At 33.7% G+C, this 60,948-nt stretch overlaps 5 protein-coding genes and 1 pseudogene across 7 annotated transcripts; 3 read left to right on the top strand and 3 right to left on the bottom strand.

Annotated features, from left to right (window-relative positions):
* The first annotated feature begins 2,051 nt into the window (after nucleotides 1–2,051).
* On the top strand, nucleotides 2,052–9,335 carry LOC133299475 (putative disease resistance protein At3g14460; annotated as a pseudogene).
* A 10,961-nt stretch (nucleotides 9,336–20,296) lies between these two features.
* LOC133299482 (uncharacterized) lies at nucleotides 20,297–24,095 on the bottom strand. 2 transcript variants are annotated; one of them, XM_061498946.1, is made up of 7 exons: nucleotides 23,795–24,095; nucleotides 23,388–23,599; nucleotides 22,377–22,694; nucleotides 22,164–22,238; nucleotides 21,902–21,976; nucleotides 20,649–21,189; nucleotides 20,297–20,407 (listed from the first exon to the last, which is right to left on the bottom strand). In XM_061498946.1, the coding sequence occupies exons 1-7, from the start codon at nucleotides 24,009–24,011 to the stop codon at nucleotides 20,319–20,321; spliced, it is 1,527 nt and encodes a 508-aa protein (XP_061354930.1). In that variant the 5' UTR covers nucleotides 24,012–24,095; the 3' UTR covers nucleotides 20,297–20,318. The 2 variants fall into 2 exon arrangements, with proteins under 2 accessions (XP_061354930.1, XP_061354931.1); XM_061498947.1 differs by lacking the exon at nucleotides 20,297–20,407 and having other exon boundaries at nucleotides 20,523–21,189.
* Nucleotides 24,096–29,090: 4,995 nt separating this feature from the next.
* On the top strand, nucleotides 29,091–33,220 carry LOC133299471 (glycine-rich RNA-binding protein RZ1A-like). Of its 2 annotated transcripts, XR_009749932.1 has the most exons (5): nucleotides 29,091–29,193; nucleotides 31,293–31,409; nucleotides 31,722–32,266; nucleotides 32,346–32,827; nucleotides 32,924–33,220. XR_009749932.1 is itself a non-coding variant. In XM_061498936.1 (4 exons), exons 2-3 carry the CDS (start codon nucleotides 31,299–31,301, stop codon nucleotides 32,241–32,243), a joined length of 633 nt encoding a protein of 210 aa, XP_061354920.1. In that variant the 5' UTR covers nucleotides 29,091–29,193; nucleotides 31,293–31,298; the 3' UTR covers nucleotides 32,244–32,266; nucleotides 32,346–33,220. The 2 variants fall into 2 exon arrangements, 1 of the variants encoding a protein (XP_061354920.1); XM_061498936.1 differs by having other exon boundaries at nucleotides 32,346–33,220.
* Nucleotides 33,221–41,835: 8,615 nt separating this feature from the next.
* Nucleotides 41,836–42,522, top strand: LOC133299474 (vacuolar iron transporter homolog 4-like). The gene has a single exon (XM_061498939.1). The coding sequence runs from the start codon at nucleotides 41,836–41,838 to the stop codon at nucleotides 42,520–42,522; it is 687 nt and encodes a 228-aa protein (XP_061354923.1).
* Nucleotides 42,523–45,659: 3,137 nt separating this feature from the next.
* Nucleotides 45,660–51,260, bottom strand: LOC133299485 (vacuolar iron transporter homolog 2-like). The gene is made up of 2 exons (XM_061498949.1): nucleotides 51,232–51,260; nucleotides 45,660–46,233 (listed from the first exon to the last, which is right to left on the bottom strand). The coding sequence occupies exons 1-2, from the start codon at nucleotides 51,258–51,260 to the stop codon at nucleotides 45,660–45,662; spliced, it is 603 nt and encodes a 200-aa protein (XP_061354933.1).
* A 5,821-nt stretch (nucleotides 51,261–57,081) lies between these two features.
* Nucleotides 57,082–57,741, bottom strand: LOC133299473 (vacuolar iron transporter homolog 4-like). Its single transcript, XM_061498938.1, has one exon. The coding sequence runs from the start codon at nucleotides 57,739–57,741 to the stop codon at nucleotides 57,082–57,084; it is 660 nt and encodes a 219-aa protein (XP_061354922.1).
* Between the last annotated feature and the right edge of the window lie 3,207 nt (nucleotides 57,742–60,948).

Raw genomic sequence — 60,948 nt, 5'->3', positions numbered from 1 at the left:
ATGGTTCAACATCTAAGCATATCTTATATATAAACAAGAGATTATGATATCCATTAATTGAGTCAGGTCCATCATGGGCCACAGAGCCAACAAATTCGACGTTCATGATCACATTCTGTGGAGAAATAATTTAATTAATGGAGTAGGCCAGGATCAAGATCATTGTATTCCTAATATATTAAGAATCATATAAATTGTTGGGTAAATGATCAAAATTGTCTGGCTTTAACTGACATGATTGCTTGTATAGGGTGCCAAAAATCTGACTCCATATGAATTTAATTTCTTGGCAGCTTCCGGAAGAAGCATGGATCAAATTAAATATAGAGGGGGCAACAAAAGGATCCCCTAGGCAGGTTGCTTGTGGGGGAATTTGTAGAGAAAATCAAGGGGAGTTGCTTGGTGTATCTTAAAAGAGCTCGAGTTCGTATAGGAAAAATGCTTTTGGAAAATCATTTTGAAAAGTGGTTCATCCACAGCAATCACATGCTGGGAAGTCATCTCGGAAGTGCATCAAGATGGGACGGTTGTGCGTTAATTAAAGTCGTGGGGGTGTGAGATTGGTTGACCATGCTAGTTTACAGGTCATATTTTTCATTACATGGATGCTCATGGTGGTGGTCGATGGCAGTTCGTGCGGGTTTTGATGGTGATAATGCATGGTCACAACAACAGTTTACAAGTGTTTGGGGACTAAGTTGCAAAGGGCTATGGTGGGTCATGAGTTACAAAGAGAGAAATCAAAGTTGAAAGAAGAGGGAACAAATGTGACATGAATCTATTTTTTTTTTTTTTTTTTCTGGAAACATCCATGAATCTAAAATTTGAATCTTGGTATAAACTCTCTTGTGAGTTAAAACCAATAATATTAATTGCTAGACTTTCGTAAATTAAAATCATTTATTAGCATATGTCACATGATTAACTCAGCCATATTAATTACTAGACAATAAATTAAAATAATTATTTATTAGCAGAACACTTCATTTATTAGCAAAGGAAAAAATGTTTATCATTTTAAATGATATAAAGTTATGTCATTTTAAAAGAGAGATAGACACAGATTTTTTTTTTAAATTTTAAATTAAAAGAAAACCATCAACTTTCTCTCTCACATGATTTCCATTTTTTTGTGTCTACCTCTCTCCTAAAATGACATAACTTATGTTATTTAAAATGACAAACACCAAATTCATTATCAAATACTTTGAAGTTTGAACTACTCTCTTTGAAATATTATTGGTGAATTAATACAGTACAACTGGACATGAATGACAACACACTTAGCATTTATTTTTTCGAACCGAAGTCAACTCAAATATTAATGCTTAATTAATGTAGTATAATTGTGCATGAATGATTACACTCTTAGCAGGATGTTTGCAACCAAAGTCTCCCATTATGTGGTTGTCAATTGGCTAGTCTTAGGAAAGATGTTGGTACACGTGACGTGGTATAGTTGGCTCCTCCTCTGCTAAATAACATTTGATTAATATAATAAAAAATTATACCTTTTCAAAATTAATTAATGTATTGCTTATTTTGGATAGATATTTTTCTCCGCTGTAAAAACTTGTCCCTCTAGTTGTGTATAAAAGCATCACAAGTTTTAGACCATAGCACCAATTGACTAAAGTAATCTAAAGATGGCAAGAGTGAGAAGACTTCTATCCCTTGTCTGCATTGTTATCATTTTATTCTCAGGTAAATTCAATTCCATGCTCAATGAAAAATAAAAGTTTCTTTCTAACTTCGCTGTTTAAGAATATATATGCATTTCTTTTTATGTCTATTGATGTGAGTTACATAATGGAATCTATATTCCTTAAATCATTTTTTATTTAGCGAAGGCATGATTCATCTTAAAATTCTTACACCATTATTTGCACATGACATGATCAATTGAACCAGCAACCATCTTAAAATATGGTCTCTATATAATAATGATCCTTTCTCTTTATTTATTTCCAAACTAGTGTATTTCATGAATACAAAATCAAAACAAAATACAGTAGTTATTTTGGTGTATATTAATTCCTTATAAAGTTACAATGTATAATTGTTCCGTGGATCTAATTGAAGTTGAATCAGGATACGAGAAATGGATGGGTGAGGCTGCTACATTGGATAGTGATATGTTGTTCGATATACCTGAAGGAAAGATGAAATGCTGCTTTGACCACCGTGTTGACAAGTGCGTGCAAGGCACAAAGGACGACGAAAAATGTTCTAACACTTGCATGAATAAGGGGTGGTGCAAAGGAGGCTGGTGCAAATTCATGATATGGCCGAAACCACCAAGTCATTATTGTCATTGTCAGTGCTAATTATTGTTACAAGAGTTGCATAAAATAAGGCATTGTTTGAATAATAAAATAATTTTCACTCTCGTTTGACCTATAACATTTTATTTTAAAATTTAGCTTTTTAACTAGTTATTGATATTAACCCTTTCATAATGAAAAATAAATAGAATTATATAGAATTTATATAAATTAAAATTATAAATGAGATGTAAAACAATATATTATTGCTTCATCGCATCCCGCTTCTTTTTTTCTTATGTATATTTCAATAAATATCATGGTGATGGTGAATTTAATAAAAAAAATTACCTGGTTAATATCTCACAAAATCGGAAAATAATGTAATAATGTCTCTTATTATAAAAAAAAATGTAACAGTTTTTATATAATTAGAAGAGGAAATTTGGGGCGGCAATTATGACCCAACCTGTTGATATGGTTCGAACACAACACAAAACTTTCACATTTGAGTTGAATCGTTTATTTTTATGTAGAATACTTTTGTTTGCATGTTGTATCCCATTCACCAAGACTTAAAAAATGAGGAATATTTTCACATGCTTCCGTGCACTTTCAGCAATTTTTTTTTTTTTTTTTGGTAAAACAACAGCAATCTATTTCTTATGTACATAGTTTTGCCCTTTTTTAATAATTTTTTTTTATTAATTTTGCATTTTAACTTAAGATCTCCTTGATTTGAGTTTGTCATGCAACAAGTAGTTAATTCCCAATACTGATTTCTCTTTGAACCACAATTATTGTTTCACGTGTCTCGAGTTATCCATCTTCAAAATAAGGAAAAAGCACCCTAGTAATAATTTTTTGTGAAAGATTTTCCAACTAAAAGCACATTTGATAAGTAGTACAGACTACTGCAGTCAAAGACGTCAAAAAGAGTGACGAGACCAATGACCAATCCCGAGACGTTAGTCAAAAATATTAGTTTCGTCTGAAAAGTTGATGGGATCACTAATTTTTTTTTTTTTTTTGACTTTGATCTATTCTCACTTAATCACAGCGATTCTCCTGAAATTGTTCAAAAAGTAAAACTTTGAAAAGCAAAAGTTGTTATTGCCATTAGCCCTTCTCTCTTTCTGTGTTAAATAAAGCAGAACTTCTATTTACATTTTTTGTTCCCGTCAATTTAATTTTTTTCCATAAAAGGAAATAAAATTTACTGCATTCTTTTCTTTTCCTATTTTTTTTTCAATGTTGACTTTGCATGTATGGTAAATATTTTTTCTTTTAGAAATTATCTTTTTTTAGAAAAAAAATTCTTAAAAGGTTTTTAATTAAAAAAATTGACCCGAAATTATCAAGATATGAAATTTTCATAATAACAACCGGATATACTTTTTTATTAAATTTTAAATAATTTTATTTATTTTTTATTCTTATTATATCTATACGAATTTCAATGATAATTAAATATAGTTATATTTTTGCCAAAAAATAAAATAAAATATAACTATATTAACATACCAAATTTCAGAACGCTTATAAAAGTAAGTTAATTAAAAATTAAGTTATAATTATATTTTTTTATTCTTATTATAAATTTTATATGTCCAGTACGCTTATAAAAGTAAGTTAATTAAAAATTAAGTGATAATTTCGTAAAAATTTTGTATGGTGATATGAAATTTGGTAAGTTAATATAGTTATACTTTTGCTTTTGTAGTGGCACTAACAACTTTTGCTTTTCAAAGTTTTACTTTTTTGAACAATTTTAGGAGAATCACTCTGATTAAGTGAGAATAAATCAAAGCCAAAAAAAAAAATAGTGATCCCGTCAACTTTTCAGACGAAACCAATATTTTTGACTGACATGGCATTAGAGTACCGTCAATATATATGACGAGATTGGATAAATCTGATGTGACTACTGATCTTGTCATAATACCTTACGTGATTGGTCCCGTCACTCCTTTTTGATATCTTTTACTGCGTTAGTCTGGTACTACTTATCAAATATGCTTTTTAGTTGAAAAATCTTTCACAAAAAAATTATTACTACGGTGCTTTAGCCTCAAAATAAGCTTCATGTTACATTAGAAACATGGGTGGGAGAAATCCAAAGTTGACATGTAACCTCAAAAGATTATGCATGCCATTCCTTGTTTCCAGGTTCTTGATCAATGACACACACCCCAGAAACAACTCGATATTCATCCATATATTCGAGATGGTGGTGAGATACACACGTGTTAAACCTACATCAAGATCAATATAACCATCACATATATATATATATGTCAGCCCCGTGTATTCTCTCTCTTCTGTATGGACAGGTGAACAAAGCACCTTATTAACATACATCACAATCATTTGACAATTAGTATTCATACAACACATAGTATAATGAAAATAGCTTCCCAGCACAAACATCATAATGTGTGACAATCCAACATCCATAGTTTAATTTAATGTTCAATACAAGCAACTATTAAACAAATTAGTCCACAAAAATAAACAAAAATTAATCATATCCATCATCTAAGGATAACTTTTTCAATTTAGCTTCGGCCTTCTGCAGTGCTGCATTGGTCACGGTTTGTAATGGTTCCCTTAGTGCAATTTGTTTCCTTGCAAATTCTAGTTCCTCAGCTCTAAACTTCAAGGTGAGTTTTCTCTTCTGTAACTTTATTTCTAGTTCACAAAGACGGATCCCAAGATTGAAGGTCTCTGGCTCTTGAGAATTTAATTCAGCTTGTTTTACACACAACCTATGTTCAAACCGTAACAATTGTCCTCATTTGTCTCAACAAAGCCTCATTGTTGAGAATGTCCTCGCACAGGTTAAATGTGCTGCCTTCATTGGACTTATCCATATCTACTATAAACATATTGTAATTGTTAATTACAAATTGTCACATTCACAATTGTTAACTTGTAACAAACGGGTAAACACAATTTTGTCCACTACACGGTTGGTTTGAGATAACACAATAATATATCAACCAACAATTAAATTGTAATAGGTTTTTTTTTTAAAGTTAATCCTAATTACCTCTTTGAGGCGAGTTGGCTCCTCCCGGTATCCTAACAAGCTTTAACTCTTTGAGCCGGCTAAGAGATTAATCTGGAGTGCTGGTCGGGGCAGGGATAAAGATATTTAAACTCCTCCCAAAGATGACATGTGGGGATTGAGCCGAGACCATTTTCCTTTCCACTTACTCAACTCCCTTGTTACCCGACTGAGCTACCACCAGTTGGTTTTAAATTTAATTGTAATAGATAAAGAATGGGGAAGTCCAGAAATATAAATTAAAATAGTAGTGTCGTCAAACAACCAGCAATGAAACTATAATAGATAAAGAATGGTGAAGTTTACAAATGCGAGAATAAAAAGCCAGCAGAGTTGGTCTAGTGGTGAAGAGTTTAAGTAGGTTGTATTAGGTTATGTATTCAATTCCTACCAATGTATCCAAAAAAGAAAACACATGCGGGAATAAATTGTAGGGAGACATGTACAGTGATAAATGTTAGGATTTAAGGAAAATTAAGAAACTTACCTCCAAAAGATAATTACACTCAAGGTGAAAACAGTCGTAATTTGAAATAGATCACAATGAGAACTACATTCCTTCAATTTATAATGAAAATAAAAAATAACGAAGAACAAAAAAATAAATACGGTTTATGATTAGGGTTGGTGGTAAGGTTTGCAGTTATGGTTTATGTTTAGTTTTATTTGATAGATTTTTTATATTGTGAGTTGCAATCAATTATATTTATTTTCTTGTTTTAATAAAAAAAATGAATTAAGTCATTATCCATATGGGGTCCATTATAAAGCTCATTTAATTAAGTGGTCTATTGATTTTGGCTTGGATATCTGTAACATTGATTAGTGTGTATAACAGTGTAGGCCTAATGCATAGGCCCATGATGGAAATGGCACTAAGGTTAATAAGTTTCACTATGTCTCCTTTGCATTCACAGTGTGTTGAAAAACCATCACTTCACAACATGCCCCATCAAAAGTTGTGAACAGGAATTGATGTGAATTACAGAGGAAAATCCAAGTCTTTCAACCTTTGCAGAAATACCAGAGCAAGCATTGCAATTGAAATATCAAGAATCATCGTCAACAAGTAAGCCTAAACTTTTTTGGTGTTCTAATTTCATATAATCCTATTTTAAGATTTCTTACATTATTGTTTATAGTTAAGGTTTACAGTTAGTGTTAGTCTTTATGTTTAGGGTTTGGGTTTAGATGGTTAGGGTTAGTATTTATGTTTAGGGTAAAGGTTAGGGTTTAATGTTAGTGTTTTACAATAGGGGTTTAGTGTTAGAGTTTATGTTTACAGTTACGATCTATTGTTAGTGTTTATGTTTAGGGTTAGGGTTAGGGTCCAGAGTCTGATTATAACAATCCTAGATTAAAGTTGACGTTGTTGTAGCAGTAAACCACACATCTTCAATAGCTGGATATGGTGATATCCTAAGGAATGGAAAAGATACTTAGATAGTCATTTCACATACAGCATCGGTATTTGCAATCCCTTTAAAGCAAAATATTGATGTATTCTCTAATATGCGAGGAAGGTAATCAAAAAATAAAGAACTAATTTTCTTTTTTTCTCTCACTTAGGAGCCGAGCAAGATGGTAGTTTCATGCACAGTTTTAAATGAGAGAAAGAAGTGAGGAATCCTCTTTTCAACTTTGACTTTTCCACTTCAGTTGTTGTTTTTCTTTCCGTTACTTCAACACTAGTCGTTTTAATTAGCTTCAATCGAATTTTTTATATTCCTTTTTTTCTCATCAAACGAATGGTATCCTCCTCTGGAAATACTAGCTATTATATCTATACATATGTCTAGTACATATATGTTCTAAAATATTATTTTATTTGTGAATATCTATATCACAAACGAAAGTTGTGAATCAATTTAAGGTTGAAGGAAAAATGGAATATTATTCATTCATTAAATCATTCACTCAAAATAGATATTTTGAAGAACTGATTAATCATATGAGAATAAAGATAGAGTCTCGTCCTACTTAGATCATACTTATAAATTTTCACATTTTCGTCCATAAATAATATTTAAGGAAAACTGTTTGTCCTTTCAAAGGACACAAGTTGTGTCATTTTAGCTGCTTATAACTGTGTACTCGGGGGAGTACATAGTTATAATATTAAAGTTATATTTTTTTTTTACTTTTCACGTCAACCGACAGCTTTTGAGGAGAGAGAAAAAATACAACTTTAATGTTATAATTATGTATTCCCTGTAGTACATAATTATAACATTAAAATTATACAACTCACACTCTTTAAAATGACAAACCATTTTTCCAATATTTAAATACTTCAAAAGTTTCCTTTAACTTGTCAATTTGCAAATTTTTAGTTATTGAGATCTAAGTATATATGAATTATTAATTGGTAAAATGAATAAAAATTTCTAACTTAAAAAGCTACTCCCAAGGGTCTTGGCGAATTCTTAATTAGAATTCTAGGATCTCTTTAATTACATTATATTTTAAAAAAAAATTATTTAATTATTAATTATAAATTAATTTAGTTAAAAAACTTTTATAAAAATATTTACACAAATTTTACTCTTTACTATTATATTCAATTTATATCACTCTATTTAATATTTTAAAAATATACTTAACGTTGTATTTTTAAACAATATCAAAGTAATTAATCTTTTAATTAATCCAATAAAAAAGTAATTAATCTTTTAATTAAGCTAATTTGAAAAATAAGAAACATTTAGAAGAATTATTGTTGAACTTCGATGGCAGAAGAGAAAGACGACTAACGAGTGGAGAAAACCGTGACGCAATAATTGAAAGGCGTGTCTTGGAGGCACTTCAACCAGATTGCAACCTGAATCGCCTCACTATCACAGACTATAATGGCAATAGCTTTCCAGATTGGCTTGGGGATTCTTATTTTTCCAATTTAGTGTCTATGAACCTGTCTGGATGCCAATTCTGTTCAAGCTTGCCACCACTTGGGCAGCTCTCCTCCCTCAAGCAGCTTTCTATTTATTGTTTTCATGGAATAGAGATAATTGGTAGAGAGTTTTATGGCAATAATTCATCAAATTTTCCATTCAAGTCCCTTGAATCTTTGCGAATTGAGTATATGCCGAAATTGAAGGAATGGTTTTTTCCGGATGATGGTGAAGGTTTCCCCTTTCTTAAAGAGCATTCCATTAGAAACTGTTCGATGTTGGAAAGTGGGTTGCCTCAACACCTTTCTAATTTGGAAAAACTGGAGATTGATCATTGTCGAATGCTTGAGGCTTCACTTCCCAAGGCTCCTAATATTGTGGAGTTACAGCTAGAAAGATGTGAAAATATTTTGGTAAATGAATTGCCATCCACCTTGAAAAAAGCCTTCATTGGTGGAATTGGAGTCACTGAGTCTTACCTGGAGCAAGTTCTATTGAATAATGCCTCTCTTGAAGAGTTGAAGGTCACAGACTTTTGGATTTGCATTGCTAGCTGTAATTCTCTTTGCAAACTACAGATAACAAGGTGGCACTCCTCCTGTTGGCCTTTCTCACTAAACTTGTTCACCAATCTTCAGTCCCTGAATTTGGATGATTGTCCACAGCTTGAATCGTTTCCTAGAGGGAGGTTTGCCTTCCAACCTGAGCAGCCTCACTATATGTAAATGCCCCAAACTGATTGCTTCGAGAGAGGAGTGGGGTTTGTCCAGACTTCATTCTTTGAAACAATTCACAGTTAGTGATGACTTTGAAAACGTGGAGTCCTTCCCAGAGGAGAATCTGCTGCCACCCAATATTAACCATCTTAGCTTGCAGTATTGTTCAAAGCTAAGAATAATTAACAAAAGGGGTCTTCTCCACCTCAAATCTCTCAAATCCTTAAATATTTGGTTTTGCCCTTGTCTTGAGTACTTGCCAGAGGAGGGTAGACCCAACTCCCTTTCCAGTTTTTGGATTCTTAGGTGTCCATTACTTCAGCAGAGGTACCAAAAGGAGGAAGGAGAGCGTTGGCATAAAATTAGTCACTTCCCTTGTGTGTCTATTGAGTAGCGGCTGAAAGAGATGTTACTAACCATTTCTATATTTTGTTAAATAGAAATGGGATAAGATTCTATATTTCTCATGCTGGAATAGTGTCTTGTGTTTGTGACTTTAATTTCCTTACACAAGATTTTTGTCAAACTGCTTTGACTGTGACACTTTTTTGGAAATATGTGTATAGCTCTTATATTTATTTTGCTAAAATCTGAGTTTTACAGACACTCTGTGGTGGAACGGAGATGAAACTTTGGGATAATAATAAAAAATTCCTAGTTATATTGTTTTTAATATAGTAACAGCTTGTTAAAGGAGTAGTTGATTAATTTAGTTTATAATTAATTACCTCAATATTCATTCGTTAAATATAAATTTTATATTTGGATAAGTTACACATAGAATTTATTTCCACTTACAATTATTAAATAATTGGAATGTTTATATATGCAATTACGTTACAAATATAGATTTGGAACTGTTTCCTTTAGGTCTTTGTACTCATGCGTGAATGATTATAGGATACATATTTTTATTTTATTCTTTTAGGTAATTGTAGGATACATATCTTTAGCATTATACATAACTTGGATCTTATTATCTTTTCACTACCCTACTTTCTAGTGGTTTCAGTGTTTGATATTGTTGTTGTGCTTTACCACCTAATTCATCTGCATTACAAAATTCTATTGGCTTTTGGTTTGATGTATATTGCTAACGTTATCAAGTTAACACAACAGACTAAGACCAAGCTAGCAAATACAATATTCTGGTATTAGATACCTACCTAACAAGTGATCCTACATGATAACAGATATATAAGGTTATGATTGGTTTCTTGGAATTTAATTATACTTGATCCTTTCACAAACATAGAGAATGACATATAAACCAAAAAAAAAAAAACATAAAACCATATATAGGTGCTTATTAATGTTTTCCGTCGGCATTCTTTTGAACGACTGTTGCTTCAAATTATAGAAATTGTTCTCCATGCCCCTATGGATGTAATTTGTCTATACTCTATTAATGTAAGTATTGGTCTAAAATATAATATTTGTCTATACTCATTTGGCTGCACCTAATTGTGTGCTCTTCATACAGCGATCTTGGAGCTCAAGGTTGATGGATATTGGGGACTTTGAGACGCATGCATGTTGTGGATTTTGGACTAGCCAAGTTCTTGCATCACCCTGGAGCTTCATAGTGCATGTTCGGATCCTCTCTTTTTTAAGCTAGAAGCTACTTATAAGCATAAGTTAGGCCAAACAGATTTTGAGAGAAACTCTTATATCTTCTTTTTATAATGAAGAAAAAAGTTGAAAATTAAAAGCTCCTAGGAGAAGCTTTTTTTTTAAGCTCTTATTTATTTTTCTTGAATTGTGTGCTTTTTTTAAAATGAAGAGCGATAAAGATGGAGAGAGAGATAATTTTCTTGAAATATGTGTTTTTAAGTAATTTTTAAGCTAAGTTTTTTATATAATTTCCAAACAGCTTTTAGCTTCTGTTTTTAAGCTCTTTTTTTTTAGCTTTAGCTTATAAGTAGCTTCTAGCTTAAAAATAAGAGGATCCAAATAGGGTCTTAGTCAATGTCTCCTTATTTGGCTCCTATGCCTATGTTTTCCTCCGTGTTTCATTTCTTCCTCCTTTCCTTTACTTAAACTACCACCTAATTTTTTCTATTTTTGTTACTTATTTCTCTTTTGTATTCTATGCTGTTTGTTTAAGATATTGGAATTCGGATGATGTCAGAAAATTGTTGAACTGAAAATCTAAACGATTAAGTTTAATGGAATGAATTTTTTTTATGCTATATATATTTTTCATTTATATATGATTTCGATATTATTAATAACATATCTGTCTTTGATCATAGCTACAGAAGAAATCCTTACTTCTATTGATGCTAAAATGGTTTGTTTGAGATATTAACTGATTACATGTTTAAAAAATACAATATCTTTTAATGTGAATGAATATCATCGTTAATGTTTAAAAACTGCACGAGTTCTAAATGTTCATAAACCTTGTTTTTTAATTGCAAGTTTCATCTTTATATTGCTACCTTGACAAAGTTCTTGTCGATGTATGTTTTTTAATTACATAACAAAGTTCATCAATTTCTTACCATACTAAAAAATAAATTATAAATATGTAAATAAACTTGATAAATTTTGAATTTTTATATATATAACAATTTTTCTTTTCATTACTATGAAGATCTAAGACATAATATGAAAAGAGGAATGAAAAATTATGCGTAAAGCATGTAAATTCAATAAAGTTTGACCTTGGAATTAAATAATTTTCAAAAAAAATTAGTGCCTAAATTAAAGATATTAAACTTGTGATATTTTTTTAAAATTAAAATAAACTAGCAGAAAATTTGCCAAAATATTCTCATCCAACCTCTCTTTAAGGCGAATGACTAGTAGAACTTTTTTCTTATATTTACACCAAAATATAATAGATGTATAGTCATTCGACGAAAAATCATAATCATATAAGTATTCTATTTTAAATATATATTATTTATTTACTATAAAAAAAAACCTAGAACTTTTTTCATAATTTCATAAAATAAGTATCTTCGACTTAAGTTTTTTCTATTCAAATCCAAGAGGAAACAAAAAGATAAAAGAGGTAATCTAATATTATAATATAAAATATACAGGATGGGTAACAAAAGTTATTACTTATCTCTCGATCTATTAGTGAACTATCTCTCTAAGAATTGTGAAAGATGTTTCATTAGAAATATTCTTATTATTGCTTCAACTAATATTTTCGAGAAATTCTTATATTTTTTTCTATAAAATTCTTGATACAATCTCATATTTTTTTTATCTTCTTGTAGATTCTCCAAATAATTTATAGGTTCGTTTTTTCTGCGGTCACTTTAGATAAATGACTAGTTGATTATTGTGACTAAAACAGAGAAATCAAAGTTGAAAGAAGAAGAAACGTGGCCAAGACTCTAAAGTTTGAAATTTTGGAGTATAAAGTTTGAATCTTAGTAAGTCTCAAATGTTGTGCGACCAATAATATTAGTTGCTAGACTTTGTAAATTGAAATATTTTATTAGCACATGTCACACGGTTAACTCAACCGTATTAAATGCTAGACAGTAAATTGAAATAATCATTTATTCGTAGAACACTTCATTTACTATCAAACACTTTGAATTACTCCCTTTAAAACATTATTGGTGAATTAATGTGGTACAGCTGGCCATGAATAGCCACACTTTTAGCATTTATTTTTTGAACCAAAATCAACTCAATATTATTGGTGAATTAATGTAGCATAATTGTGCATGAATGATGGCTCTCTTAGAATGATCTTTCCAACCAAAGTCAACTTCCATTATATGGTTGTCGAACTAGCCCAATAATCAATTCAATGAGAAAAAAGGAGAAGTAGATTGTTGTGCCTAAAAAAGAGAAACCAAAGTTTAAAGAAAAAGGAATGTGGCCATGACTCTAAAGTTTGAAATTTTGGAGTATAAAACTTGAATCTTAGTATAAAGTCTCAAATGTCGTGCGTAAAAATCAATAATATTAATTGCTAGACTTAATAAATTGAAATCTTTTATTAGCACTTGTCACACGATTAACTCAACTATTTTATTTGTTGAACAGTAAATTGAAATAATCATTTAATAACAGAACACTTCATTTATTAACAAACACTTTGAATTTCTCTCCTTAAAATATTATTGGTGAATTAATGTAGTACAATTATGTACATAAATTACCACACTCATAGCATTTGTTATTTTGAGCCAAATTCAACTCAAATATTAATGTAGCATAATAATGCATGAATCATGACACTCTTAGCATGATCTTTCCCACCAAATTCAACTTCCATTATATGGTTGTCAAATTCATTGTCCCAATAATCGGTCTGGTTAAGTCAATTAATCGGCCATTCATGCAAGGTATCGATTTTATGGTTGAATTGATTTTTGAAAATCATAGCAAAAGGGTAATGGTTAAGGGAAAAGGAAATGGTAGATTGTGACTCAAAGAGAGAAATCAAAGTTGAAAGAAGAATGAATGTGGCCATGACTCTAAAGTTTGAAATTTTAGAGTATAAAGTTTGAATCTTAGTATAAAGCCTAAAATGGTGTGTTAAAATAAATAATATTAATTGCTAGACTTTGTAAAATATTACCACCTGTCACATGATAAACCTTTAGTTATCTTGTTTTATAAACTAAAATACTATGAATTATCTAGTTGAACAAGTCAAAAACTAGGGTTTTAATAAGATCATCATGAATTTTATGAATTATTAATTAAATGATATACATTTGCTATTTTGAAGGGATTTGATGATAAATGGAGTCAAATGTGAAGATATGATAGATGGAGATCAAAACTAGAAGATATGAGGATCTATCCAAAGAAAATCAAGATCATCAAGTTGTTAGAGAGGGGGCTTAAGCCCTCAAGTCGAAGCTAAAGCCTCCAAAATCAGCAAATGGCCTCTGCCCTTGGAAGCTTAAGCTCGCTTCAGTTAAAAAATTCCTCTTTGAAGAGGGCGCTTAAGCGCCCAAATTCAGGCTTAAGCGCCCTCATACAAATCTGCACTATTGTCCCATGAGGCTTAAGCCCCCAGATTCAGGCTTAAGCTCCCATCAGCGAGCTTAAGCGCCCCACACCAGGCTTAAGCGCCCCAGAAACCCAAGTTAGGCCCAATTCAAGTTATTCACTTAGGGCATGATTCTTGGCCATTAAAAAGACATTTTGGGGGTCAGAATAAAAAAACTTTGATATTCTTGACATATTCTAAGAGAGTCTTTGGTACTTGAAGGTAGAGGGAAGGCGGAGAAACACTCGGTTCATGTTCGTGAGCGGCGGAGACGGATCGGAATCAAGTCTGCACTGGAGATATTGAAGATTCACCAATCATCTATGGAGTTTGGGGGAGCTTTTTTATTTTCTTTCGTTCTTGATTTTGCTATGTCTGGCTAAGTCTTTTAGTAGTTAGGGTTAGATGGAATTCAAGATCTTTATTATGCATTGAACAATTTGTTATGTTAGTTTTCCTTTTTATCATGAATGAAATTATTTGTTTTTAATGCTTTATATAAGCTTGAATCCTATATATTGATCTTAGGTAAATGCATGACAATAGGAATGTTGGTGTGTGATCCTTATCTGATAATTTCATCGTACGCTTTATGATTCTAGGGATAGACATAGAGTTTGCGTAATCTTTAAGATTCTTGAACTTAATGCTTGCATTCTTAGGGAATAACCGGAGAACTAGGGTTCTTGCAAGATTGTGAAGGTTTAGGGTAACAAGGGATTGAGCTCTAATTACATGCGAAAGAATTGATTAGCTTGATACTAAGAACGATTAACGTAAAGAAGGAATTCAAACGTAATAAAGAGATTGAAGGAAATCGAAACCCTAGCTACGTTTTTATTTACATTAGTTTATTCAAATCTTTACATTCTTGTTTTTAATTTCTTGCGATTAATTAGTTTAACATTTTAATATTTCAATTCAAATCATGTTTCCAAATACAACTTTGATCCTCCAACTAAGGTTGCAATAGTGAATTGGTGATTGATACATAATCCTCGTGGGAACGATCTCTTACTCGAACACTTTATTACTTGTACGATTGGTGCACTTGCCGTGAGTAGCACAACATCACACGATTAACTCATCCACATTAATTACTAGACAATAAATTGAATTGATCGTTTATTAGCAAAACAATTCATTTATTAACACACTTTAGATTACTCTCTTTAAAATATTATTGGTGAATCGATATCGTACAACCAGACATGGATGTCCAGTTGGCCACTCACTTAGCATTTAATTTTTGAAACAAATTCAACTCAAATATTAATGGTGAATTAATGTAGCCTAATTGTTCATAAATGATGATACTCTTAGCATGATCTTTCCAATCAAAGCCAACTCTCATTACATGATTGTCAAACTGGTCATTAACATTTCTGGTTCAGTTAATTAATCAGCTATGCATGCAAGGTACTAGTTTTATGATTAAAATGATTTTTTAAAATTGTGGCAAAATATTGCACTACAATTTTACTCTTGGGATTCGAATTTGGCACCTAAAGGGAGGTGGGTGAAATGCTAACCACTTAGCCAAATCACTTTGGTTGACCTATTACTTCTATTTTATATTTATTATATATATTTACATAAATTCAATTTAAGTGATTCAACGAGTGATTAACGACCTATTAACTTGGTACACCAACTAAGGTGATGACTGGTTCGAGTTTAATAACATTGACGTGACATCTTATAATCAGCTCTTCCTTAACTAAATAACATTTAAATAATATAATGAAAAAGTTATAACTTTTTTTAAATTAATTAATATGTTGCTTACTTTAGACAGATAATTTTCTCCATAATAGAAATTTGTACATAGAATTGTGTATTAAAGCATCACAAGTTTTAGTCCATAACACCAATTAATTAAACTAATATAGAGATGGCAAGAGTAAGAAGACTTTTACCCTTTGCCTTCATTGATATCATTTTATTGACGCAAATCTAATTTCATGCTCAATGAAAAATAAAAGTTTCTTTCTAACTTCATTGTTTAGGAAGTCATACGTAATTCTTTTTATATCGATTAATATGAGTAATATAATGGAGCCTGATCAGAACCATATATATTTATCTGGTTGGGCTGACCATGTGATCTTTTTCTATACAAATGATTTGATGCAGCCTTAACCCATGAGTCCTCACTGGAACAAGATGAGGGATGTACCTGCAATACACTTTGATGCTCAAGTCAGTTTAATGTTTAAGTATGTTTATTCATGTAGAAGAAGATGTGTACCTTTGGTTAACACTTTCATATATATAGTGGAGAAATGACCAGTTTGGGAGATGTCACTCCAAGTTGCCTTTCTTCATAATGAAGGCAACAAGTTGTCCTTGTGGGTGGCTTGAGATAAGTTTGTGCCGAGATGCTGAAGTTTTCTTGCCGTGATGCAAAAGTAACATGGCTATAGCAGTCTTTGTTGACTAAAGTCTTTTCTTAATGGTGAAGACTTTCAATGTGGGCCTTGTATTTATTTCCAAATCAGAAGTCCCCCAGCTCGTTGCTTATGATGAGAGCATGAGTAGCGAGATGAATAAGTCCACAGGGTGATTTGTCTATTTGTCAACTTGGAAGATTCTCACTTTGTTTTTATTTTGTACAATGGTCTGTATTTCTACTGGTACTTGAGAGTTTCACAATAATATATGTGTCCTGCACCTTATCTATACATTTCATAATTCATATATTTGCATATCTTTTGTTTTGATGTCGCCTTGTTAGATAGCCTGAATGTGATGTCGCTTTAACTTTTTGTTTTGATGTCACTTGCTTGAGTTTGATGTCGTGATGTTGGCCTAAGGTACAAGCTTTAAGTAATGGTATAAAGGTTAAAGCCCTGTAAACCAGTGTTCATTTCACTTCAAAACCTAAGGTTCAAGCCTTAAGTGTTGGTGTGAGGGTTCAAGCCCTGTAAACCAATTTCATTTCAAACCTAAGGTTCAAGCCTTAGGTGCATAATCTAAGGTTTAGGCCTTAGACTAGCATTCATATCTTCAAAGCTTTTGTTCATTGCTGCCTAAGAGTTAGAATTTTTGGTCCTAAGTCAATATTCATTTTCGTCGAGATCGGATAGTTCATTCTTGTTCACCATTGTTCAAGCGAGATTCATATCTTCAATTTTCATCATTCATGGATCCTTACAACTTTCATGAAATTCACATCAGAGACATAAGATAGTCAAAATGATTCATTTCAGAAATAAGATAGTCAAAGTAAGTCATGTGTATCAAGGGTTTTTCACGTGGTCATCCTGCAAGTTGCAGGCAATCTTCAAATTTTGATGTGGGTATCCTGCAAAATATGTAATCTTGCAAGTCATATGACCAAAGTTTTGATTCAAGCATTCATAAAAATCATAATAACTGTGAATACCTCATTTTGACAGGGTATATTTTTAGTTTCGTAAACTTTCTTTGTTTAAAAATAATAAAATATGTTCAATATTTTTTTCTTGTTTTATCTAGCCTTTTAATATATTTTTATCTTATTTTGTTGTAAACAAAAATAATAATAATAATAATAAGACTATTTAAATCTTGCTTTGTTTTACATATTTATTTTTATTAGAAAAGAGAAAAGAGAAAAAATAAAAAATATTATAAATAAAAACAAAAAATAATTATAACAAAAAGAAAAAATATGATAAAAAAGGGCGCTGAGCCTTGCTTCCATTGCTATCAATCTCGTGTGTCATTCATTCTTTCCTTTTATGTTTCCATCTTAGCTCTTTGTGCAAGGCACCGCCACTGCAAAACGGTTCTCCATTGGCACACATTTTGGACAAAGCTACCTCACTTTGCTAAAAAGTAATGGGCACAAAAGGAAAAAAATTGATTTTCTCAGATATTGAAAGGCGCAGAAAAGGAAGCTTTGAGAAGACCAACAAGGGTGTATGAAAAGGCTAAATCTTTTTCAATCCATCGAATAACAAGAGGATGGCTAGTCCCCTTTCTTCTTCTATAAAATGCAAAAGACAGCAACAAAAAGGGGAGGTTCCTACAGAAAAAAGGGATACGGGGACTGTGTTTCTAAAAGAATAATAAGGAAAGGGAAGAAAATAAAAAAGAAAGAACTTTGAGAAGAACGAACTATCGATTCTGAAATAGAGCGATAAACAAAATTTTCAAAGAAAGAACAAAGGGTACCTTGTTGAGAAATATAGTCCCACATTGATTATGTGGGCAACTAATGTGGCCTTTATAAGGCCTTGGCACTCTCACCCTTTGAGCTAGCTTTAGGGGTGGTGACCTCAAGGTCCTTAACATGGTATCAGAGCCTCGCCGCCCTCCACTTTCTCTTGTGACGTTTCTTAGCACAGGTAGGTTTGGCCTATTGCATTGTCCACTCTTCAAGTCCAATGGACTCGTGTGAGGGGGCGTGTTGAGATATATAGTCTCCACATTGGTTGTATGTGCAATTAATGTGGAATTTATAGGCCTTGGACACTCTCACCCCTTGAGCTAGCTTTTGGGGTGGTGACCTCAATGTTCTTAACAGGCGGTGACGTACCTCCTTCGGGGGTTTCCTCAAGTCTTCTTCCTCCGAAATTGGTCCACTTCTCTTGGGATTTTTCTCCTTTTCCACCATTTTTTTTTTCTGCAGACTATTATTGCACTTATTTATTTACTCCTCTTGTTGAAATGCTGATTGATAGATCGATAACCCTTCAACAAGGATATCTTGTTCCATTCCTCCTTAATTGACAGTTCTTTAAATTTTGTGAAACTTAGTTTTCAGTCAAAATTTGTATTCTCATCCATATTTCAAATTTTCTACAGAAAAAAAATAAAAATGTATTCATCTTTTAATTTTTTTGTTGTTGTTAAGATATGATGTATTTCAGATCAAATGAAAGATGATCAGGACACGCTTACTCGTTTTTAGAGACAAGCTCACTTTATAAAAAATTTAAATAGCTATTGGTAAATATGTTGAAATGGAACAAAATATAATATAAAAGTTTTGTTCTATATTTGGTACATTTTAAAAATAAAATCAAACTGAACATGGAATTAAAAGGTAGTATATTTTTATTCTGCTAAATATAATGAAACACTTTAAAACAGTCATATTCTCTACATAAAAAATATATTAGATGGTAATTAAAGGTTTGTTAAGCACCAATACAAGTTGATTATTAGTGAAATATTTGATCAAGCAATTTTAATCTGGATATAAGTTAGAAATGGTGGTCACCAGACCAAGATAAATTCATGATTACAATCTCTCTAACTTTTAAATTTTTATTTTAGTCTTTAATTGCTTTATTTGATTGTATTACCAACTCATTAGCTCTCTTTTTTTATCACACACTTGTATCTTCACTTTAGATTGATTATTTTAAGTCAAAAATTAAAAAATAATTTTTTAAAATAATAAATGAGAGATTTTTTGAAAAAAATTTATAAACTCAATTCATCTGTTTCTTAAATTTTGACGTCACTTGCCTAACAAAGTTAAAAACTTTGTCTAACAATATGAGATTTGTCAAAAAAAAGTAAGGCTTTGAATTACTTGCCTTATGGGCTTCTACCGCGGATTCCACCACCACACCAAATCTGGACCAATTTGTTCATGGACTTCATCACTAGTCTTCCTCTTGAGACCGAGTCCAATGTACGTTTTAAATGTTGATTTGGTAAACGGAACACTAACAGTATGGAAAATTTGAAAATCACTTCTCTCTCTTAAAATTCCCTTCACTCTCGTGTCCGTCACCACACTATATATTCGATAACTTGCACATCATTTTCATTTTGTATCTCTTCTCAAAAAAAGAAATTGTTTGGGATTTTTTTATTTCCTAGAAACAAATAAAAGGACAAATAATAATAACAACTCAAGCAAAACCAACTCATATGGAGTTCTTGTCACAGTTTGGCAAAAAATACTCCGTGAAGAATGTGCCATTGATTTTACTAATACCGTACACTGCAAAAATTTACGTACTTGAAAAAAAAAAAGGATTTGATTTTCTCATATTGAATTTCTCATGTTGTAGAGATAAAAAGTATGTGGGACCCATGTGTTTAGAAAAAATTATAAGTAGAACCCATGTTAACACGGAAATCGAACGGTGTGTAGGAGAATTTTAATTCTCATATTGAATAAGAATTATAAAACCCAAAAAAAAATTGTCATAACTTGGATTCCTACTCTTTCTTTTTCCTTCCCCATTAAAATAATAATAATAATTAACAAAAAAAGGAAATTGCCATAAGACTGAGGTTAAAGGGGAAGAAAAGGTTTAAGTTCTAGCAACAAGCAGTTAAAGCATATCCATTATTTATTTCTAAAATGTTAACCAGATTTTATTTTTTATTTTTCAATTTTTTGGAACCATTCTGCAGAAGGAAACATTTTGCCAAGTCATTAGTAATTTTTTATTTTTTAATCGCTAGTGAAGAGGAACTAACTTTGCTAGCTGAGGAGTTGGAGAAGGAGATCACCACCAAAGAATTGGGAACTTCCCCTTTAAGGAAAATAGGAATATATCAACCTCATCAAATTGAATGAAAAGGATGAAATTAGATAAAAATTTCAAAAAAATAAAAATAAAAAAAATCACTAAATTGAACAAAAGGGGTATATGGGTACACGGGCTTCCATGCAGCAAAACAAGTTTTCCACTTAGAACATTGAAAAATACACTGATGTCTGTAGTAATGGTTAGGGACAGGACAATCTAACCCATGAAGTCTAAACGTACTTACCTCTGTATTTAGGCTTTGGATCCTTATTAAACTTGGAATCAATAACATCTGTTAATTGAGCATCAGCTGGACTGAAAACTGCAGAATGAAGATTACCCTCTTCTAACCACTTTACATGGTTCTCCTTAAATTCAATGTGTTTTATCCTAGCAGCCTCAGCTATTTCCTGTGTGTAAGGATCTGTCTTGACCATTGTCAGCAATACCCTGCTATAACGTGAACTAAGGATCTGCTCAGAAGAAGAAATCAGTTTAAAACATGGATGCTCTGGGAAATGGTTTTCTGCAAAATCATCTTCTCTCAATACAGGATAGAAAAACACAAGCCTTCCCCCCATTACAAGCATCTTGGCAGCAAGATCAAGCAAATCATGCACACACTCAACTAAACTGTAAGGTGCAGTCGATGGTATGTGATCTGTCCTCTTGTCATCAGGAACAATGTAAGGCTCCACAGCCCCCTTTAGCAGCTTCCTACCACCAGATTTGCGTCCCCCAGCTCGCACTCCATAAGGAGGGTCGCATATTATGGCATCAAATATCTGGGATAAATAGCAAAATTATCTACATTAAAAAAAAAAAAAAAAAAAAAAAAGAGAGTAAATTTGTATACTTCTCATTGTAGTCTTTCCTTATAAACAAAATTAGAGATGATACCCCCCAGTTATCTTACCAAATCCACTACATATCAACAGGTGGCAAAGCTCACCAGCCAACTGAATATTTCTATAATTCTATCTAATACCCAATTGCATCTTATCCAGATATTTTTCCTATTCACCTCAAACTAGTGTCCTCTCCACTCAAATCCTTGTGAAGAGGAGCTGTCATTAAATACAAAGGTTCTATATACTGGTATTATTCAATAATATGAGAAACAATAGGATTTGGTAGGTTGCATTCTCATCTCAGGGGATCTTTTATGTATTTAACCTAGAGATGAGGGCATAAGGCTTGGTTGTTTTTGTTAAACAGTCATTTTAAACAGGATTCAACACTAAAGGCAAGCTTAGAATTTGTCAGAGTCAGCAACACAATTACTGAAAAGAAAGTATGAAGCCACAAAACGTGTTAACATATTTGATATTTTATTTGAGTTAGATAAAAGGCAAAAACAGCAGCAAAATTGCTGATATTAGAAAATACTTAACTTGAGAGTCGAGACATACAGCTTGCCATATGCTCTACTTTCAGATACGAGGAAAAAATTAAAACAAAAGTATAAGGACAAGAAATTTTTTACTTAAGAATTACCTCTTTTAGCCCAGGACGCCAGGGTGGAAGGTTGTTATCGGCCCTTAAAAGAGCAACTGGCATTGGCAATCCATACTACAAAATGCAGAGCCTAATAAGTTTATCAGAATGAGATACATATTATAAAGTATACTTTATTCAAGCAAAATCAGACTACCATAACATTATTAGTGGTGCTAAATTCCAAGTGAATATACAAAGTTACAAACACAATGTTTCATACAAACCATTAAACAATAGCACTAGTGTTTGGCAAATTTACCTGCTTAAAATTACTCCACACATTACAGTTGGGACCTCGTCCATCACGTACTACCCTAATGTCAATGTCAGCACCCTGAACAATTTAGATCAGTTATTGTCAAAGAAAATCTTCTGCATGCATATTGCCATGAACTTGCCTAAAAGAAATTAATTGTAAGGAATATAAAGCAGGATAATTAGCAAAAAAGGTCACATAGAAGGAGAACAAGACCATGGTCATTGCTCCAAAATGAGCTGCTGCAACGAGAACACTTCCAGTTCCAACAAAAGGGTCATAAACAAGTTTCCCAGAAGTAGCTAGTGCTTGGTTGGCCATTAAAAAAGCCATTTCGGCATCCATGGCTGTTGGCCCAAGATAAGTGCGACTTTTCAACTGATATGTGGGTATAATCTTCCTATCAGAACAACCAACTTCACGACCAAAGAAGATTCTCTTTTGGACAATTGGAGGAAGACCATTATTAGCTCCATCATTATCAATTTCTATAAGCCAGAAGTTGTGGTCTGGGTCTCTCAACTTTACTTGTCCCTGCAAATAAATTGACAGGATGAACAATGATGGATAAGGAATACATTCTTGTAATAATGAATTTTTTTGTAAAACAAAAAAAAAAGTATAATAAATAATTTGGAATTTCATTCATTCGAATGTATCTGACTTCATAATATCATATTGCGAAAAAATAAAAGGGTTCTTTACAGTCAGCACAAATGAAAACAAACGTTGAGGACAAGAGGCTTATAGGGGGAAAAAAATGTAAAATAATGCTTGATAAATTAGAAACTTGGAAAAGCTTTTCTTGGTACATATTGTTGAAAATTTAGTTGATTTTCAAAAACATAAATCCAGCTAACCAAAGGGGCAAAAAAAAAAATAATAATAAATATGGAAACTACTTCCAGATGCTATAATCTAGTTATCATCATGCCCAGCCCAGATTAGACAATATCATCTTCTATGAAATGGCAGGGAATAGAAATGATTCAAATTGCATTTTAGAAACTTATTATAATCAACCTACAAAAACCCAAAACACTACCAAAAGGTCCAGTTCCACCAAAGAACTATAAGAGTCGGCATAAAGGCAATCGTTTCCTGCATTCAAGGGAGTATCTCAAATTTCACAATATTTTCTTAATCTATAGAACCCAACCTAAGCTATTTCCTCATGATCATAACATTCAATGCAGAAAACACCAAACAGATTAAAGGACAACCCACCTTGAAAGGGATATAAGAAAGCCCTTGAATGAGTTCCTTCTGCTCATTGAGGCTAATGACCTTCCCAAAGCTGTCAACAGTAATCTTGAAAGTGCTATCAGAATCCAAGTATGGCAACTTCCTCTCATCTGGGTAGCTCAACACAGAATCTTTCAACTCCTCATAGCTACCTCCTTCCCCCCACAGCTCATACATTCCCTTCACAAGTATGCCTAGAAAAAATTTTCCACCCCAAAAAATAAAAAATGTTAAAAATCTAAAATTTAAACAAACCCACAAAACAGAAATGATAAATCATTCGAGGGCTAACATAAACTAAACACAACTTTCCAATCCCAAGGCATCATCATAACTGAGTCCAAAAACAAAAGGAAGAGAAAAAAGAAAGAAAGAAAGTGAAAACTGACTTCGATTGGCAATGTTACGAGCAAGTTGTTCGGAAGGGAGATTGACGAAATGGAAAGGAGAATCGGGGTGGTGATGAAGAGGGAGCTTCCATTGCAATTGGAAGGGAACGTCGTCGTTTTGGTTTTCCCCAAAAGCTCCAAAGAGCTGTGCCAGAGATTCCACTTCGGGTTTTCTATAATCCAACAATCTGTGGTAGAAAACGCATAAATACCACATGCTTTTCTCTCTTCGCCGCTTCTTCTTCGGAAAAATAACAAACAAGTTGAAAGAGCAGAGACGCTATCACGAAGAAGGAAAGCGCTACTGATAAAACCCAGCCCAAAACCCTGGAGCCCTCCACTTCACTTTTTATTATTTTAGAAGAAATTTCTTTCTTATTCTAAAGAAGGGTTAAAGATTTCTCAAAATAATTTCTCCTTCTACACAAGCATAAACAAATATCTGAGTGAGTACTATTAATTTTATTTTTAATTTTTTTACTTTTCTCTTTTCAATGAAACTCATATTTAATTTGTATATAGGAAAAAATATTCTTATTATTCAACATGAGAAATTTTTAACCCTTTAAAGAAATAGTGAGACAATAGAAGAAAAAAATATAAAAAAGTTTGAAATGTGTTATGTAATGTTGGAGCGGTGGTTCAAAGGTGAAGATGGCATTGGCTATGGTTAGGCTTGAATATCATGAAAAAGGTTTAATTACTCAAAAATTATTTTTTCTAGGGATAAGTTATTCTATTTAAATTTATCTTTATTTTGTTTATCTTTGTCTATCTCTCTCAACACGACATTAAATTATAATCTCATTTAACAGTAGAGATTTTTGTGATAAAATAATCTCTTTTACCATTTTCTTTCTCCTCACTACCTCCTTCTTTCTCTCTCCTCTCCTTTCGATGTACACAAACGAAGACAGAAATTCGTGTCTCGGAGAAGCTATAACAAGCGAAGACATGATGAACTTCAATGGCCGACGGGAAGTAGCCAAGTCTCAAACAACAAGCCATTAAGTATGTCACTCAACCGATAAATCATTTTTTATCTTTAGAAAGAAAAAAATTGAAGTTAACTAAAATGTTGGATTAACCATCATCAGAGTCTTTTTTTCTTTCTTGTGGAATTTGTTTCTTCGGTGTACTTTTAAATTTCTTTAGATTGCTACTTTATTTTTTTTTTAGAATACATCTTTATGCTTTCGTAAGGGTTGTCAAATTTATCTCTTCGTCTATGCTTGGGGAGAAGAGAGAAAGGGAGGGAGAGAGAAGTGGGTAAAATATTTTGTTTTAGGGAACAACAGAGACAAAGTAGTGGGATCCACCATTTGTAAAATTAAAAAAAATAAAATAATGTGGATCCCACTACTTTGTCTTTGTTGCATGAGATTAATAGATCCCTTTGTTTTATCCCACAAATCTCTATCGTTAGATGAGATTGTAATCTAATAGGTATAGGCATAATAAGGATAGACAGAATAACCTATCCCTTTTTAATTATAGATCAAGACATATGTATGATTTAGCTTACACTGGGTTTGAATTTGGAAATGAATTATTCTCCGTAACAGATAATTGGATAGTGCAACTATATTGGCTTCGTTGAGATGCTTCACATGACAAAGTTATGTTTTAGCTGGGTGGCAAATGGCGATGTTGGAATTTGGAATATCTAACAATGGTATTTGTTGCAACATTTAAAGGGTAGGCGACATCGACAGTAGGGGTTAATTTCTTCAAAATGGTATCATGGAACATTGGTTAACTGCTAGGTCAAGAAGATCTTTGTGGATAATGATAGCTGTGTCGATATAATCATATGGGATGCATTCAAGAAGATGAATCTGGATGAAGAAGACTTGAAGCCCCGTAAAACCACCCTGATTGCATTCAACGGTCAAAACACCTCCCCTAAAGGGTACATTGATCTTAGACTGACCTTGGGATCGAATGAGACATTCAAATCTGAAAGGATAAGGTTCATTGTTGTCGACTTCCCTTTGCCTAATAATGTTATTTTGGGAAGGCCAACTATCCATAATCGGGATATGTTGGTATCCACTAAGCATCAGAAGTTAAAGATGGTAGCTAAACATAACACGGTGGTTACCATTGGAGGAGATCAGAAGGAGTCTTGAGAATGTTATTTCAGGTCGGTAAGGGCTATTGAGGATGGGCCTTCATCTCCAACCTGGATTAGGGAGGGTGATCAAGCTGGTTAGTCTTCAATAGAACAGCAAAGACAGAAAAATTTTGTTAACATGGTAGAATTAGACATGAGAGATGACACTCAATTGCCTAGACCTGAACCTGATGGCGAACTTGAGGAAATAACAATAGGAGAGCACGAGCAGATAACTAAGATTGGAAAAGGCCTGGAAGATGAAGTGAAAGTTGAAATGATCAAGTGCCTTATGAATAATAAAGACATCTTCACATGGAAGTCGTCAGAAATTCCTGGAGTAAGTCCCACATTTTGTTGTCACAAGTTATCAGTATACCTGGGGGCTAAGCCTGTGGCCCAGCAGAAAAGAAAACTCGGCTCTAAACGTTGGCAGGTTCTGGAGGATCATGTGAAGGAGCTTTTAGAAGCCGGGTTCATCAGAGAAATACAATACACTATTTGGTTATCCAATGTCGTAATGGTGAAAAAACCAAATGGAAAATATAAGGTATGTACGGATTATACTGACTTGAATAAGGTATGTCCGAAGGATTCATACCCCATGTCGAACATTGATCAATTGGCGGGCAGTTCTTCTGGATTCAGGTTGTTATCCTTCATGGATGCATATTCGGGATATAACTAAATCTCATTGTATCTTGATGATCAAGAGAAAACAGTCTTTATCTCAGAAAGGGAGAACTACTACTACAACGTCATACCATTTGGATTAAAGAACTTGGGAGGCCACTTACCAAAGGATGATGAACTGAGTTTTTGAAGACCAGTTCAGAAAGAATGTGAAGGTATATATTGATGATATGATAGTAAAATCATTAGAGCCTACTGTGCATATCAAAGACTTAGAGCAAACTTTTGAAAAGTTGAGGAGGTATAATATTCGGTTAAACTAGGCAAAATGTGCCTTTGGAGTCGCCACTGGAAGGTTTCTGGGTCTCATGTTAACCCACAGAGGTATTGAGGCAAAACCGGATAAGTGTAGAGCCGTACTAGATATGCAAGCACTAAAAGGTTGGCTTCCCTTACCAGATTCTTGCCATGATTAGCAAAAACAACACTGCCTTTCTTCAGGTATGTAACATCCTAGGCGCTGACGAGGGCGGGGAGTGATCGGGGGTGCAAAAGGGCACAAACAAGGAGCGACTCTTGGCAGGCTTCCAGCGGCAGGAGTACAAGAATGAATCGAATCAACACCTTAAAGAGAGGGATTCCAGAGACTGTGCTAGTATGAGGGTAGTACAGTTGGGGATAACTTATAAGAATTAATTGGTACTACCTATACTAATAAGATGCATCTACTTTTCGATAACCCATAACGAAAGAACTCCATAGTTAAGCGTGCTTGACTTGCAGTAATTCTGGGATGGGTGACCTCCTGGGAAGTTTTTCCTAGGAAGTGTGTGAGTGATGATATAGCACACTGAAAAGTCTTATGTTAGTGTATAAGGATAGTCATTGATTCTTGAAGCGGTCGAACGTTACAAGGTTGTTGAGGAAGGAGGTACAGTATAGGTGGACTGCTAGAAGACTTCGAGCATATTTCCAAGGGCATAATGTGGTGGTCAGGACGAATTTACCGATTAGGCAGATCCTTCATAAACCATATTTGGCAGGACGAATGATGAATTGAGCAATAGAGCTATCAGAGTTTGATATCATATTTGAAAGTCGAAAGGCTATCAAATCTCAGGCTCTAGCCAACTTCGTCAGAGAGCTCATTTCGATCCAAGATGAAGATTCACTAAGTCAAGATGTTTGGAAAATATATGTTGATTGCTCCTCCAATGCAAAGGAAGTGGAGCCGGGATAATCATTGTAAGCCCTGATCGTATGTCAGTGGAATACTCACTCTAGCTAAATTTTAAAACATCAAATAATCAGACAGAATATAAAGCTTTCATAGCCGGGTTGCAACAAGCAAAGGAGCACAGAAACTTCAGGTGTTCAGTGACTCTCAATTGGTTACTTCCCAAACTGAAAGTAGCTATCAAGCCAAAGACCATTGATGACTAAATACCTGGAAGCAGCCAAGCGATTGATGACTGAGTTTGAAAAGGTGGATATAAGTCACATACCCAGGAATGAGAACAACTAAAAAAAATCATTAATTTTTTTTTTCTAATTTATTAAAATGTTATTTTAAAATAAAGTAATCATTAATTTATTTTTGTAATGCAAATTAATTAATTAAATTATTTAAAAATAATAGTTTTAGACTTTTATTATAAAAATAAATGAGGAATGTTATACTTACAACTTTTTTTTACAACCATATCTTAACACTGTTGATTTTTGTCAATCAACGGTTATGATTTTTGCAAATTAAACTCATTAATTAATTATTAATTCACAATAAATGATAACCGTTGATTGACGAAAATCAATGGTGTTAGAATATGGTTGTAAGAGGTTATAAAAAAAAAGATTGTAAGTATAACCTTTCTCAAAATAAATAAGGAAATAGAATTTAACCGATATAACTGAACTAATAATTTATCAATCCAAATTAAATTTGACCCAACCCTACTTCAGGTCAATTTAACCCAGTCCACACAAAACTGATTTGAAGAGGCTAAAGTGTCCAAGTTAACACCCAATTAATAATTAATTGACTAACACATTCTAACTCAGTTAACAATTTGAGCACAAATATCATGTTCATTTAAAGTAAGCATAACTATACAACTTTTTTTTTTGGGAGATTCATAACTATAGAACTCTCGGTATTACTTTGCTATACTAAATTTTGGTATTAATAATTCGCCTTAACTTTCGAATAGGATAATCAATTAATGTAGTAATCGTACTTAATATCTGTCCAAGAATTTCTCTGAATAGGAAAAAAAAATACTTGTATAAATCTTATTTATACAAATCAAGTATATTAAATCAATCAACACTCAACAAATTATAACGTGACACAAAAATTTCTGTAATTATTTAACTTTTTTTTTTTTTTTTTGATAACATAATTATTTAACTTTAAATAACAAAAGGTTGATTGTTGATTAGTTTACATATAAGCATATTCTACGATAAATTTAAATTTAGAGTCTCTCTTTACTTTATTTGATTTTATTTCTTAAATTATATATAGGGCAAAATTGACACGCGAAGAAGAGATTGTGCTTCTTATTAGGTTATTCTCCTCTCTTTCCTCTTGTGCTATTAGGTTATTCTTCTGCTCGTTTTCCTCGGCGACAACTCGTCCTCCACACTGGTACTGTTCCACAATTCCTTTTCGTGGTTTTTTTTATTCTTGCACAGTTTTCTTCCTCTTTTCATATATTATTTTCGATTGTTCTTCACTATTCGCATGTTTCCGTTTGGATCTGTGTTTCTAATTGTGTCAGTTCGCTTAGAAAAATCGATTAGATGCTTGCGAGTGTCATGGGTTTTGTTTAATTCGCGTTTGCACATCATGGGTTTGTTGGGTTTGCTTGAATTGGGAACCTAAAATTCATAAGCTTTAATAGATGTTTTTGTGTGTGTTACGGGAGTATCAATGCTGAATTTTGTTAATTTGGGAGAAATTTGACTTTTTGTGCAGTCATAGATCACCTTCTATATGTTGCTTAATTTTTCTGTTTTGGAGCAGTGGGAACTGTGCACATGTTCTGTATGTTTCCTATTAAATATGAAAAGCTGATACTTGGTAGACACCAACTATTTAGCTTTGCATCCTTAGTGAAATTGGAGGAATAGCTTTTATCTCTTCGTGAATATGTGAGATATGAAGTTTCTGAGGAGTTTTATGTTTGGTGGTTTATAGTGATAATTTGTAAATTTATTGATAATTGTTGTCATGGTAGGAACATACTTATGTGTATTGTTTGTGTCGTTTCTTCATAGAAGTAGAGGCACTACTTACACTTGTTATACCATGCCTTGTTTTTCTCTTCACCCTATTTGTCAGATTGAATAATTGTTATTGCAAAATTGAAGTTTAGTTAGCCTTATATAGAATCTGGAACGCTTTGGTTTGATGAAGATTTAGCAAGTTTGTCCCATAGTTATCAAATGCGGATTGCGGTATGTCGCGGCCAACCCCGAAAAACGCTATAGCGTTATAGCGGGTTGCGGTTGCGAAAATAGCGGAATAGATATATGACAGAAATAATGACAAAAAGAAACATTTTTTAAAGGTAGAGATAGTATAAGTGGCATAGAGAGACGCGGATAGACTAAAAAACCCTTAAATTTTTTCCGTTACACATTTAGATTTAGGACAAAGTTGACATTTTGCCTTATGACAACAATATGGCCGCAAATGCGATGGCAATGACCGCTATTGCGTTCTGGTGTGGCGCAGCGCGGTTTTTTGCGGCGAGGCACCGCAATGCCCATACGGCGCGGCTCGTGGCGCTATTGCGGCGCAATTAACTACTATGGTTTGTCCTCATCTAGTATTGTAGGCTACTAGGCTCTGGTAAGTTTGAATTTTTTGCATGACACCTGCTAGGTCCCAATAATTTTCTTTTCTTTGTTTTTGGTTTCCGTATCCATTGAAACAAATTTGTCCATCTGTCAATAAAATAATCTTCACAGAACTTTGATAAACAATTACAAACTACTCTATCTAGGAATTAAGTTCCGGGTTGATTGATTGCCTGAAAATAGTATCCATAACATGGTTTTCTTCATCTTACCTAAGTCCTGTATGAAGTGTTTTCAGTTACATCATTAATGATATTGAAGTTGTATCTTTTCTTGCCTAGGGAATTGTGAACCATTTTGCTCCAACGGATAAACTTTATGCAAAATAGTGTATGAAAAACTCTCATTTGAAATTTTCACCCAAATTTTTTAAGGGATTTGTAATTGACTCTTGAATGAAATGAAAAGGCCTTACACCATAAAATGTCTCGCTGAAAAATTCCTGCAGCATTTCACTTGGGTTTTAATTCTTAAGCTTTAGCAATAATTTAAGCTGACACAAGTTGGTGTATAAACAGTTAGACGCATATGTTATTGTTTAGCTTCAAGGAAATGGACTTATTTACTTTTATCCTTTTGCTGTATAGATGCTAATAATCAGGAATTAGGACATTGGTCTGAAACAGTTTTGTTTTCTTTTTTAGTTTAATGGTGCTATTTTCCACTTTTAATCATAATATTGTGCTGTCTTTTGGTTCATGAGGAATTCCATTCTCTAACTTAGTGCTTGAAGTTAATTTTTTTTTTTTTTTTTCATTTTAGTTTTAACATGGACTAGTTTCTTCCACTTATTTATGTAGATTGTGGGATGGCTGATCCTGCATTGCTAATCCAAAGTTCCAAACATTATGTGCTAATGCTTGTTTTCCTGCATTTATGCAGTTTAAAATGTCAGATGTGGAAGAGTATTGTTGCTTTATTGGTGGCCTTGCATGGTCAACATCTGATAGGAAGTTAAAGGATACATTTGAAAAATTTGGCAAGCTTGTTGAGGCAAAGGTATTCAATAGTATATTATATCGATAATCATTATAGTTCTTGCAGCCGGTATTGTCATCACTCAGTATCTTATTTCTTGTTTGTGCATGGAAGTTGGTTTATGCTTTTCTTTTAGATGTGATCAGAAAATTTTCTTTTCTACCTTTTCATTTTCGGAAGAAAATTGCAATATCTGCTTAACTTTTTTATTACCAAATCAAATAAACAAGATAAAATAAATCGGTGTAATATTATTAAAAACTTAAAACTTTTTCTAAGCATAATATTTAATTTGGAGATTGCTAACGTTCTTTTTCATCATATTTGATACAGGTGGTTGTTGACAAATTCTCTGGGCGCTCTCGTGGTTTTGGATTTGTCACATTTGATGAAAAGAAAGCAATGGAAGATGCTATTGATGCTATGAATGGGATGGATTTAGATGGGCGAACTATTACGGTTGATAAAGCTCAGCCCCAACAAGGATCAACTAGAGATGATGGTGATCGCTACGAAAAGCGGGGTCGTGATCGTGGTCGTGATCGAGATTATGGAGGTGGTCGAGGATCTAATGGTGGTGAATGCTTTAAGTGTGGTAAACCTGGTCATTTTGCTAGAGAGTGCCCTAATGAGGGGGCAAGAGGGGGAAGATATGGTGGCAGGGAAAGTAGTAGACATGGTGGAAGCAGTGGTGGTAGTCACTATGGTCCAGATAGAAATGCAGATCGTTCTTCTGGTGGGCGCAGCAGGGATTCTGGTAGTCATGGAGATTCTGGAAGTGATCGATATCATCGTGACCGTGATCGTGACCGTGCTGGACCATATGAACGACGGGGATCAGGAGGCTTTCGTTGATATAATTTAATCTTTTGATTGAGGTATGCGACATTAATCGATCTCTTCTTTTTACACTTTGTTTTCTTGGTTCTAATGAAATTTTTTTGTGACTTTTTGCAGCTTTGAAATTGAAGGGGTCGCTGTTAATGCTTCAACTTTCTTTTTCATTCACAATGTTCTGGGATTGTTGTTTGGATGGATGAATGATAACCAGTGTTTAGATATGCGATACTCAGCTCGTTTCAAACTCTTTTATGTTCCTAAATGCTGATCTTTTGGTCTGTTGAAACCTTATGATGATTGACTTATGGTGAATTTTGATATTTTGCAATATGCTATCAATAATTGCTGCTGGGTATCCTGTGAATTGTGACTTTCATGCATAGGGAGTTGCATATGTGACATATTTGCTGCTGGATTACCTGATTCAGTTTAAGAGGTATTGGAAAGTTTTGTGGTGTTGGATGGATGGGTCGGAAGGACCAAGATGGAGGTCCAAATGTGGAGTTTTGTTTCTTCTCATTGGGAGAGAACTTTTAAAAGTAGAACGCCCTTTTGGCTATCCTGTTTCAGGATCTTTTGAGTAAAAAGTAGTCAAACGGGTAAATTATTGAATATTTGTCTCATATACCTACTTTCTTATTTACTAGATTTCTGTTTTGGTTTGTGCTTTATTAATGTTATTGACCTTTTGGCAGGATTCTTGGCTAAATGTGGTCTTTTTGGATTCATCATTGGGTTCCTTTGTTGCTAATTGGACATGCATGGTTTTTTAAACTAAAAAATCTTTTCAGCTGCAACAGGCCTTCTGCAATTGCACTCAATATGCATACCATTCTTGTTTTCTTCACGGGGCACTGATGGAAGGGGGTTCCATTTTCTAATTGTGGCACATTGTTTGGAAGATCTTGATGTGTTGAGCAACTGCGACCCATTGTTTTTATACGTTATTGCTCTATTTGGTGGAAGATTGCCCTCATCCAACTTTTTACTGCCTGTATGTGATGTTTTGTTTGCTGAGATCCAGTTTTTCTTACCATAAAGCGATAGTCAAACGTGAGTTTGGTCCCACATTTCCATTCTCTTCAACCACAAGGTTGGGTTCACTAATATCAGATATGAGATTGCTGCGTTACCTAACTTCTGCACCATGATTATGCAAGGAAATTGGTTGTTTATCGCTAGTATTGTGTAGTTCGTTTATCATGGTCTGTGTTGTTATCTATGTTTCTATATCTATTGTCATCATGTTATATGCCAAACTCCTTTCGACCTATGTTTTCATTTATTTTGTTTGTTATGCCAAGTGGTAGATTTGACTAATTTTCATATTTGTACTGATTTGGTGAATTGTATGATTTATTAGTTGTTTTATGTTTCTTATCTTTTCTGAGTTATCCTTGTGTTACGTATGAAATGATTAGTGAATAGAAGGAACTGAATATTTTCTGTGTGCATGCATTTGCCCCGAAATTTATTAGGGTATAGTGTTGAATTCATCTCTCAATCCGCAATTTTTAGATTATATGTAGATGTGTGCCGAAAAGTTGATATGACATTGTTTAGATCCAAATGGAAACAATTTTATAGGGCAGGTTTCCACTTGAAACTTTCCGAAAAATAAATAAATATATATCGTGTTTTCTTCTTGAAATTATATACTTTATGTAAATATTAGAAACTAGCTAATAAAAGTTATAGATTCATAAAAAAATATAGATTGGGTAATATAGCTTTCATTTTTCTTTTATTATTTAGCCTGTAATTATTATTATTTTGTTTATAATTTTAGAGGATAATAGTTTTTCTTCTTTCTTTATAAAGGAAAATATCAAAATGGACTCCTTTTTAAAAGCAAAACTATTTCAACAACAAGGTAAGTGATATTAGAATCCATATATTGCCAAAGGTAGCATGTAGCGGGTTTGCTTTTTGAATGTGTATTGGCCACCGGTTTTACAATCAACGTTTGAAATTCTATCATATATAAACAATCGCTTGTAACTTGTAAGTTTTAATTCATAATCGCTATTGATTGTTATGTGCGCATTATCTTAACATCAAATTTTAACGGTTGGTTTTTACAAATATAATGTTTATAATTTATTGAGTTATATTTATTATTTAATTATTAATTTTAATAAATTATATCTGTCAAATTGACGAAAATTAACGGTTAATATTTAATATCAAATTTTTTAGTTTGACATGAGTGTCAAATGATCTTATTATATATATATATATATATATATATATATATATATATATATACTAAAATTATTTCTGCAGTCGCTTTACGTACAACAACGACAAGTGTATGATTACGATTTTTCACATTTAATGCTTTCATCTTTTGTATGATTATGATTTTTCGTATTTAATATTTTCACGTATATATGACAAATATTTGATGTAGAAATGTAAACTCCTATATATATATATTTCCTTCCTTATTTTAAAATAAACTCAATGCAATCAGCATTTCTCTTAATAATGATGTAAAAAGTCCGACCAGTTTTTTTGTTTTGTTCAAGTAATGATCACGAAATTGAAAGGTACAACATCTTATGACTAAAATGAAATGTATGCTTTGATATATAAGAAGTGTATGAATCTTCCATGAATCAACGTACTTCATTAACGTAGGGAGTCAGAGGGTGAGAACAGAAAAGTAAGAAATGAGAGGGTATTATTTTATGATTTATAGGTTAAAAACTAGGGAAAAATATTTTTTCACTCACTGGAGATAAAGTTATCGAGCTCAAAACGACGTCATTTTGAGTTATAAGATTAAAAAATCATAATGATAAAGACTAATATAACCCTATAATATATTAGAATTATAAAAATACCTTGATTTCTGCCTCAAAACGATTTGGACTCATCGAATATAACTCATCGATGTTGACTGGAGAAATCCTTTGTCATGCATATTTGCACAATGAAGTAAGAGTTGAATTCGGAAGGCTCATTGGCTCTGGCATTGTCAAAGAGCATTCAAAGAAAGCAACATAAAAGCAATGTTATAAAAATCAGACCGATTCAGCTGGGTCGACCCGAAAACCGGTGAACCGGTCATGTAATCGGTCCAGTTTTTATATTGGACCGGCCATGTTATAGAACCGGTGCGACCCGACCGATTTTCGTAAAAACCGATAACCCGGTCGGTTCAACCGGTGACCTAGCCCGGTCTATAAAAAAAAACTAATTTATTTTCATAAATTAATGTCTTCTTTTTATTTTACTCTCAAACACAAATGATTTGTTTTCTTTTGAAATATTTGAGTGATTTGTAGCTTATTAACTTACATAGATTATGTACCTACAACACTAATATTATGTTGATTATGTAATACGCAGGGAATTTTAATTTGATTTATAGTTAGAGATGTCGTTTACTGAACCTGAAACACTAGTATCACAAATATTATATGTTTGATTGATCTTTTGTTGGACAATGATGTGTAATTTATTATTTTCATATTAAAATATTTGAAATTGGTATATTTTTTTACAAGTATTTAAGTATATTTATAATCTTTTTTAATATAAATTATAAATTTACATATACTTTTTCTCATCATGCAGTTGAACCAGTGACCCATAACTTTGACCGAGTCAATAAACAAGCCGAGTTTAACAACGTTGCGTAAAAGAACTGAAATGTGAGTAAGAGTAGGCAAACAATAGTGTTCATTTTTCTATAAACCCAATTAACTTGGTTTGGTGGTTGGGCCTAACATTATAGCTTCAACCATCCAGCCTCCAATCATCACTACAGAAAAAAGTGAGATTTCGTTGTTGCGAGCATCATGAGAGGAAGTCTTGAACAACAACAATTGTTCGATACAAAGACACAGGATGGAATAAGGAAAGATTTATCTTGTTTAAGACACTCTTTTAGTGGAAGGTTTTATATTAAAGGGTAATCACTCATCAATACACATTTAAGGTAGTCTTTCAATGATAATAGGCCTAAATGGTGATAATTTAGAGACATGCTTTAATTTGTTTAATAATTCATCAGAGTTCATAAATGAATCCAACAATGAGATATACCTAATTTATCTTAAAGCATTCTCATCTTAAAAGTAGGTCCTAAAATTCAATCTTTACCAAGAGTAATGGATTGAGTTCAAATATCACTGAATAACAAGATGTAATTAATCATAACTTTATGGATGCGAGTACTGAAGTTTGTAATACAAAAATTCAGGATAGTATGCAATACACGCGAAAGCCACAGGGCACAGGCCACTTTGACAATAAGCAAACCACCAAAACTAGCATTCTCTTCATGTAATTCCCTATAGTTTAAAAACATTCCACTCAAAGTTCAGACATGCACTACTGCATTGTTGGTTTTCTTTTGGTGAGTTGGTCATTAACTTGGTCTGAATGTACTTCTATCTTCTCTACTTTTAGGTTTTTTGTGATTTTAATGCCCATGCGGTCAATTTAAAGCCATAAAGTATACAAATTGTAAGATAAAAAAATAAAGTGAAAATGAGAAAAATATTTCTTGTGGAGGACACACTCTCCTCATGGAGGTTATTATATAATACAAGGAAGACCACAGATAGGTAACCTTGATGATAATTGGTCTCAATGATGATAAAGAAGTGGTGATAGTGTGGAGAGCACTATGATGGGTGGCACCCTATTTAATAATTCCTGAAAAATTGAACCAACAATGGTTTAGCTTTTTCATAAACCTGTATTGTTGTCTGGTATGATTCAGTTCATCTAAGTCAGTAATATTCGTTCAGATATCACCAGGGAGGAGCATCTATTTAGATCCTTCTCAGTTTCTCATGATAAAAGGTAGGTATTGCATTCAAGTTTCTTAAGTGTGTTTAAACTTAAAACTCTGTTTAGTTAATATGAAGTAAAAAAGTCTACTATTGGCGTAAGCAGCATTCAGACTCAAAAGTTCTGAATGATAAACTTAGAGAATACAGATATATATATAAGTTGATGTAGTGGTGGGGTTTTCTAAAAGGAGGGACTAGTGGTTCATTCCACATGCTAGGTTAGTATCAGTCCCTCTATTATTGATTACTAACAATAAATAATTAAACATAACTTTATGGATGCGAAGATCGAAGTATATATGGTTAAATAATTCAGAGGAGTAAGTATTCCACAAGAAAGCCACATGCCACTTTGAATATGAGGGAAAAGAAAAAAATCCAAAACTAGCATTTTCTTGCTGCCATTCTTTCTAATTTAGAAACATTCTTAAAGTGGAGACATGCATTATTGCTATGTTTATTGTTAGTTTTCCTGTAGTGGGTTCGTCTGAATGTACTTCTTTCTTCTCTGCTTTTAGGGCATAGAGTAATCTTATACTTTTATTGTGCATTCCATTTCTCCTATTTTAAATTTTAAATGCCTTGAACTTCATTTCATTTGGGACTCATATCTGATTCGTTTCCCTTTCCTTTCATAATGCTGCTCATAGGTTGTGACAAGTTATTAGGTCTTGCTTTTTCAGGTAGAGTTATAGTAATCCACATATAGACAATCCTTTTCCTGTTTCCATCCAACAAAACCAATGCTCAACCCCATTTAGCAGATGTTTAACATAATACTAACAGAAAATGCAGAATCATCTGTGTGAGTTTACTTGTTCTTTGACTGTAAAGGTGAGTCAAACAATAGGTATATATTGATACTGTCCATAGTAAGGGCAAGACTAATTTTAACAAGAAATTTATATGTGAAACAAGACATTTGACTTAGATTTCCTCTTTCTAATAAACATAAGGTATAAGCCTAATGGTTATATTTATCTCTGTAATTAATAATTAATTACCGATTTGACCTTGATTATAAACTATTTAAAAAATTTAACCTCCTCACAAAACATAACACCAATCTGCCCCTGTTTGACCGTTGACCACCAAGCCTACCCGGGTACACCTCTCTGTACCCGGGTATTTTTTGAAAATTTTTGTATACCCGGGTAGGGAGGAGTGTACCCGGGTATTGTTCTTCGTACCTGAGAAATTGATTGAATTATTTACCCGGGTAGAGAGGGGTGTACCCGGGTAGAGAGGGGTGTACCCGGGTAAATCTTCGACCACCCATTTGGTACTTGCTATAACTGGGGCAACTTGTAGCTGATGGATATAAGAACAGATATGATTTATTTGATTTTACCACAAGTTAATTATATTTGCGGATGTGTAATTAATTGTTTCATGGTAATTTTTTTTCTCTCTCTTTTTTATAGCTAATGAGATAGATCAGTATTATCAAGTTAAGCATGCCTAACCAATTTGAAGAGCTTTTAGCTTTGAGAATGGATTTGGAATTTCCATACATCAACACTTTACTGCTCATCAAAGCGGTCCCTGTTCGTATCGATTATGATGGGGTCTACTTTTATGTACGTCAAAATCGCGCTCCTATATATAAATGTGGTACAGGGTCTATTGGGGAGAGTGAGACGGAAAGAAAATAAAGACATGGTTCATGGTACAGAAATTTAGTGTGAGCATGCAGCTTTTTATTTTACTGGTAAATGATGAATTATCACGTTCAGGGAAGACATGCATGAGACAAGGTTTGTGGTTGTGGATTTATAGTGTTAACTGATAATTCCCTTTCTGAAATAATCATTGAAAAATATTTGTGCTTTACAGACCCAAAAAAGTTGCAGAGGCGGAGCACGTGATAGTGGGTGCCTCCATATTCAAAGCTTGGAGAAGAAGAGTGGATGGGAGATCCAAAGAGTAATCATACCCGGGTGGTCGAAGATTTACCCGGGTACACCTCTCTCTACCCGGGTAAAAAATTCAAGTAATTTTTCAGGTGCGAAGAACAATACCCGGGTACACTCCTCCCTACTCGGGTAGACAAAAATTTTCAAAAAATACCCGGGTACAGAGGGGTGTACCCGGGTAGACTTGGTGGTCAACGGTCAAACAGGGGCAGATTGGTGTTATGTTTTTTGAGGGGGTTAAATTTTTGAAATAGTTTATAATCAAGGTCAAATCGGTAATTAATTAATAATAAAGGATTATAAGAGTAAAAAAGCCACAACAACTGACATGGCTGAAAAGAAAGAGAAACAGGAAAACATTCCATGGTGCCACAAGGTTAATTCAAGGATGATTATGTTGACAATGGGAATTCAAAAGTTGATGATATATGCAAGGTATATGCAACAGCGAAATTGGACATTTGAGCTTAAAGATAAACTTCTTTAACAAAGACAGATGATGTTAATTGCTATATTTTGCAGATCCTATCTGACTGTAGTGAAATTAAGGAGTAATAAATCCATTCTTGTTCTGTGAAGTAAATGAAATATGATAAAGAAGGAAGAAATTCATTGCTTTTAACTTTTCAGCTTTCCATATTAATACGTATAGGTTCCACTTCCTTTCACAGTTCAAAATCATACTAAAGAGTTATATGTGGAGTTTAATTATATTCTTATCTTGCTCTAAAACGAAACTAATTAATCCCTCAGAACCATGCCAGACACTTTTCTAATGGAGTTAGTATAGTACCTCAATGATCGTTATGCTTCGGGTATATATATATTCTCATAGTGTGTTGCATGGTGCAATGTCATATACAGATATAATGAAGAAATGATTCTGGATTTGTTGGTATTTTCATGTTTTTGAATATTATTTCCATGGTTATTTAAAAGGAGAGAAAAGTTACTACTATTATTGCTTATACTAAAACATTGTGATTATCTAGCAACACACAACATAGAGTACTAAAAATGCTACTTCATTCAGTTCACTGACACCAAATAGAGACAGAATAAGTGGCAAAACACCAAAGCACCATGAAGTCCTCAAAGAGAGCTAATTGTATTTTGTTCAAACGACTTAAGAAATCAACAACAAATCCTCAGGTCAAGGTGCTAAAAACTTATGCTTTAGTACATATGACGTGGGCTGTGTATCCTTTTTCAACATTGAAGAGAAAAAGAGAAAAGCAATGAGCTTGGCTAACATAAATGAAGCAAATGCAGGGGACAGGACACCAGAAATAAGTGTGTACTGAATAAATGCAGATGAGTCCAGAGATTGACATGAATATTACTCATCCCAAAATATGGGGGAAAAGAAAATAAAAGAAAAAGATAAAACATGTGTTCGATCCTCCCCGGTACATGATAGCCTTAATCCTGGACTCGCCTGAACAGGATTGTCTCCCGCGGAGGATACCTTTGATTTATTCAAAAAAGAAAAAGATAAAACAGTAAAAGAAAATAGAAAAAAGCAATAATAGGTCACTTTCATGGGAACGTTTCTTAAATTGCTGAAAGATAAATTGACGTGCCATGTTTTGGCTATTTGCGCTTCATGAAAGTAAGCAACCTGTGGCTTTTGTGTGGAGTGCACACTCCCTTCGATTTATTAATAACACACTAAAGTTGCCACTATCCTGTGGAGCAACCTGTGGCTTTTGTGTGGAGTGCACACTCCCTTCAATTTGTTAATAACACACTAAAGTTGCCACTATCCTGTGGTGTGCATACTCCATGAAATATAATATAATATATATATATATATATATATATATATATATATATAATCCTTCTAAATCTTTGAGTCTTTTCAATATTGCTAATATCAATTGAAAAATGTTTCATGTTGTGCTAGGATCTATTGATATGTATGGAAGACCCGAAAAAATGCAAAATTTACATTTAACATAGAGAAATTATGGAGAAAAGATCATTTCATGTCTGATTTTCACATAGTAACCTCATGTAGCCTTATGTTGGTAAACTACCAACTGAGATGATGTCAGGTGGGGACATTAAGAAAAGTCACCAAATACCTAAAACTTTTTTGGTGTATTTAATTGTGCTCTAATTATTTTGTTCTAGTTAATGAATATGTGCTTTCTATACTTTTATTGTTTTGAAAGTTAAAAGTTAAAACATAAAACAAAAACAACACAGACATGGTCTTTAAATTTGATTTCAAAAATCAAAAAAAGTACAATTTTTTTTTTTTTTTTTTTTACAAAACAGCCTTATCAAACGAACATTTTTATTTTGAAAATCAAAAAACTTTTTTTCAAAACAGATTTCAAACAAGCTTTATCTGCGAAACTTTGATATAAACTCGTTTATGAACGTATAAGTGTTTAATGCACAAACTTCACTGAATCAAATTTATTTACTTTACCTCTGAGCACATGTTGGTAAATGTACAACTATTTATACCTTATATTTTCTTATAGATTTCTTAATTTCCCTCGTTATAACATTCAAATAATAAACGAAAACTAAAAGCATGAATGAACCAAGAAAGATGAATGATACAGATTACATTAAGGTGGAATATCTGAGAGTTGGATCCACCTTTTAGTGATGAATTTTTAAACGCAAACCAGATTCATTATTTAAAGAAAGTCACAACTTGTAGCTAGTGCCCTCCCCACTATCTCCACTCCTTTATCAATATTTAGGTCCATGTAGTACACTACCCAAACTTGAAGATTCCTCTCTATAAATATTCTTCATTAGAAGCGTGTGATCTCCACAAGCTCTTAATATTATCATATTCCCATTTCATCCTTTTCCATCTTAGCATTTCACAAGTTTTCTCTTTTACCTTTGTCCTTCATGGCCTTCCTTGGAGCTAAAACCAATGGAATTTCACTTAACCAAGTTGAGATCCCTATCCATGCAATTGTTGTTGAGCAAAACCCAAGCCAAGGGGTTGAAGAGAGAAGCAACTTTGACTACTCTCAAAGGGCTCAATGGCTTAGAGCAGCAGTGTTAGGAGCCAATGATGGGTTAGTCTCCGTTGCCTCATTGATGATGGGTGTTGGAGCAGTTAAGGAAGACATCACTGCCATGGTTCTTGCTGGCTTTGCAGGGTTAGTAGCAGGGGCTTGTAGCATGGCAATTGGAGAGTTTGTCTCTGTTTACACTCAGTATGACATAGAGATGGCTCAGATTAAAAGAGATAGGGTAGCAAATATTAATAATAGTAATAATAATGATGATGAAGAAGCTCAAAGAGAGAAGCTTCCAAATCCATTTCAGGCTGCACTAGCATCAGCATTAGCATTTTCAGTGGGTGCTGTGGTGCCACTACTAGCAGCTGTGTTTATAAGGAGTCACAAGATTAGGCTTGGTGTTGTTGCTGCTGCTGTTAGCTTGGCATTGTTGGTATTTGGAGGGGTTGGTGCAGTGCTTGGAAAAACTCCAGTGAGATGGTCTTGTCTCAGAGTGTTAATTGGAGGTTGGATGGCTATGGCCATAACATTTGGCTTGACCAAATTGATTGGCACCACTGGACTTTGACTGCCATTAATTACTTGTCTTTTTAAGTCCTTTAATGTGTTTCTGCAGTAAAGTTTTCATTTACATATTTATATTATGTAAATTTAGCTTAATTTAAGGAATAATTATTTGTCTGAAAAATCAAATGAATTGGAGGTAATCATATTATCTAATTTTTTTAAGTGTTACTAACTTTTTTTATTTATTATTTACTGATCACATTTTAAATTATATGTTGGGCATTACAAAAGTACTAAACTAGTTTTACACTAAAATATAATTGAATAACAAAAGAAAATAAATAAATAAAATCAATTCTATAATCTAATCATACCCGGCAAGGTCATTTGCACCGGCCAATAGAAACCCTCAAGGTTGGCTACTTTCCTTTCTATATGTTTTATTGAGCTATCAAAGTGTTTTGCTTTTTTTTTTTTTTTTTGGTTTTCCAAGTATCCTCTGGCCGACCGTCGAAAACTAATCCTTTCGAGACAAGAGATCACATTATAAGTGGATAAACCTTCCCAACAAATCCTTTTTTCATACATATGACCTTAATAAACCCAGCTATCTATCAATTGTGCTGGGCTTATCTATCAATTGTGTTGGGCTTGTTGGTCAAAGTGTTTTGCTTTGTATTTGATAATCCTACATATATATTATCAATGTTTTGGAAATAAAAGGAGGATAAAAACTCTTTAAATCAGACTAATTAAAAGTCACAGTTTTAACGTAACACTTTAATAATTTTTTATGTTATTTTTATAGTAATTATATTGTAGAATTTATTAGTTTTAGATACTAAATTCATATTAAATTGGACTCTTATATTGTTTCTTAATTACATCTAGTGGAGATTATAAAAGAAGAACCACAGATTCATACTTAAAATTGGCGCGCTGGAGTGCTGGAAATTACATGTTTTTGAGAGAGACATTGAGTTTTAACTATGACTAAGTCCTGACTCGGGAGGGCTCAATTTTATAGTCAACACAATAAGTTAAAACTTGTGAGAATATCATGTGAGAGCCAATTTATCTCAAAGATATAATTATGGTCGGTATATTAAAAAAAAGTGAAAAAAGTTATTAATGACTTCTTGATGCATGTTGTTTTTTGGAAATAATTTGAAACAAACTAAAAGTTAAGAGACAATAGTTTTCAAAAAGATGGTGTATTTCTTTAGGGCACCATTTTTCTTTCTTTTTTATAGTTTAAAAAGTAACTAGGTATAGGTAGGACACACCTAAGTTACCGAGGAACGTTACACTTTAGAGAATGACAAGAGAATTTTCAGTTCTCGTGTCACGCATCCAATAAAGGACACGACACGTCACGCCACGCCGACACGTTAATTTTAAAAAATGTCATATTTCGATACGTTGGGACACGTTTTGATATTAAATAAAAATTTAATATATATAATATAATTTATATTTATTACATATAAGAGTCTATAATAAGTCATATAACCAATCAAATATTTAAATTTCGTAACATAAATAAAAATAAAAATAATATTTCATACTTTGTTAATTTTTCATGTCAAATTTCATAATAGAAAAAAATTAATTTAAAATTAATTTTTTTAAATTTAGTTAATAAAATAAAATTAAGATTAAAAAAAAAACGTGTCCGAACATTGATCGCATTTCGAAGAGTTAACCGCGTGTCGGACGCCTATTGGAGCGTGTCCGTGTCGGACACGTGTCCGACACGCTCATTTTTTAAAAATCAACGAGTCCATGCTTGCCTGATGAATACTAATATCATTCAAAATGAAACACCTCTATTTTGGATAAATTATTGATGTCTTATTTTGGTAGAACATAAATTTTTTGGTGTCTGGAAATCTTAATTATTGAGAATATAGTGGAATATTTATTTTTTGGAAATATTACAAAAAAATTATTTGGTAGGCCAAAATATTATCCGAAATTTTAGTTTATTTTTTTGAGTATATTTGTTTGATGAAAAAATATTGCTGAAAAAATAAGAGAATTTTACAAAAATAACCTCATAAAGTAACTATGCAGACATGATTAGAAACCCATGTTACAACACTGCAAAAAAAGGAAGGGTACAACTGTCCGAAAATTTTTGACAAGAAATCCTTACATTTGTATTCCAAAAATACCACCTCTTTGGTGGTATTTTCAGAAGGGAAAGTAGCACATATTTTCTTCATAAAGGCAATTTCTAGGTAGATTCGATGACTGGAAAAACAATGCAAAAACTCCTACGAAACATAGGTAACTACGTAACCTATTTACCCTTTCCTGGCATTCTTAAAAACATACTTCTACCAAATATATTTTCGAGAAGGAGAGGTGAATACATGATTTGATCTTATAGGTCTTTTCACTCACCTGGAAAGAATTTTCCTAGCTTGGGCCCGTTTGGTTGGAGGATTTTTTTTATTTTTCTGGGATTTCTTGGTTGGATAAATAGGAATGCATCATTTGGTACAAGTTTTTTAAAAAATTTTCAGGATTTTATTTTGTGTGTAATTTTTTAAAAAAAAAAAACCATTCAGGAATACCATTCAAAAGGTGATATTCTAGGATTTTTATGACAAGAGAAAATTTAATATAACTAAACATAGTATTAAAAAAATTAACCAATATTTCTGGAAATATGTTAGTTTACCAAAGAACTTTTTGATAACATTATCAGAAAACTCATTTTCTCATTATATTCCTGAAAATTGTGATTTCCAGATAAAAAAAATTTCCCCTCTACCAAACGTTACCCCAAGTCACCTTCTAGTCGCTGACATGATTTCTTTACAAGAATAGCTTACCACTTCGTCTTTCTAACCGTTAACTTGCTCTTTTATAAATTAGAAAGATAGCGTAAAACAGATTGACTTACTACTTCAATATTTGTATTTTGATGGTATTTATTGATGGGACTAAAACAACAATTAAAGACGACATAAATATCAAATGGACAATCAATTACATATTATAATTAACCACTCAGCCAAAATAAATCTCTTCAATTTCTCTCTTTCGGGAACAAGAAATGTACGTAGAACTAGTTGATAACAAAGCAAGCAAGTAATTAATTAAGGTTCTAAGATGAGAAACTAATCTTATTCAATGAGTGGTTGTAGCTCTCATAATTAAGACAAGTAAAAACCATGACCTAAGGGTTCATAATTCCAAACCGCTAGAGCCAAGTAATTTGGTTAACCCAAAAGTGATAGCCATAGCCATCCATCCCCCAAGAAGAAACCTTACACAAGATCTTATCTTAGGTGTCTTTCCTAGCTGAGCTCCCACACTTCCAAACACCACCAAAGCCAAGCTAGCCACTGACACAACCACAATAAGCCTTATCTTGTAATTTGTTACAAATGCAGCTGAAAGTAAAGGAACCAATGCACCTATAGAAAAAGAGAATGCAGAAGCCAAAGCAGCATGCAATGGATTAGGTAAAGTTCTCCTTTTCTCCAAGTCTTTTTCTCCTTTTTCACTACTCATTTTCATATCTCTCTTCATTTGACCAACCTCAACTTCATACTGAGTATACACAGAAACAAACTCTCCTATTGCCATACCACAAGTTCCTGCAACTGATCCTGCAAAACCAGCAAGTAGCATTGCTTTGACATCTCTTTTGACAGCTCCAACACCCATCATCAATGAAGCAACAGAAACCAACCCATCATTGGCTCCTAATACAGCAGCACGAAGCCATTGAGCCCTTTGTGAATAGTCAATATTGCTATGATCTTCGGTCACTTGGGTTTGCTTCTGATCCATTAATCCATTTGCTTGATTTGGAGCTGTTCCTACATGGTTGAGGGGTACCAAACTACTGGGTGCACCAGCAGCCATTGGTGACAACAACCAACAAAGGAGTGCAAGAAAACAAAGACAAGGCTTGGGGAATAAGAACGGAGATTCTGAGGGATAAATAATGAATGCGTCTTCTGTTTAAATGTATGCAGGGCTTGCTTAAACGTTTGGCCAAATACATAAAATATATAAATTTGATATTTGGAAGGGGCAAACGAAAGTCTTGACGTATAAATTAGGTATATTGCAAAAAATGCACCCGTACAAAATTTTCCTATCTCCCCCAAATTATATATATATATATGTGTGTTTTTTTGCGTGCGCGTGCTAAATGACTCTCCTTTTTTTTTTTCTCTCTATAGAGACATAAAAAAAAACCGCGACATAAAAAGACTGCATCGCTATTTTTTTATTTTTTACATATAATGAATCTCACCATATGTTGTCTCTATGTACAAAGACTCTCATGTAACAAGGCTACACACACAAATATAAATATATATATAATTTTTTTATTCTTTTTTTGCAACTGTTTCGATGAAATCTAACATAATTAACAGACAAATATTTCTGCAGTTACTGCAGATAAGTTATCTGTATTTACTTCCGAAAGAATATCGTTTTGGGATTAAAAGATTAAAAAATTATAATTATAAAGGCTATAATAACCCTGAAATAAATTAAAATTAAAAAAATACCGTGATTTCTGTCCAAAACAACACCGTATTAGACTTACTACAGACAACAAAAATGAACCTTATAACTAATTGGATTTGAGGTTAGACCCATATAAACTTTGTTAGACTCATATTAAACTCTCATTAAGGAGAAGTTCGTTATGGGTTACATGCATATATCATTCTTCACTCGGTCAATCTCACGGACGAAATTAAATCCAAATATTGCAATTTGTAAATTAAAAAATATGAAACGCTAGTCATTACTGACCTTTCATCACTACAAAAATATATAGAGATAAATATCAAATCGTGAATGGCAAAATAGTTTATGGGTTTTATATTTCTCATTGAGCATGAGAATTGAATTCTCATGTTGTAGAGACAAAAAACATGTAGGACCCGTATGCAAGAAAAAATTATGTGTAGGACTCACGTTGGCACGAAAATCGAAGGGTGTGTAAGAAAATTCAAATTCTCATGTTAAATGAGAATTATAAAACCTATAGTTTATTGCTAGAAAGGCCATCGCAGTGTTTGTATTAGAAATATTACTCTACGAGTAGTTGTATCCTTATAAACTAGTCCCGAGTTACAACCCTACCTTTTGGAATTTAAATACAAATATTAACCTGCATATTATCAACAGCACTTAGATAACCAGTAAATATGATCAAACAAACTCCACACAAATCCAAATACATCAACGTAACTAAAAACCATTCCAAGTAACTAATGGTCGACATGCATTATATAAATCAATGAACTTAATAAAATCAACATAACTACATCCTAGCTTTCCTCAAAATCGTGAAACTTGTTTCAACGAGAAAAGTCCTGATGAACCATGTGTGAAAAAGGATGCAAGAGGCGGCAATAACTTTTCTAAACTTTATGTAAATGATTTGGAGGTATCATTAGCCATAAAAAGTTGGATAGTGAGCATTTTGACAAATACTTGGGACAAGCGAATATTATTTTAATCAAATGAAATATATTTATCCTCAAAATCATATTTTCAAAATCACTCAATTAAAAAATTAACATCTTTTAAACACTTAAAACTCTAAAAATATAAACATATCATAAATTTCATAACATAATTCAAACACTTATATTTACCTGCTTGAATGATAATAGCTCCAATGCCATAATTTGATGCGCCAGTCTCAACTATAAATTGGGATTTTAAGTTTGGTAACCCCAAAATTGGTGTAGAGGCCATTGCTTTTTTTCAGCTTGATGAAGGCTTTATTAGCTACATTAGACCAAACTATCTTGTCACCCTTCAATATATCAGTCAATGGTACTGCTATTGCTGCATACTAATGAACGAAAAGCCAATAGCAACCGGTTAAACCCAAGAAGGCCTTCAATTGCTTCACAGGTTGTGGTTGAGGCCATTCTATAATTGCTCCTAGTTTCTTGGGATTGGCTTTGACTCCAACCGATGAAACCACATGGCCCAAATAGCATACTTTTGGTATACCAACTCGCATTTACTGAGCTTAAGGAAAAATTAATCATCCTTTAAACACAGAAACACTTGCTCCAATTATATGGGTCTCCACTTTCGGACTGTAAATCAACACATCATCGAAAAAGACAATAAAGTATTTTTGCAAATATGGGCGAAAAACTTTGTTCATCGCTAACTAAAAGGTTGGCGACACATCTGTTAATTCGAATGACATCACACAAAATTCGTAATGACCCTCATGTGTATGAAAGGAAGTCTTGTATATGTCCTCCCTCTTCATTCGAATTTGATGGTACTCACTGCGAAGATCCAGTTTATTGAACACATTAGCTCCTGGCAACTCGTCTAGAAGTTTATCGATAGTTGGAAGTTCAAAGCTCGATAGTCTATACACATTCGCCAAGTTGCGTCTTGCTTCTTAACAAGTAACATTGGAAATGAAAAAGAGCTTTGGCTGTGATTAATGTGGCCCACAATTAGCAAGATTGATACCTGCTTCTCAATCTCTTCTTTCTGACGATAAGGGTAATGATACAGCTTCACGCTGACTAGTTTTAATCCTTCAATCAGGTTGATGGCATGATCTACTTCTCGAGCTGGAGGCAGTTTGTCTGGAACTGCAAAAACTAATTGAAATTTAATCAAAATGGACCAAAGAGAATTAGGTACCTAATCTTATAGGCCAAATAATTCTGGAGTTGGCTCATTTGACTCCTCCAGCTTCTGATTATCAGCTAGCACGACATATTGTTGTGGGCTTATCAGTTACAATGATCTTTTGATTCTGGACTCCAGTTAACTTGACCCACTGACTATTAAGGAGAAATTCCATTGACATTGTGTTGTAATCATGGGTGACACGGCTCAATTAACTAAGCCATGGCATACCCAAAATCACATTCAGTTTAGCTAAATCCAACACCGACAAATCAGTTACGAAAACATGGCCTTACATATAGAATTCAACATTTGGACACTTCATTTGGCACGTCAAAAATTCACCATTGCTAAAAAATACACGCATATTATAAGCACGAACAATGGACAAATTTAACTCCTTTACTAGCTGAGTGCGAATGAAATTGTGTGATCTTCCTGAATGTTTGAGATATTAGTGGAAACAAATCAGGGAATCATATTGATTGTAATTATGTATCAAATATATATCATAAAAAGAGCAACAAATTACTTGATATTCTTGATTGTGGGCAAAATAATCTGACCCAACTATTGTATCATCTCCTATTTATATCAAAGAGAACCTCCCTCATTGATCATCATTGAGAGGGGGAGAAACTTATGAGTGTGGATGTAGGCTAAAATGGCTGAACCACAATAAATTATGTGTCATTTTTATTTTAATCCCTTTTTTATTTTAAAAAAAAAACCCCTCTGTTATCCTAAACCTAAACCATAGCCGCCGCCATCTCTTACCTGGCCATTGCCGTCGTGCCTGTAGCTCCAGTCGTCGTCCAGATTCAACCGTCAAGCCTGTTGCTCCGGTCATCCCTGTTTGCACAGATCTGCGGCCGCGCCACCTTCTGCTTCCAATTCCGACCAGCAGCCCCGCATCGTGGCCTCACCATCTTGCACTTTTCGGCGTCCGAGTGTCATCCACCGCCGACTTCCAATTGTCATCCACTGCCAGCGTCCTCCTCTATCATCTCCGTTTTTTGGTTCGTTGTAGACTTGTAGCCACCGTATGGTTTATTGTTAGCTTTGGTTGGCTGCTTTAAAAAAAAAATATTGTTTTTTTGGGTTGTTTGCCTTGGTTTGTTTTGTCACCAGGTGGGTTCTAGTGTTTCTGCGCGGATATATTCAATTATTATCCTAAAAAATCATGGCAACTTCGGATAAGATTAGTGCCTCGGACACTGGACGCCTCACCATTATCCTCCTTAATGGCCGGAATTATATGCCATGGAAGCGTGCCGTCACTGTTGCTCTTGGTGGCCGCTCCAAAGAATCACACATCACTGATAAAGCTCCGGCCAAATCTGATGCCACTTATTCTGCTTGGAAGGCATCCGACAACCAAGTTTTGACTTGGCTGTTTAATTCAATGGAACCCGATATTTATGTATTGTTTGCATATTCTGACACTGCCAATGACCTTTGGGACTCGGTTGCACAACACTTTGGGCATGCAAATAATGCATCTCGTATCTTTGAGCTTCAACAAGAAATTCACACGACCCATCAGCTTCCGTCTCAATCATTCACTGATTATCTTGGTCAATTGAAGAAAAAATGAGATAAGCTCCGACAATACCGACCCACAGCAGCAGCGGTAACTGAATATGTCACCTGGGAAGAGCAAGATCAAGTGTTCACCCTTTTGGCCGATATTAGGCCTGAATATGAGTCTCTGAAGCGTCAAATCCTGATGACAACTCTGTTTCCTTCTTTCACTTCTGTTTGTAACATCATTCACCAAGAAGAGACGCGTTGTCGTGCCACGAAGCCAATATTTCTTGCTACTGGTGATCGCATCGACAACTCTGCACATCACTCTTCTACTCATGAGTCTCCTATGCACGGCGCCAGTCATTCCTCCTCTTCTACATGTCATTTGGGTCGTTCAGGTATAAAGGGACGAGGGAGAGGTCGTGGAAGTAACCGGTACCACTGTGATCACTGCAACAAAGACGGTCACTCCCATGAACAATGTTGGCTTCTACACCCACATCTCAAATCATCTAGGGATCGCATCCCTAGTGCACACAATATGGCTTCACAATCACCTTCAAGAGAATTACCCAATGACCTCGATTCTACCTTGTGGAAACTTGCCATTCATCTACAAGAATATCTGAACCTTGGTGCCAGTGAAAAATCTTCGGATACTAGCCACTTTGTTCATGATGGTATGTCTTATGCTTTTGCCAATTTTTTTCCTCGATCCTTTATTATTGATTCTGGTGCTACGGAACATGTGTTATGATTCCACCCTACTACATGATATATCTGATACTGATCAAATTGCTCCTATCACTGTTCCAAATGGAAATAAGGTTCCTGTTATGGGTCGTGGGAAAATTGATTTATTTGGCAGCACATTAGATACTTTATTTGTTCCATCCTTATCTGCTAACTTGTTATCGGTTGCTAAACTTACAAAAAATCTACATTACAATGTAACTTTTTCTGCAAAAAAGGTAATATTTCAAGACAGTCACACCGGGAGGAAGATTGGTGAAGGAGCATATCAAAATGGTTTATATTTGCTGCCTATATCTACCCTAGGTCTTTCAACTGCTTGCTGATCGGATGAGACCCAACTATGGCATTGGCGTATGGGTCATCCCTCAGATAAGATTTTGGCTTATATGTTAATCCAAAATTTGTTATTGATTCTAGCACTTGTGACATTTGCCGTTTTTCTAAAATTCATAGGTTGCCATTTCATAGTAGTACTCATGTTTCTTCTACTACTTTTGAACTTATTCACTCCGATGTATGGGGTGCAGCCCCGGTTGATTCTTGTAATGGTTTTCGCTGGTTCATTACATTTATTGATGATAAATCTCGTTGCATGTGGCTTTATCTATTGCGCTCCAAGTCTGAAGTGTGTAATATTTTCCAAGAATTTTATCAAATGATTAAAACTCAGTATGGGGTGAATATTCAAATTTTGCGTAGTGACAATGGCACACAATATGTTAATTACACAATGCAAGCATTTCTTAAATCTATGGGAACTATCCATCAATTATCATGTGTTGGTACCCCTCAGCAAAATGGCATTGCTGAACGAAAGAATCGGCATCTACTAGAGGTCACTCGTTCCTTGCTCTTTAATGGCAATCTTCCCTCTAATTTTTGGTCTTATGCAATACTCACAAGTTGTTACCTCATCAATCGCACACCGAGCAAACAACTCCATTATAAATCACCCTTGACCGTTCTTTATGGTCGTGATATTGATCTGTCTCACTTACGAGTATTTGGATGTGTTTGCTTTGTTCATCTGCATAATACTAACAAACTGGAGCCCCGTGCCACCAAGTGTATTTTCCTAGGATACTCCACTGTAAAAAAGGGCTACAAATGTTATGATGTTGGTACCCAGAAATTATGTATTTTTCGAGATGTTTACTTTGATGAGGCTTCTATGTACTTTTCCTCAAAGGATAAAAATCAGGGGGAGATTGGCATTGATACACAATTGGATTTTTATCCTAGACCGGTTTCATGTGAAACAACTAGTATATTACCACCAGTAGAGGCTGAACCTACAACAGATGTATTACCACCAACAGAGGTGGAACCAATCACAGATGCAGTACCACCTCCTGATGTACCTCAAGGAGAGTTTTCAACCTCTAATCCACCGGTAATATCGGATCAGACTGTACGACGGTCCTCAAGAACAGTTAGACCATCAATTAAATTAAAGGATTATATCTCTACAGTTGTCACTTATCCTATTCAAGACTATGTATGCCTCGATCATGTCTCTGGTGGACACAGGACTTTCCTAATTGCGATTGATAAGCATCATGAACCTACTACCTTTGAGGAAGCAAAGTCAATTCCAGAATGGCAAGCAGCTATGAATAATGAACTTCTTGCCCTTGATAAAAACCAGACTTGGGAAATTGTATCTCTTCCACATGGCAAGAACACTGTTGGTTGCAGATGGATTTACAAAATCAAATACCAAAGTGATGGGTCTATTGAGCGACATAAAGCTCGCCTTGTTGCTAAAGGATACACCCAGACCTATGGTGTAGATTATACTGAGACCTTTGCGCCAGTAGCAAAAATTAACATTGTAAGGGTCCTTATGTCAGTTGCTATAAATCTTGGATGGCCGCTCTTCCAAATGGATGTTAAAAATGCTTTTCTGCATGGAGATCTTGAAGAGGAAGTCTACATGAACTTGCCTCCAGGTCACCCTTTTGCATCTAAACCTGGTAAAGTGTGTAAATTAAAGCGTGCCATCTATGGGCTAAAGCAATCTCCCCGTGCCTGGTACGGAAAGTTGAGCAAGGCACTCACCACTTTTGGGTTCATCAGAAGTAAATCAGACTACACTTTATTTGTTAAACACTGGGATGGAAATACTATTGTTGTCCTTATCTATGTAGATGATATAGCCATATCAGGGAATAATATGATTGAGATAGAAAAATTGAAGAAGTATCTCAATATGACCTTTGACATCAAGGACTTGGGGCGCCTAAAGTACTTCCTGGGAATCGAAATTGCTGAATCTAGTAAAGGGCTATTCATCTAACAAGCAAAATATGTATTGGATCTTCTGAAGGAGACAGGTAAATTGGCATCCAAACCAATTGATACCCCTATGGAACACAATGGTAAGTTTGAGAAAAACTCCACTCCACTATCTGACCCAAGACAGTTACAGAGACTTGTTGGCAAGTTAATCTATCTCACAATTACTAGGCCAGACATATCTTATTCGGTTAGTTACATTAGCCAATTTCTACATAAACCAACACAAGATCACATGAATCTAGCGGATCGGATTCTCAGGTACTTAAAGTCTTGTCTAGGAAAAGGCATCTGGTTTAAAAAAAATGGGCACACTAACATTATTGGGTATGTTGACGCTGATTGGGCAGGTAGCCCACATGACAGACGATCCACCTCTGGTTTTTGTACTTTTGTTGGAGGCAACCTTGTGACTTGGAAAAGTAAAAAACAAAGTGTAGTATCCCGTTCCAGTGTAGAAGCAGAATATCGTGCTATGACCTCGGCCACCAGTGAACTCGTTTGGCTTAAAGATCTCCTTTTTGATCTTACCTTGAAGCAAATAAAGAATCCGATTAAGTTGTATTGTGACAACCAAGCAGCTATTCATATTGCATCTAATCCCGTGTTTCACGAGAGAACTAAACATATTGAAGTAGACTGTCATTTTGTTCGAGAAAAGATTCAAGCAAAAGTAATTGAGACACCTTATATCCGAAGTGAAGACCAATTAGCAGATTTGTTGACTAAGGCCCTTCCTAAGAACTCTTTTCAAAATATCATTGCCAAGCTGGGCTCGATTGACATCTTCGCATCAGCTTGGAGGGGGAGTGTTGGAGATATTAGTGGAAACAAATCAGGGAATCATATTGATTGTAATTATGTATCAAATATATCTCATAAAAAGAGCAACAAATTACTTGATATCCTTGATTGTGGGCAAAATAATCTGGCCCAACTATTGTATCATCTCCTATTTATATTAAAGGGAACCTCCCTCCTTGATCTTGAGAGGGGGAGAAACTTATGAGTGTGGATGTAGGGCAAAATGGTTGAACCACGATAAATTATGTGTCATTTTTATTTTTACACTGAATCCACCCGTTCTCGAATCTACTTATCAACAACTATAACAGAAAAACTCAATAAATGAGGATTTGCATTTGCTGATAAAGAATGCAAGGTTGCATCCACTCTCTGATTGTTGCTTCCTTCTACACCCCATATTATCTTCTCTTCTTGCTCATTATTGGAGTTATCATCAATGTCTCCAAATAAGAATAACACCTTACCTTTGCATTTATGCATAGCATTCCACCTTTCATCACAATTATAGTATAATCCCATATCTATTTTACGCTGCAATTCTTCAGGTGTCAATTTTAATTTTTTTATACGTAATTGAGAGGTTGTATTAGAGGGTAAGGCTAAGGTTTGATTTGAGGGTAAAGTCAAGGCTCTTTTTTGGGATGAAGTTGCGAGATTTAAAGAAGTGGTTTTGTCAGGTGTTACAGTGGAATGGTCATAAGCGATAGATAAACGCATCGCTTGGTGCAAGGTTGAAGGCCGATGTAGTTGAATTGCACTGCGTAATTCCGATTGTAAACCAGAAATAAAGAACATCATTAAGAGATTATCATTTACATCTGACACTTGATGCATTAGCTGCTCAAACTCACGTACATAGTCTTGTAAAGAACCTGATTGTGTGAGTCGTGATAGTACCTCATGAATGTCTTTATGAAAAGAGAAACTAAACCTTTCTCGCACTACACGTGTAAGATCATCCCAAGAGTTAATGGTACCACTGTTGTACATCCATTGGTACCAAGAAGTGTTGCTCCTTTTATCTTGAGTCCCTCCAGTTGCACCTTCAAAGTTTCAAATGTACGCTGAATCTGGAAATACATTTATGTGCGAAAGATCCAATTGTTGGGATCTTCGCGCCAATAAAAATGGGAATTTCCATCTTGACAGTTTTGAGTTTTTTTGAACAGATGCATAAATGCTGATAAAACCTGAAAGTCAATAGCAGCTGAACAAATGGCAAAAATTTTAAGAATTGATGAACAAAAGCAAGTGCTTACACATATTATAGTTTGGTCATGTATTCATGCTCATTATAAGTTATAAAATAATCTTAAAATGAAAATAAATTTTGTAATGTTGCATAAAAAAGTTTAATTTCAAATATATAGCCAAAAAAATGATGATATAACTAGGTTTTTGAATCCAAAATTTTATACTCAAACGTACTATAAATAAGCCTTTCACAGGATTTTACTTAAATTTTTTGTTTCACCATTAAAACTAAATTTAGTCACTATCGCAAAATTATGTATACATGAAAAAATTTCACAACTCACAAAATATGAGTATATCTAGCATTTAAGAAAAATTGATTACAATATGGAAGTCACCAACGTCATAATATATTTCAAAATATTTATGCTATACTTTTTCTTTTGACTCACGCAAAATTTCAATATTAAATGCAACGAAATATTTGTTTAGAGCATTTTTTTAGTTCAAATACTCTAAAATATATTAATATGACTAACTGAGAATTGTAAGAATGTCATAATTAAGAGTATTATTCTCAAGTGATATGTATTAAATTTATCAATTTGTCAAACACAAGGGGAATAAAATTCGCTGGAACTTGTGAGAGCATTTTCTTGGATTCATTGTTATAAAAGGCATAGCTAAAGCATATTCCAATAAATGGAATCTCCAGCTCTAAATTGCAGTGCAAGAATTGCTCCAAAAGCCAAATTTCTATATATCACTTTGGATTTGGCTTCTAATTAGCGAAACTTCCGCTAACATAAACATACATTAAATTAAATGAGCGTATTTAACAAGGAAGAAAAAAAAATCAAAATATAGATGAAGTTCAGGTAATTAAGATATTGTGAGGCGTGTAATGATCAGAATGAATGAATACAAATCCTGTAATTCGCTCGCTTCTCCCCCTCTCCTTCATGTGACATCCGTGTTGACTTTCTCACAAAACCTGAAATGCATTCCATTCTTTTTTCTCACTTTTGATTTCCGTGAGACCCTATTGGACTTTTCCTATAGGATACCCTTTGTTAAAATTTTTGGAGTTGAGCTTCTCATGTCACGTGAGTTTAAGGGTCTCAATTATTTATAACAAATCAACGGTTATAGTGACCGCATTGAGATCAATAAAAAGTGGGGGAAAATAACCGTTGATTTGTCTATGTACGACTGAGATTATTTCACAAGAGAAGATCAAAATATATATATATATATATATATATATATATATATATATATCAATCTATACAACATGACTAACAAATTAAACTTGATTAAACCAAAAGTAACAACCATGGCCAACCATCCCCCAATCAAAACCCTCAAAGAGGACTTAACAATCTACGACATGACCAACAAGCTTGATTAAACCAAAAGTAACAACCATGGCCAACCATCCCCCAATCAAAACCCTCAAAGAGGACTTAACCAAGGGTACTTTACCTAAAACAGCACCCAACCCTCCAAAAACCAACAAAGCAATGCTTACAACAGCCGCCACTACCCCCAACCTCACCTTGTAATCTTCAATAAACACCGCCCCAAACAGCGGCACCGCCGCTCCGACGGCGAACGAAAGGCCTGAAGCTAGGGCAGCTTGAAATGGATTTGGTAACTTCTCTTCGTGTGTCTCTTTTCCTTCTCTTATCATCTGAGCAACCTCAATATCACACTGTGCATAAACAGAAACAAACTCTCCAATGGCCATGCTACAAGCCCCAGCTACCAACCCAGCAACCCCAGTTAGCATCATGGTCTTAATATCCTGTCGAACAGCTCCAACACCTATCATGAGGGATGCAGTTGAGATCAAACCATCATTGGCACCCAATACAGCTGCTCGAAGCCATTGTGCCCTTTTGGCATAGTCAAAAACCTCTATCTCTCTCTTTTCTTCTCTCTTTCGTTCCACATCGATTAAGTGGAACATTTTTGTAGGGCTGGCTTCACTTGAGGTTACTGGATTATTGTGGCATGGTTTAATGTCTCCCATAGATGCAGAATGAAAAGAGAATGATGAGATGAGAAATGTGTTGGCGTGTGGAGGGAACGCGGTCTTGGGGATGAGGCTATTTATGGATGGAAATCAAATGCGTTCATACGTACTGTAAAGGGAAGTTGCCACCAACTCGATAGTCTTTTATACATTGATCAGAAACGACGTAGATTCAGGGACAAAAGTTAACAAGAGTTGTACAAATCATTGTGTTGGTTTTGTCTTTTGTGGGTTTGTTTTATTGGCATATATGATCCTCTTACACATAATTGCCGTTTCAAAATGCTAGTTATTATTATTTTATTTTTTTGTAATAAAATGCTAGTTATTTATATGTTAATAACATCATATTATTTTTGTGTGTTTTTTAATTTAAAAAATACAAATGAATGCGTTAGAAAATATTATATCATTTTTTATGTCCTTATTTTTATATTTTTTATGTCCTTATTTTTATATTTTTTATTTAATTAATTTTTCTAACTAATTTACATTTTTCTTCTTTTCTGTAATTTATTTTTTCTTGTATTTTTTATTTACTATTATTATTCAATTTTTTTATTTTTTATTTTTTCCACAATTTTTTATTACTTTTTATTTGGATTCACTAATTGTCATTCTGCCAACTCCAATTAACTTGGAATAAATATGTTAATGATGTTAATGCATTTAAAAAGAAATAAAAAGTGTGATAAAAATAAGAGGCAGTGTTTAGGATTGGCTCGTAACTCGTCAAAAATGAGCCAGGTTGAGTTGGTAAAAATGAGCTGCCAACCCGGCTCGTTTCAACCCGTGAAAAAACGAGTCAACCTGCGGGTCAAACGAGCCAGTTTGCCGGTTGAGTTTTTTTTATTATACAAAAATACAAAATATTATATACAAAAATGGACAAAATCCACACATGTTGTCATCATTTTTTCTTCCTTCTCTAAACCTAAGTCCCTAATTTTCACATCCCTGCCATTTTTATATTGTTAGGCTGTGCTGGCTCTGTTTGGTTCAAATATCTTACCCACTTGGTAGTAAGTGGTTCTGATTATTTTCTTGATGTTGATGCAAATTTGTTCTGAAGAAAATTCAAAACTAAAATATTTTATTTTTATTTCTTATTGTGTAACCCTTTGTTTAAACTAATATTGGAAGCCACATAGCTAGTGCATTAATATTACAGGGTCATTTAAATAGGCTGATTTCGAGCCAACCCACGAGCCATATTTTTGAGCCAACCCACAAGTCATATTTTTGAGCCAACCCGCGAGTCAACCCTAACCCGACTTGGGCCGGGTTGGGTTGGGTTTTCTGGCTCGTTTTTTTTTTGAGCCAACCCTAATCCGTCTCATTTTTTTTAGATTGAATGCGGATTAGGCCGGGTCGAGCCGGGTTAGCCCGTTTTACCAACCCTAACAGTGTTTAACACTATACAAGTCACTTTCTCAATCCTAATCATCGATGTACAGTTGCATCCAATGACGCACAACATTAATAAATTAGAATCATTAAATACAAGTAGATCAATCATTAAAATATTCTTATTGTATTTCATAACCATATTATTACTTCATTAAAATAGTTATTTTTGGTGTGGACATTAAAATAGTTTAACTATATGAAAAAAAGTATGCGCAAAGCCAATTTTTTTTAATAATATAGCAATATATAATTATATGATTGTGAAGAAATATATAATTATAATGGCATTCAAGGGATTGTGCATGTAAGATTAATATATGCATAGTAAAATAGTAAAAAGATGATAATATATAAAAAAATTCCATATATTAATAATAAATTAACATTAAACTCCCTTTAACAATTATTAATAAATATATAATTGATTATATTATCCAGGGATTAAGGACAATCTTCGGTGGGTTATAATTTACTTATATTAGTATGATATTATTTTTTCTTAGATGAATTTATATGAAAAATGGCTTATATACCCCGAGATTACTAAACTAATTATAGAAATATTCAATCCGTTTTTTTTTTTCTTTTGTGGTAATAACAATCGAGTTTTTTTTATATCACACAAATCTCCCTTATAGTGTTATTTCAATTCGTGAAATAATAATTGCCTGTATACACTATCTAGAAGAATTCAAATAGGATAGTTATATCTATCTTAATTATGAAATTCAAAATAAAAGAGGCTAGTCTGCACTTTCATCTGTTTTATGTGAGTAGCCGGGGATTTTTTTTAGATTCCGAGAAAATTAATATTAGGAATCCTATTTATCCATGTTTGGTATAAGGATTGTGAAATTTTTTTTGAAAAAAAAATCAAATTCTTAGGATTTAAAATTATGAAAAGGATACCCAACAAAGAATACCACGGCATGTGGGTGGTATTCTTTGATTCTAACCCGGTAGGAAATTTTTTCAAATTTTTTCGGACAAAAATACCTCTTCCTCGGTAGAGAAGTTCGATAGTTGCTACATTAGGAGAATTAAAGGTACAGCTCCATAGCAGTTACATTAGGAGCATTAGGAGTAGCTTTTATTAGGAGAATTGAAGTGGCAATTGTTAGCCATTGACGTGTCATTGAATTAGGCATGAAACGGTTTAGGAGTTTGGGGTCCATGTATTAAAGGCATAACTGTAACCGATGAGAATTCATTCAAGAATTAATCAGAAACGTTATTCTTTTGTTCTTCTTGTTCTTGCTCCGTTGTGAGGGTTTGCGTCCCTTAACATTGGTGCTTTCATCATTGTGAACTTGCCATTTTTCTACAAAATCCATGCTTTCTTCTTGTTGAACTCATTTTCGTTCTTCAAGATGCAGGATGAATTTAGGGCTTCTCAACCCCATATTTCAACTTCACCTTCCATTGCAACACTAGTGGATAATCTCGTTGTCGCCATTACAAACCTTGCACGATGTAGCACAGAGATGTATGCTGATTTTGCAAGTTTTAGGAACGAGATGCGCGCCGACTTCGCCAAGATTAAAGCTAATTTCGCAAAGGTTAGTACCCTAGCTTCTACAATGAGTTTCGATGGCAGTGTCCCAGTTTCGGAAGATGCTATTAGTGTTGATGTTTCCGGTTCTGGAGTTAATCAAGAAATTCAAGAGATGGATGCTGTGGCGCATCAGTGTATTGCAATAACTCCAATTTTGATTGATGTGGAAGCTAAGTCAGTTGATTCCTTTTTGGTTGGGTGTAAAGTGCAAACTGGTGCCCTTCCTTGGCTTGACGATC

The sequence above is a fragment of the Gastrolobium bilobum genome, unplaced genomic scaffold, assembly GCF_033153095.1.
Source record: "Gastrolobium bilobum isolate Gb01-03AN ecotype WA unplaced genomic scaffold, APGP_CSIRO_Gbil_v1 utg25654, whole genome shotgun sequence".
NCBI classification, from domain to species: domain Eukaryota; kingdom Viridiplantae; phylum Streptophyta; class Magnoliopsida; order Fabales; family Fabaceae; genus Gastrolobium; species Gastrolobium bilobum.
This window is presented reverse-complemented; position numbering and strand designations above follow the sequence as displayed.

What these genes read in the sequence shown, in the direction of transcription:
- LOC133299474 (XM_061498939.1), top strand. Translation starts at nt 41,836, where the DNA reads ATGGCCTTCCTTGGAGCTAAAACCAATGGAATTTCACTTAACCAAGTT.
- LOC133299482 (XM_061498946.1), bottom strand. Translation starts at nt 24,011, where the DNA reads ATGTGGTATTTATGCGTTTTCTACCACAGATTGTTGGATTATAGAAAA. An exon ending in TCGTAACATTGCCAATCGAA is followed by an intron (nt 23,600 to 23,794) that starts GTCAGTTTTCAC and finishes AATTTTTTCTAG; the next exon opens with GCATACTTGTGAAGGGAATG. An exon ending in TTTCTTATATCCCTTTCAAG is followed by an intron (nt 22,695 to 23,387) that starts GTGGGTTGTCCT and finishes ATTTATTTGCAG; the next exon opens with GGACAAGTAAAGTTGAGAGA.
- LOC133299473 (XM_061498938.1), bottom strand. Translation starts at nt 57,741, where the DNA reads ATGGGAGACATTAAACCATGCCACAATAATCCAGTAACCTCAAGTGAA.
- LOC133299471 (XM_061498936.1), top strand. Translation starts at nt 31,299, where the DNA reads ATGTCAGATGTGGAAGAGTATTGTTGCTTTATTGGTGGCCTTGCATGG. An exon ending in GCAAGCTTGTTGAGGCAAAG is followed by an intron (nt 31,410 to 31,721) that starts GTATTCAATAGT and finishes TATTTGATACAG; the next exon opens with GTGGTTGTTGACAAATTCTC.
- LOC133299485 (XM_061498949.1), bottom strand. Translation starts at nt 51,260, where the DNA reads ATGGCAAGTTTCCACAAGGTAGAATCGAG. An exon ending in TTCCACAAGGTAGAATCGAG is followed by an intron (nt 46,234 to 51,231) that starts GTCATTGGGTAA and finishes CGAAGATCATAG; the next exon opens with CAATATTGACTATTCACAAA.